We start from the raw sequence: 60,948 nt of genomic DNA on the forward strand, positions 1-60,948 counted from the left end.
GGCTAGTCAGATTTACACATATGAGCCCAAGGGTACATGTGGGCATTATACACAGGTGCAACAGTATATACCTGCGTGCATTATACACAGGTGCAGCAGTATATACTGTACATGTGGGCATTATACACAGGTGCAGCAGTATATACATGTGGGAATTATACACAGGTGCAGCAGTATATACATCTGGGCCTTATACACAGGTGCAACAGTATATACATGTGGGCATTATACACAGGTGCAGCAGTATATACATCTGGGCCTTATACACAGGTGCAACAGTATATACATGTGGGCATTATACACAGGTGCAGCAGTATAAACGTGGGCATTATAAACAGGTGCAGCAGTATATACATGTGGGCATTATACACAGGTGCAGCAGTATATTCATGTGGGCATTATACACAGGTGCAGCAGTATATACTGCTGGAAATTTGGTGAGTTTTAAATTAATAAGACATGTGTGGAAAAGATAGGCTCGGTAACAACTGTACCCCAACCTCCCAACAGCCTCTGGGACACTGGCCCGTGGGTGGGACAGGATGACAATCCCCTATAAGCTGGACTGTCCCTCTAAAATCAGGATGGTTGGGATGTATGGTTATGCCCTATAAGCCATAAGTGCAGACGTGCTTGAAATAAAATGGCTCTGCATCTACTGTACTTGCGTACACTTAGTACATGCCCGTGTTTCTGTTACTGAGCACAGGGCTACTTGCATGCATTTGCCCCCCAGGCTAAAAGTTGCCAGCCAGCCTCTGCAGACAATGCACCCGAGAGCAATCCGCTGCCGAGGCTCCTGTAAAGGTCGGCACAACTGGAGGCGTGGTTCTGGAACACCTAAAACAGAGCATAGATACACCGGAACAAAACATAATGTAGCAATTGTATAAACCACTTGTTGGAGGACATTTTGAAATTACCCTACACGTTCGGGCACCTGTGCAAAACGGGACAAAAGGAGAACTAGAGACGATTTAGGGAAAAGGGATCATTTTTAATAATAGGAATGGAGGGGTTTGAGCTTGCCACCTTGAAAGTGGCCTCCAGTCTTTAAATGATTAATGCGCAGTAAAACACTGGGCGCATTAGGGCGTTCTCAGTAAATGTCAGAGTACGCTGCCTCGGTGGTGGCTCTTGATATAACCTCACTCTGACGTCCAGTCCCAGGACGAAAGTGGGACTGATGAGAGGACAAGCCTCGGGAATAAGGCCGTTCTGTGCTTTTCTTTTCCTGGGTTTCAGGCTCCTCCTCATCGTCTGAAAAAACTGGAATGAGGTTGTGATAATAATAATTTCGCAGAGGTTCTCCTATTATCCCAATCCTGTTTGGAAAGAGCAGAGACCAGCGAGTGAGCAGGACGGATTCTGACTTGTCATGTTTTATACTGGCTGGCAAATGCACAAACCACTCCAGATATATGACCTGCATTGCATATCCGAACATGCTTTATAGCCCAAGTAGTAAGCAGTGTTCTACTGTATCTTCCTATCCTGGGATTGTGAATACGTGTCCTTGGTGTGCCAATTACTTACATGGGCAGCACACTGTCCTATGCCAGTCAGAGCTTCTGACCTAGAGCCAGGGTAGGTATCCCATACATACAGGCAGCACATATGACTGCAGGGCATCAATCTCACACAGATACTTCATGCAGGTTACAGGGCAACGCCCTAATACACTACATACACCCTGCCAGTCCCAGCTGTCACCTGAGAAATAATTTATTACCTTATTATGCAATCTGCCTCATCACTTAGCATTCAACATTTGCACATAATCCAGCACATGGCTACCCAGTAAAGGGTTAACATCCTGCATTTCAGCAGTTGAAGGGTTAACATATTGAAGATTCTTTAGTAAAGTCTTGGAAACCAGTATAGAGCATGAAGAACATGTCTTTTGTTACTACATTTTTAGCTCTAATATATATAGTAGGTACAGTGGATATATATCAGGGCAGGTTATAGACCACATAGTCCCACTCCCTCACAGACCACAATGCCGCCATACAACACTCCCTACTTAAGTCGCACTGCCTCCACACAGCACCCCCCCCCCTCCAACACACACACACACAGATCACACTGCATCAGACAGCCTACCCCAAAACACACAGAACACACTGTGTTCACACAGCCCCCTCAGATCGTACTGCATCCACACAGTCCTCCCCCCTCAGATCACACTGCATCCACACAGCCCCTCTCCTCCTCCCTCAGATCACACTGCCTCCACACAGCCCCTCTACTCCTCCCACAGATCACACTGCCTCCACACAGCCCCTCTCCTCCTCCCTCAGATCACACTGCCTCCACACAGCCCCTCTCCCCGCTCAGATCACACTGCCTCCACACAGCCCCTCTCCTCCTCCCTCAGATCACACTGCATCCACACAGCCCCTCTCCTCCTCCCTCAGATCACACTGCCTCCACACAGCCCCTCTCCTCCTCCATCAGATCACACTGCCTCCACACAGCCCCTCTCCTCCTCCCTCAGATCACACTGCCTCCACACAGCCCCTCTCCTCCTCCCTCAGATCACACTGCATCCACACAGCCCCTCTCCCCGCTCAGATCACACTGCCTCCACACAGCCCCTCTCCTCCTCCCTCAGATCACACTGCCTCCACACAGCCCCTCTCCTCCTCCATCAGATCACACTGCCTCCACACAGCCCCTCTCCTCCTCCCTCAGATCACACTGCATCCACACAGCCCCTCTCCTCCTCCCTCAGATCACACTGCCTCCACACAGCCCCTCTCCTCCTCCATCAGATCACACTGCCTCCACACAGCCCCTCTCCTCCTCCCTCAGATCACACTGCATCCACACAGCCCCTCTCCTCCTCCCTCAGATCACACTGCCTCCACACAGCCCCTCTCCTCCTCCATCAGATCACACTGCCTCCACACAGCCCCTCTCCCCGCTCAGATCACACTGCCTCCACACAGCTCTCCCCCCTCAGATCACACTGCCTCCACACAGCCCCTCTCCTCCTCCCTCTGATCACACTGCCTCCACACAGCCCCTCTCCTCCTCCCTCAGATCACACTGCCTCCACACAGCCCCTCTCCTCCTCCCTCAGATCACACTGCCTCCACACAGCCCCGCTCCTCCTCCCTCAGATCACACTGCCTCCACACAGCCCCTCTCCTCCTCCCTCAGATAACACTGTCTCCACACAGCCCCTCCCCCACTCAGATCACACTGCCTCCACACAGCCCCTCTCCTCCTCCCTCAGATCACACTGCATCCACACAGCCCCTCTCCTCCTCCCTCAGATCACACTGCCTCCACACAGCCCCTCTCCTCCTCCCTCAGATAACACTGTCTCCACACAGCCCCTCCCCCACTCATATCACACTGCCTCCACACAGCCCCTCTCCTCCTCCCTCAGATCACACTGCCTCCACACAGCCCCTCTCCTCCTCCCTCAGATCACACTGCCTCCACACAGCCCCTCTCCTCCTCCCTCAGATCACACTGCCTCCACACAGCCCCTCTCCTCCTCTCTCAGATAACAGTCTCCACACAGCCCCTCCCCCACTCAGATCACACTGCCTCCACACAGCCCCTCTCCTCCCTCAGATCACACTGCCTCCACACAGCCCCTCTCCTCCTCCCTTAGATCACACTGCCTCCACACAGCCCCTCTCCTCCTCCCTCAGATCACACTGCCTCCACACAGCCCCTCTCCTCCTCCCTCAGATCACACTGCCTCCACAGCCCCTCTCCTCCTCCCTCAGATAACTGTCTCCACACAGCCCCTCCCCCACTCAGATCACACTGCCTCCACACAGCCCCTCTCCTCCCTCAGATCACACTGCCTCCACACAGCCCCTCTCCTCCTCCCTCAGATCACACTGCCTCCACACAGCCCCTCTCCTCCTCCCTCAGATAACAGTCTCCACACAGCCCCTCCCCCACTCAGATCACACTGCCTCCACACAGCCCCTCTCCTCCCTCAGATCACACAGCCTCCACACAGCCCCTCTCCTCCTCCCTCAGATCACACTGCCTCCACACAGCCCCTCTCCTCCTCCCTCAGATCACACTGCCTCCACACAGCCCCTCTCCTCCTCCCTCAGATCACACTGCCTCCACACAGCCCCTCCTGGCTGCTTAAGATTAACAGAATAAGAGGGAGAGGGAATAGCAGAAGAGGAGCAGTCTCAGAGACGATAGGGCCTTCTTTAAGGTGGACCCCTGGGCCCTGAATGCCTGTCTTCCAACTATACTTAACTTGTCATGCTTGTAAGAGTAGCAGATTCTGCTTTTTAACCTAAACACAGATGTAGACGGGACAAGAAATAGACACAAGATCAGTTATTCAGGTGCTTGGAGTGGCTGCAAAAGAGTAGCTACCGTACCCAGTTAGTATCTCAGCAGGAAACATCTGCATCCAACTGGTAGGACCTTTGGGCTCAGAGCAGCCTTCCGGATGAAGAGTATGTCTCTGATACAGGTACTGAGATCTCTCGTTGGGTCTTGGCATCACAGACGTGAGCAGCGGGGAGCGCTGGGTAAAGAAGCTCTTGATTGAAGGTCGTTTGGGTGTAACCATCCTGTTTCACCAAATATCTCATTGTTACTAGATGTAGAATATAAATACTAAGAACTCTCTATTTAACCCTATCTACTGTAGTACACCAACATGGCCCAACGCACATATCATGCAGATAAAGACCTTCTTCAGGATACATCACTTCCTCCACAAACAGTTACTTCTGCCAACACACTCAGACTCACAGTACAATGGATGCTAAATGTCACTGATCGTTGTTCTGATCTCAAATAATGTTAACAATACATACATGTATCCATTTAAGCTCAACAGGCAAAATTATACAGCTTATTGTGACCTGAGAACTCGAACTTCGAATTTCTATTAGAAATTGAGCTGGCTTATATATTATATTTGGCTGGTTCAAGGTTCCTCAGTCTTCAGTGCTGTACAAGATGTGTGTACGGCAAATTTTGGTTAATGAATATATATATATATATATATATATAGATAAACAATGGTGGTGGCACTCAGCGACGAATAATCAGACGACAACCAACCTGGTTAACAGTCAACGTTTCGGGGACTGCTCCCCTTTATCAAGACACAACCAGCACCTCTGAAAAGAACATACATAAATACTTACAAAACACTTACCAAACACCAATCACGCCATTGTCAGCGCTCCCGGACGCCCGACGATGACGTCATGCGCGCGTCAGCGTGCACGTGGTCTCCGTCAGCCGTGCGTGTCGCGCGGTCACGCAGTGTGGTGTGCATTGGTTACCTAGCAACCACCGCCTGGCGCCGTGATTGGTTCTCGTTACACCACTATCAGACTGGCGTCAAAGACGTCTGACGCTGGATAGTCACGTGCAGAAGGAGATTCCGGGTTACCCTCGGCGATAGGTTGCCTAGCAACCCACTGGCACTGCGGACATGGCAATTAATAATAATCAACATAAGTGAAAGAAAACCCAAAGCAAACAAAAACATAAAACGAGTGATACACTGAAACAAATAAAGCAATTAATGAAACTACAAAAACACTGATTAAATAAATATATGAAGCACACGGCTGCAAGTAAATCTTGATATTACGCTAGCTGTTAGAGCATATAGTCAAACTGTATGGAAAAACATTATTTAAAGGTTAAATAATAAATTGAATAGAAAACACAATCCTAACTATAATATGAAGTGTCCGTAATGTCTGGACAGAGAAAGGTGTACTGAGTCTGTCCAGGTGATATGGAAAACCTCAATGAGGCACCTAGAACAACAAAAGATTACAGATTTATAGAAAACAATTGAAGCTAAGAGCTTCATTCAATCCGTTCGGCTGAACTGTTTGAAGTTTATGGATCCACCATGTCTCTTTTTGGAGTAGAATTTTTCCTCTGTCTCCTCCTCTCCTGTTGGCAGGTACATGGTCGATCATCCTGTAACGAATAGTGGCCAGTGAATGACCAAAGTTCTTGAAATGTCTGGCCACTGGTAAGTCGCTACCCTTACCCTCCCAAGCTGCACGGATGCTGGATCTATGTAGGGCTATTCGCTCTTTGAACTGGCGAATGCTTTTGCCTACATATAATTGGCCGCATGGGCATTTAATGTAGTAAACGATGAACTTGCTGGTGCAGGTCAGTGCGTGTCTAATCTTAAAGGTTTTACCCGACCTGGGATGTTGAAATTCATCACCTATCTCTAGACAACTGCATGTAGTGCATCCTGTGCACCTGTAGTTTCCAGGTTTACGAGTGAGGAAATGGGATGGTTTTGCTGGACCCATTTCCGATATATCGTTATGTACTACGATGTCCTTGATATTTCTGCCCCTTCTGTATGCGGCCATTAATGAAGTGTCCTTTAGGACTCGTAAGTCCTTATCTCTAGAAATGATCGGCCAAATGTTTTTAGCTTTTTTGACCAGATATTGGCTTGCAGTGGTGAAGTCCTGCGTCCAAATCATCCTTTCCTTAGTGGACTTTGTCCCTTTATGTGTTAATGCAATCTGTCGAGACGTCGACAATGCTTTAGCTCTAGCTTTCTGTAGAGCTTCCGCAGAGTATCCGCGTGCTTGGAATTTCAAGGACATATTGTGGATCTGTAGACGGGCATCGTCTTCATTACTACAGATCCGTATAATTCTAAGAAACTGCGAATACGGTAAACTCCACTTTAAGGATTCCGGATGATGGCTATTTGCTCTAAGTATTGTGTTGCGGTCAGTCGGTTTGAAATAAATGCTGGTATTGATGTTGTTGTCTTGATCCACAGAAATGGCCACGTCGAGGTAATGAATACTTTCAAAGCTACATTCGTACGTAAATTTGATGGCTGGATCCTTTGCATTCACTTCTTCCATCATGCTGATGAATTCCTGTTGAGTACCAGACCAAATCAGTATGATATCGTCGATATACCGACGAAACAGTGTGATTTTACTGGTAGTGTCACTGGTATTGAAGAACAGATCTTGTTCTAACTCGCTCATAAACACGTTCGCGAAACTGGGAGCCACGCAGGACCCCATGGCACATCCAGTTCGCTGACGGTAAATTTTTTTGTCGAAGAGGAAATAATTTCTCTTAAGGGTAAGACCCAAAAGAGTCAAAAACAATTTGGCATCTGGGCCCTTATATTCCGAGTGATTTGTGAGGAAGGTTTCCATGATCTGTAGGCCTCGATGGTGTGGGATACTGGTGTATAAGTTGACAACATCAATAGTGCAAAGCAGCTGTTTCGATGGTAAAGGAGACAGAGCTTGTAGTGTCAGAATCAGTGAAGTAGTATCTTTTAAACATAGTGATAATCCTTGAATCAGCGGTTGAAGGTAATAATCCAGATATTGGGCTAGATTATAGTATAGGGAGTCCCTTGCTGCTATGATGGGACGACCAGGCGGGTTTTCAGCATCCTTGTGAAGTTTGGGTATGGTATAGAATACCGGAACAGCAGGCCATTCTGTGCTGAGAGCTTCTTTGGTATACGTGGTAATATATTTATCCAACACAGCTTGTTGTAATACAGCGTCCAATTCAGCCTTGTAGGACTTGGTGGGATCTTCTTGTAATAGTTCGTATACCTCCGGATTGTCCAATTGTCGATATGCTTCTGTTTTGTATGCACTGAGGTCTTGGATTACCACTCCACCACCCTTATCCGCTGGCCTTATGGTGATATCTGAGTAACTTCCAAGATTTTTTAAGGCTACGCGTTCCTTAAGGGAGAGGTTGTGTATACCTTTGAAAGCGTTAGGAGTGCATTCGTTAATGTAGGATTCCATACAGTTAGTAAATGACTTGATACTTTTGTTGTATGAAACTGGAACAAAAGTTGATTTCTTGGTCACTGGGACCGTATCCAAAGTGTCCTGATTATCAGTGAAGTGTTCCTTCAATTTAATACGTCGATTCAACTTAAATAAGTCAATCTTGTTGGTGAAGACGTCTGGCTTATTGGTGGGTACGAACGACAAACCCCTATTGAGGACAGAAATTTCGTCTGCAGTAAGCGTGCGGGAGGAAAGATTGAAAACTACGTTTTCTTTGGTGCCTGCTTTGCTGGCTTCCCTTTTGTTTTGGCCCCCGCGGCGGGTTTGGGCTCTTTTGTAACCTCGTTTTTTGACCGAGTGTTCACACCCGTAGCTCGAGTTTTCTGTGTGGAAGTGGAAGCCCCTTCGGTATCACTTGAGGATAATGCCGTGCTTGTTTGGTCTGACTCCAATTGAGAACGCTTGAACTTTCTCTGGAATCTAGAATTTCTTTGATTACCCGGACCTTTATTGTGAACCCAGTTATAGACTTGGTTTAAATCATAGTCTCTATTGACTGTCACCCTCTTGGATTTCTTAAAGTTGATAAGGTCCACTTGATATTTATCTATCTGGGCTGTTAGTTTCTCCAACCAATCTGGCGGTGATTCAGATTGTATTTTGACCAAATGAAGATTTTCAAAAGCAACAATTTTTTCTTTGGTAATATCCAGTTCCCTTCTAGACTCGGCAATCACTAATAAGATGAGGTCAAATGAGCACCTATTTAGAACTGCAGCCCACTTTCTGCAAAAATCAGGATTATGTCGACCTATTGTCGGCATATTCCTGATCCTGAAACCTCTTGGTATGCGTTTGTCCCTAAAGTAGTCCGATAGGGTTACCCCATGTAGCAGAAAATCAACCTCACGTTTTTTCAATTTGGTGAGCTGTGATATGAGATGTTCCACAGATTCATCACTTATAGCAGCTATCAAGTTAGGTGCAAATAGTATTGCTTCTGCTTCAGTATCAGTGTGTGTGAGGGTTTCCCCTTCAGGTAGAATAGGAGTAAAAAATCCAGGTGTTTCAGTGTGTTCAGACATGACAAATCCCCACCACTCCTATGTACAGTGCAGGTTCCTCCTCTTATGTGTCACATCCAATAGGAAGGAATAAATGAACGGCAGGTGCCCTGACTAGTAGCACAAAAGTGTTACTGTATAGAACAAACAAAACATGTCCGGCACTCACGCTTATCAGTGTAGGTAAAAGACTGGTGCACAACCTCTCCGTGGAGCATATGGATAAACAATGGTGGTGGCACTCAGCGACGAATAATCAGACGACAACCAACCTGGTTAACAGTCAACGTTTCGGGGACTGCTCCCCTTTATCAAGACACAACCAGCACCTCTGAAAAGAACATACATAAATACTTACAAAACACTTACCAAACACCAATCACGCCATTGTCAGCGCTCCCGGACGCCCGACGATGACGTCATGCGCGCGTCAGCGTGCACGTGGTCTCCGTCAGCCGTGCGTGTCGCGCGGTCACGCAGTGTGGTGTGCATTGGTTACCTAGCAACCACCGCCTGGCGCCGTGATTGGTTCTCGTTACACCACTATCAGACTGGCGTCAAAGACGTCTGACGCTGGATAGTCACGTGCAGAAGGAGATTCCGGGTTACCCTCGGCGATAGGTTGCCTAGCAACCCACTGGCACTGCGGACATGGCAATTAATAATAATCAACATAAGTGAAAGAAAACCCAAAGCAAACAAAAACATAAAACGAGTGATACACTGAAACAAATAAAGCAATTAATGAAACTACAAAAACACTGATTAAATAAATATATGAAGCACACGGCTGCAAGTAAATCTTGATATTACGCTAGCTGTTAGAGCATATAGTCAAACTGTATGGAAAAACATTATTTAAAGGTTAAATAATAAATTGAATAGAAAACACAATCCTAACTATAATATGAAGTGTCCGTAATGTCTGGACAGAGAAAGGTGTACTGAGTCTGTCCAGGTGATATGGAAAACCTCAATGAGGCACCTAGAACAACAAAAGATTACAGATTTATAGAAAACAATTGAAGCTAAGAGCTTCATTCAATCCGTTCGGCTGAACTGTTTGAAGTTTATGGATCCACCATGTCTCTTTTTGGAGTAGAATTTTTCCTCTGTCTCCTCCTCTCCTGTTGGCAGGTACATGGTCGATCATCCTGTAACGAATAGTGGCCAGTGAATGACCAAAGTTCTTGAAATGTCTGGCCACTGGTAAGTCGCTACCCTTACCCTCCCAAGCTGCACGGATGCTGGATCTATGTAGGGCTATTCGCTCTTTGAACTGGCGAATGCTTTTGCCTACATATAATTGGCCGCATGGGCATTTAATGTAGTAAACGATGAACTTGCTGGTGCAGGTCAGTGCGTGTCTAATCTTAAAGGTTTTACCCGACCTGGGATGTTGAAATTCATCACCTATCTCTAGACAACTGCATGTAGTGCATCCTGTGCACCTGTAGTTTCCAGGTTTACGAGTGAGGAAATGGGATGGTTTTGCTGGACCCATTTCCGATATATCGTTATGTACTACGATGTCCTTGATATTTCTGCCCCTTCTGTATGCGGCCATTAATGAAGTGTCCTTTAGGACTCGTAAGTCCTTATCTCTAGAAATGATCGGCCAAATGTTTTTAGCTTTTTTGACCAGATATTGGCTTGCAGTGGTGAAGTCCTGCGTCCAAATCATCCTTTCCTTAGTGGACTTTGTCCCTTTATGTGTTAATGCAATCTGTCGAGACGTCGACAATGCTTTAGCTCTAGCTTTCTGTAGAGCTTCCGCAGAGTATCCGCGTGCTTGGAATTTCAAGGACATATTGTGGATCTGTAGACGGGCATCGTCTTCATTACTACAGATCCGTATAATTCTAAGAAACTGCGAATACGGTAAACTCCACTTTAAGGATTCCGGATGATGGCTATTTGCTCTAAGTATTGTGTTGCGGTCAGTCGGTTTGAAATAAATGCTGGTATTGATGTTGTTGTCTTGATCCACAGAAATGGCCACGTCGAGGTAATGAATACTTTCAAAGCTACATTCGTACGTAAATTTGATGGCTGGATCCTTTGCATTCACTTCTTCCATCATGCTGATGAATTCCTGTTGAGTACCAGACCAAATCAGTATGATATCGTCGATATACCGACGAAACAGTGTGATTTTACTGGTAGTGTCACTGGTATTGAAGAACAGATCTTGTTCTAACTCGCTCATAAACACGTTCGCGAAACTGGGAGCCACGCAGGACCCCATGGCACATCCAGTTCGCTGACGGTAAATTTTTTTGTCGAAGAGGAAATAATTTCTCTTAAGGGTAAGACCCAAAAGAGTCAAAAACAATTTGACATCTGGGCCCTTATATTCCGAGTGATTTGTGAGGAAGGTTTCCATGATCTGTAGGCCTCGATGGTGTGGGATACTGGTGTATAAGTTGACAACATCAATAGTGCAAAGCAGCTGTTTCGATGGTAAAGGAGACAGAGCTTGTAGTGTCAGAATCAGTGAAGTAGTATCTTTTAAACATAGTGATAATCCTTGAATCAGCGGTTGAAGGTAATAATCCAGATATTGGGCTAGATTATAGTATAGGGATATATATATATATATATATATATCCCCATTACTTTACTATGGAAGAAACATATGTTAATCATCCCTCTTTTATCAGAATTTGGGATACTTGAAATGGCGCAGAATACAAAATTAAAGGTGTGACATTTGTTCTCCCAAAAACTGTGGGTGTGGATCATCAGATCTACAAGCAAAAAGTCTACTTTCAATAGGTCGACCCCACAAGGTCAACACGGAAATGGTCGACAGGGTCATTAGGTCGATATGAAAAAAAGGTAGACAGTAGAAAAGGTCGACAGGGTCAAATGGTCGACATGAAAAAGTTGACAAAAAAAGGTTGATACGACATTTTTACTTTTTTTGGGTGTCGTTTTGGTCATCACAGCACATGGAACCCCAATTAGTGTACTGCGGCCCACGCATCGCTCGCCATGATTCGTGCAAGGTGTCTCCACCGCTGCACTCAGCACAAGTTACTATTCCCAATACGTTGATGGTAAAAAAGTGACCATATGTGTGTCAACCATTTGAACCTGTCGACTTTTTGTACCTGTTGGTCATAAGCACTATCGATATTTTACATGTCGACCTAAAACTGTAAGGTTTATATGCTGCTGATATGAACATGCTATAACATCCTGTGATGAAATGATTGGAGGGCAGACGGAATACAGACAACCCTATCTGAGTGTGAGGCGCCCTAGTTAATCGCTCAGGATGGTGTCACTGCTATTTACACAGCTGTACGCAGGGCGTATTACCCACTTAATCTGAAAACCACCCTGAAAATGTAGGTTGTTTTTTTTTTTTTAATGACAGAATTAGGTAAAGGACATGTTATTAAATGTGTCCACAAAGTTTTCGTTAGAAAAAAAAAATGTTTTAAAAGTTGTCAGAAAATCGGTCACCATCGGAATATCGCGACCATCGCTCCTGATGACGGTAAGGGCAGAGAGATGTAAGGGGAGGGAGGGAGTGACGCTGGGCTGCCCGATTACTGTATTCAGCAGTGATCAGCATACACTGGGGGCATAGCCACAGCGGTTGCAGGAGGGCTGGCAGGTCCCTCTGAGTGGGCGTTTCTGACTGGTCGCAGCATCAGATGCGATCATGTCAGGGAAAGCCCAGCCAGGCAAGTGTTTAAGAGAGGTGGAGCCCCATGTGCAGTTTCCATTTGGGACCCCCTCTCTCTAGCCGTCAGTGCACTACAGTACACTGTATCAGCACTAGGGTCACTAGGAAGCCTGGCTGCTTTGGGGCATCAAATTGTAACATTTAAGTCACCACTTTTTTAGCACCTTATTATTATTATTTTTTGTAGCTTTCTAATTAATATCTCTAACCGATGTAACACTCCTTAACACACAGCTTACGCTTCTCTCTAATTAACACTTACTAATACCTTATCCTCTCACTAGTGTGGTGCTTTGAGGCGGCTGACCTTTGCTGACTTGGTGGGGTCCCGCACTTTGGACTTGAACCTTGGCGTTAGTGTTAGGGACCCACCAGATGAGGTCACCTGGACGCTGTTTGGTGGGCCCACATTTTTTGGTCAAAAATGATGCCAAGCACCTCGATTGTGCTCTTTGTTAGATTGCAAAACAGGCCCTGCCCCTCCTTTGATTAGCAATACCAATACTCCTTAATATACAGTAACAGCCAACTCGGCTGTACCTAATTATCCACAATAAGTTATGCTATTATGTTTGTTCATTACAGTTTTAAAAATATGATTAATAACAAATATTTTGCCCTAGTCTGTGTAATTAAATTAGTGGCGTAATACCACCTATGTGTTCTGTAACTATCTCCAGCATGCTACATAAGCTAATTTAATTGCTACGTACAGCAATGTCATGATCTCGTTAGTTCAATCACCTATCACTGTCGTCATTTTCTTGCATGAGGTTTAAGTGATTAATTATGCCTGTAGTACATAATAGGGGGATGTGGGCCGACAGTCACTAGGTCGACCCCATATTGTCGACAAACAGAAGGTCGACACTGACAAAAGGTCAACATATGAAAGCTCAACGCTAGAAAAGGTCGAGAGGTTCAAAAGATCGACAGGTTCATATGGTCAACATGGCAATGGTCGACACACATATGGTCGACACCCGATTTTTCATGTTTTGGTACTTTTTCCTTCCTTGACTATCCATGTCACAAACAATAACCTTTAGTAGCCTTGTGGAGAACGAAACGGAGTGAGACACTGTGTCAGAAGTTTGGCGAGGGGCCGAGTTTCAACAAATAATGGTCCCAGATGAAAAGATTATCCGCACTAACCCCCAAAATACAAAAAAAGTGTGTCGACCTTTCATATTTTGACCTTTAGTCCATGCTGACCTTTAGTCAGTGTCGACCATTTCTCTGTATACCATATGGGGTCTACGTAATGACTGTAGCCCTCATGCATGTAGAGCTTGTATACAACACCCCATAATAGTATGAGTTCAGTATATTAAGTTGACAGTGAACATGTCTACAGATAAATGCCCAGATTTATCAAGCCTTGGAGAGTGATACATTGCATGGTGATAAAGTACCAACCAATCAGCTCCTAACTGTCATTTTTCAAACATGTCCTGCAGCATGACAGTTAGGGGCTGATTGGTTTGTACTTTATCACCATGCTATTTATCACTCTCCAAGGCTTGATAAATCTGGGCCATAATATCGGCATGGTCATAATGTCAACAATGTCTTATTAAAATAAGTGTAGCCGTAACCATAAGCCTAACCCTAATGTCATCATTTTCACTATGTTGAAGTTTCATGTGTCGACATTCTGACTTGTCAACATTTATTATGCCCACATTCTGGTCTTGACACTATGCATATAGACACAGTGACAGTCGACTTAAACATGAATAGCTGATTAATTGCTGGTCCCAAGAGGCATTAGGGTATTCCGATTTGGAAAAGATCATTAGAAATATCGGAGAATTGTGACTTCTCTCCGTTATTGGGACAGTATCGCAGCACAATGTCGGGCGCACTCAAGTTAATGGAAACAAATAAACACAGTCCGTTCTCTCCACTGCCAGCCAAAGCAGAAGGGGCAGTGTGCCGCTGTAACTCCCATGGCAGACGACGTTCAGGATGCAGTTGCTGGGAACAATAAAACACTAAATGAGCGACCTCTATGGTTCCCCTGATGACATCGCTGGCCCGGTCCCAGGGTAGGAATAGAGCAATCAGTGCCTGACTCTCACTTCCTCCATCCTTTACTTTACTAACGCTAACAAAGTACATTCTATGGACAACATCCTATAATCAATGCTATTCAATATAAAATGTCACATCACGTCTTTCAGGCTACTCAGGATCAGCTAAATAGTGACCCAAAACAAGCGTGATACAACTAATTCAAAGGATCCACCCCATTCCATCCTCCATTCTATCTGGCCTCGCCCTCTCTGTTCCATACGGACCTCTGCTTCGCCCAACATTGGCATTCCTTCTGACCCCCCATACTTGTAAACCCCCCCTTCCCCCTCCCGTTGCTCCATCATGTCCGGGATCCTGAAGAGCATACCGCTCGTCAGGATCCCGGCTGTTTTAATACCGATGTTGGGATCCCGACAGGGTTTTCCGGAATACCAGAGAGGTAGGTGATTCCCCCTCTATCGGTGTCCACGACACTCATAGAGGGAGAATAGAACCTGTGGCAAGGAAAGCACACCACCGAGCCCGCAAGGGGCTTCATTGCGCTCGCCCCCCTGCTGACATTCTGCTGCATGGGATGCCAGTGTCGGTATACTGATATTCGGCATCCTGTGCAGAAGGATCACATACCAATCCCGTCCACTCCCTTACTTACCTTGTTCTTAGTAGCCGTTCCTCCTCTTTAAAGTCTGTCCCGTCTCCCTCGCCTGCAGTGGGAGCCGCTGGGGCGAGCGCCCTGGCTTCCACTACCTGCGCACTGAGGAGGCAGGACAGACTTTCCTTCTACAATTATGATATAGATTGTACCCGAAGGAAAGGATAATAGGATGTTCTCAAAAATAAAAGGATAAAAAAAGTTCCAATTAATATCACTTCTATGCTACCTCAGGCATATCATATGTACCCCTGTATAGCAAAGATCACTTGTGACATAGTATCTGAGGTTGAAAAAAGACAATTGTCCATCGAGTTCAACCTATTTGTGGTCTCCTATGCATGATGATTTGACTAAAATTTCTGACTGATGCTGCTGTCAGCCGTTGCATTTTATCCCTATTTATAGTAACTATAATGCATGACTATGCACCATACCCCTGGATATCCTTATCCATTAGAAATTTATCTAACCCATTCTTAAAGGTGTTGACAGATTCCGCCATTACAACTCCCTCGGGCAGGGAATTCCAAACACGTATTGTCCTTACCGTGAAAAAGCCTTTACGCCGTTTTGTGCGGAATCTCCTCTCCTCTAACCTGAGCGAGTGTCCACGAGTCCTTTGTGTTGATCTAACCAAAAACAGGTCCTGCGCAAGCTCTGTGTATTGTCTCCTTATATATTTATAGATGTTGATCATATCCCCTCTTAGTCTCCGCTTTTCCAATGTAAACATGCCTAGTCTTTCAAGCCTTTCCTTGTATTCCATCGTCTCCATGCCCTTAATTAGTTTGGTCGCCCTCCTCTGTACCTTTTCAAGCTCCAGGATATCCTTTTTGTAGTACGGTGCCCAGAATTGTACACAGTATTCAAGGTGTGGCCTCACTAGTGATTTATATAATGGGAGTATAATACTCTCGTCCCTAGCATCAATACCCCGTTTTATGCATGCTAATATCTTATTAGCCTTCTTTGCTGCAGTCCTACTTTGGGTACTACTGCTAAACTTGCTATCTATGAGGACACCTAAGTCCTTTTCCAGTACAGAATCCCCTAATTTTACCCCATTTAGTAGGTAGGTGTAATTTTTGTTCTTGTTACCACAGTGCATTACCTTACACTTGTCTGTGTTGAAGCGCATTCTCCATTTGGCTGCCCATGCTTCTAATTTAACTAAGTCGTTCTGAAGAGACTCGGCATCCTCCTCTGTATTTATAGCCTTACACAATTTGGTATCATCTGCAAAAATTCACACCATGCTCTCTAGACATTCTGTTAGGTCGTTAATGAAAATATTGAACAATAGCGGTCCTAATACTGAGCCTTGCGGCACACCAATTAGCACTTCAGTCCAAGTTGAAAAAGATCCATTAACCACAACGCGCTGCTTCCTATTATCTAACCAGTTTTTGACCCAAGTGCATATTGTGCTTCCTAGCCCTGATTCTAGTAGCTTGTAGATAAGTCTCATGTGTGGTACAGTATCGAACGCTTTGGCAAAGTCTAAAAAGTGTTTGTGTTTGATATAAAGGTGGAATCAGGACGTAGTCATAAGGTCAATAATAAAAAATGTTGACTTTCATCATATAGACATTGTAATGTTGACAGTTGTGATGTCAGCATTCTCAGAATGTTGACATAAGAGTCAGGCTGTGGGCGGGAGGATTTGGGTAAGGCTGCATGGGGAAAGTTGGGGTCAGGGTGTGGGGGCTGGGAAGGTTAGGATTAGGCATTAGAGGGAGGGTTAGGGTTAGCAATAGTGATATTGGAAATATAGGGGCAGATGTATTAAGCCTGGAGAAGTGATAAAGCAGTGATAAGTGCAAGGTGATAACGCAGCAGTCAATCAGCTCCTGTCAATTTACATATTGGAGCTGATTGGCTGATGCCGTATCACCTTGCATTTATCACTGCTTTATCATTTCTCCAGGTTTAATACATCTGCCCCATAGTTGCCAAAAGTGATGGTCACATGATTGCCAAGACCCAGAAGATGCCACTGGAGACTTTGCAGCCACAAGGAGGATGTAAGTGACCGCTGGCCCGTTCTTACATGTCGACATTTCATCACTGTCTACATGATGAGTATTGGCACGGTCAACGTTGCCATTATAAGTACGTCAACATTCTCATGAATGTTGACAATTTGTACCCAACACATTTAATGTCAGGAACAGAGGAGGCCATTGTACCTGTTCTCTGCATATGTGGTCTTCTTAGTGGTTCTGCCTGGCTCAGGCGGAGCATCATTCATCTTCAGGGCAGGATTAAAAGTGCTGGAGCGCATCAGCCTTCCAACCTCTGCCTCAATCACCTCCAGGCCCTTGCGCCTGAACACCACCCAGCCAGCACAGATACAGAAGCTGTACAGACTCTGCATGGAGCGAGCAGACAGAATGAGAAATTAGTGTACTGTATTTATCATCGGTAACATGGAGACCCTGTGCCCAATATCAGCCAGGGCAATGTCTTCCATGTTTAGATCTATAGTGGGATCAGTATGATTTGCAGGCGCACGGGATCCCTGCGTTCATATTACCTACGCCTGGATCCCTAAACCTAACCCTCTGTCCCCACTGCCTAACCCTAACCCTCCCACCGCAGCCTAACCCTAACCACCCCCCGTAGGTGCCTAAACCTAACCGTCTGTCCCTGCTGCCTAACCCTAACCCTCCCCCCGCAGCCTAAACCTAACTCCCTGTCCCTGCTGCCCAAGCTAACCCTAACCCCCCCGCAGCCTAACCCTAACCAATCCCCGTAGATGCCTAAACCTAATCCTCTGTCCCCGCAGCCTAACCCTAACCAATCCCCGTAGATGCCTAAACCTAATCCTCTGTCCCCGCAGCCTAACCCTAACCAATTCCCGTAGATGCCTAAACCTAACCCTCTGTCCCCGCTTCCTAACCCAAACCATCCCCCCCCTCGCAGCCTAACCCTAACCCCCTGGGACGCAGCCTAACCCTTCCCCCGCAGCCTAAACCTAACCTCCCCCCCCCCCCCCGATGTGGCTTACCTGACTTGCGGCGCGCGTGTCCTCGTTCGGGATCTCGGCTGTCTGTATTTCGGCGCAGGGATGGTGCACCCATTCTGGATGCCGGTGTCGACATTCAGAATAGGGTCGGTATTCCGGCGCCGGTATTCTGACTGCCGGGATCCTGACTGCATCCCTATATAGTAGCTTAGGGCCTAATTCAGTAAGGATCGCAAAAGCGATCCTTATTGCATTTTGCCGATGTTCGAGGACTGCGATCTATGATCTATTCTCTAAAATGAGAACGCAGGAAGGAACGGGTGCAGGGGCAGCCGGCGTTTGGGAAAACGGGAAAGGCGAGGCCAAGGACAGTGTCGTGAGATGCAGTTTCCTTGGTCCCGCCAGCTGCACTGCGACGGCAAGATGAACATGGCGACTGCAGATGGTGATCTGTCAGAATCTCAGGGAGTATTGTTTGAAGCCACGTTGCCCAGATTTTTGACAGAAGTTTAAAGCCCACATTTAGTAAACTAATGGGTCTATAACTAGACAGCAGGCTGGGATACTTATCGGCATTCAAAATAAGTGTCATAAAAGCTTCATTGAAAGAAGGATATAAAGATCCATTTTCATGGATGGTTTTGAATAATTCTCGCTGACAGATTATCTTAAATAAGTACAAAAATGGCAAATACATATATCAAATATTCTGGAGCGGCTGCAGAACTGAACTCAAGCTCCCATATTGCGCGCAAAGAAATAAATACATACATTGGCCTGTATACAGAGCTGTATGCATCTGTGCTGACCTAGCTATACGCCTGGTTTGGTATACTGTATATAGATCAAGTCAAACTACAGAGGTCGTTCTGCCCAAAACTCTGGAACCATGGTTCCAATTAAAGGAAAGATCACCCGTCATGTTCCCGACTTTAGTCATATCAGTGCAATGTGCTTTACTAATCTATACATTGTATACAGTACCTCATAGAATCTGCGGTCCCTCTGTGTAGCCGAGGCTCTGCTTCTGTAACATATAAAAAATGTGTTCCTATTGTTTTTCTTTGTTTATTTACAAGAATAAGGATAATAAGACTTCAGACAGTAGAATATACAGGTATAAGGCGGGATGTTTTTTTAAAGGGGCAATTACTTACAAGGCAAAACCATGCCTTGTAAGTGATTGCCCTTTAAAAAAACGCCCGAGTTTGGATGGCATTCCGCACGGCCACTGAACTCGGGTGGCATTACATCCCGCCCATAATATTAGTCTATTCACATTAGTCCCTGCCCCAGAGGAGCTTGCACTCAATATTCCCCACCACACATACCCACACACACACTGGGGATCTACTGTGCAGTGTGCCCGGCAATGGGGACTGTGCAGAGTGCCCGGCAATGGGGACTGTGCAGGGTGCCCGGCAATGGGGACTGTGCAGGGTGCCCGGCAATGGGGACTGTGCAGGGTGCCCGGCAATGGGGACTGTGCAGGGTGCCCGGCAATGGGGACTGTGCAGGGTGCCCGGCAATGGGGACTGTGCAGGGTGCCCGGCAATGGGGACTGTGCAGGGTGCCCGGCAATGGGGACTGTGCAGTGTGCCCGGCAATGGGGACTGTGCAGGGTGCCCGGCAATGGGGACTGTGCAGTGTGCTCTGTGCCCGGCAATGGGGACTGTGCAGTGTGCCCGGCAATGGGGACTGTGCAGTGTGCCCTGTGCCCGGCAATGGGGACTGTGCAGTGTGCCCGGCAATGGGGACTGTGCAGGGTGCCCGGCAATGGGGAAAGTGCAGTGTGCCGTGCAATGGTGTCTGTGCAGCAATAAGGACTGTGCAGTGTGGCTGGATATGAGAATTGTGCAGTGTCCCTGGCAAAGAGAATTATGTAGTGTTCCCATAAATGGGGGTTGTGCAGTATGGCCGGCAATGGGGGTTGTGCAGTATGGCCGGCAATGGGGGTTGTGCAGTATGGCCGGCAATGATGTTTGTGTAATTGTCTGGGAATGGTATCCGTGCAGTCAGGATGGGAATAAGGCCTGGCAATGCGTTCTGTGCACTAGTGAGGGTGCTGAGGCAATCAGATGTAATGCCGCTCTGTATATATGTGCACTGACACCCACGCCAGGACAAGACAAGCACATACAGATACATGCCAAAATATAAAGTTCCATTATCTGCATGATAAAATACACACATGCATAAAAAACACAGAAAAAAAAATCTTATAAAAACAATATTCAGACTGCAGGGCAAGCCTATTCAATCAAGTTATTGGAGGATTTCTTTAAACAACGTAGCTATCCCCATCTGTTTGTCATCGCTCAGCCCCCTGAATTCCTACTTTCATCGCTGATGAAAGGAAAACTATCTGGCTGATGCGCTGTGCCGGGATTGGTCTTTTGGCCTCAACTGTCCAGCGAAACGGGACTATTGTGTGTTACATTTAATCCAGTTTGTATGTATTGTATGCACTTTGTACTCCCTCCAAAGCTAGCAGAAGTCTAGAACATTTCTCATTTCCATTCAAGGATTGAGGACATGGGCTGCTATCCAGCATTTGTAATATACGACGGAATGAAACATCTCAGAAATGATATGTCAGGGCTTGTCTCACTAAATCTGCTGAGTAAAAGTCAAATGAATCTTTTATCCTTGTACTGAGCAGGCTTTATCCTTTCTTTTCTTACCAGTAGTATGAGTAAAACAAACCCCTTCCTGAGGCAAACAAAGAGACTACCAGTGGCGTGTCCTGAAATGATCTGCGTCTGGCTGGCGGACAAGCATGTAAACATTTAATAAATACTGATGAGAAATGTGCCAACATGTAAGCTCAGCAGCTTACAAAGAGTCCTGGCGTGGCATTAAAATGGGTGCATACAGCCAGATCAGGGCATAGGAAACAACTCAGAGGGGGGAAAGGCATGCAACGCATATCAGGCCTCTGTGTCAGCGGTCTATAAACAAGTCCATCTGAAAGACCAATACAGATCATGAAATACAGTCATTCTAGTACTAGATGCAGGGTCCAGAGAACATGGCTATGTTCTGTCCATTAGCATCCATGAATCAGTCATAAAAGGTCACTCTTACGAAATAAGCGGGTCCCTCCTCCTTGGTCGGCCACATCTTCCCAGTGATATTTAGGAAGGTGGCGCACAGACAGTGCCAGAATCTTTGCTTTCATTGTGCGGGCACCATCTTCCTGAAGATATCACAGGGAAGATCGCGCCGACCTAAAGTAAAGATATACTCAGGGGGGACAACAGGCTCAGGCCCCCACAGGGCCTCCTCCCAGGCCACTGCAGCAGCCCAAGCCCAGGTAATTAGTAACCTGCCCCCGCTTGGCACCACTGGGAACTAGTACTGCACACAGGTAAATGCGGACCAGTCAGATTCTACTTAGCATTTATCTAGCATCTTCAAGAAGATAATACCTAGAATCTGATTGGTTCTATGTCTACATCTCCTCTATTCTAAACCCGCACTTTAGTAACTATGTGGTCTGTGTAGTAAGCTTTGGAGAGAGAGAAAGCGGCCGGAGATAAAGTACCAGCCAATCAGCTTCTAACTGTCATGTCACAGACTGTGTTATAAAAATGACAGTTGGGAGCTGGTTGGTTGGTACTTTATCTCCATCCACTTTATTTATGTTCTAAGCCTGGGAGATAAAGGGGTCTATTTACTATGCCCTGGATAGAGATAAAGTGGAAAGTGATAAAAGGGTCTATTTACTAAACCTTGGAGAGAGATAAACTGCACAGTGATAAAGTACCAGCCAACCAGCTCTTAACTGTCATTTTTCAAATACAGCCTGTGGCATGACAGGTATGAGCTGATTGGTTGGTCATTTATCTCACTCCACTTCATCTCTCATTCAGACACCATACGCCCCTATACCCCATATTCACTGCTCTGCGCACCTGCCAGGGAACAAAGCTGTGATTACAGGGACCACCCAAATTCCCCACCCACAGGACATTGGCGGTCATTCCGAGTTGATCGCTAGCTGCATTCGTTCGCTGTGCAGCGATGAGGCAAAAAAACTGCACTTCTGCGCATGCGTATGCGGCGCAATGCGCACGCGCGACGTACTATTACAACGAACGTTGTCGTTTCACACAGGGTCTAGCGAAGCTCTTCAGTCGCACTGGCTGCCGCAGAGTGATTGACATAAAGTGGGCGTTTCTGGGTGTCAACTGACCGTTTTTAGGGAGTGTTCGGAAAAACGCAGGCGTGCCAGAAAAAACGTAGGCGTGGCTGGGCGAAAGCAGGGCGTGTTTGTGACGTTAAAACAGGAACTGAATGGTCTGAAGTGATCGCAAGCGCTGAGTAGGTTTTGAGCTACTCTAAAACTGCACAAAAAAACTTTGCCGCCGCTCTGCGATTCTTTCGTTCGCACTTCTGCTAAGCTAAAATACACTCCCAGTGGGAGGCGGCATAGCGTTTGCACGGCTGCTAAAAACTGCTAGCGAGCGATCAACTCGGAATGACCACCACAGCTCCCATAAAGTCCTGTATTTGGGAACCAGCACAGTTGGGCGATATAAAAGCCTTAGAATTTTATTTTTTTATTTTTTTTTGCATATTTAGTAAATGATAATACATAAGATTAGAGAGGTATAAAGTCACAAGATAACTTACTTTCCACATGCCATATGATGCTGGTCGCTCATTCCTTCCCCAAGAATAAGGTTACAGTACATGTAGCCAAAATGCTTCAGAGCAAATTCTGTTCTCCTCTTGTGCTGCACCCCTTCCTTATGCTTTAGGAAAATGACGTTCCTAGGAAACAAACAGAATTAGTGGGAGGGGGCTACATCTTGGGGTTATGATTTATAAATATAAGTTACATACGATATCGGGAGAACAAGCCGAGGATTGTATAGATGTGTAACCCCCTTTAGTACATCTCCCCCATTAGCTGTAGTTAGCATATCAGTAACACCATTAGCAGCACAGTGCTAGCACTGATTACGCTTGCTGATAACAGGATCCATGTTAATATCCCAGTAAGATCACCTCGCCATAGGCCCACCGGTACATTATAACACGACTTACGGAGTCAAAAACTTTGGCTTCTTTTCATACTGAGCATTTTCCAAATAGCAGGAAAGGTAATACAGCAAGGCCATGAGAAAGGTGTCAATTTGCTGGGTCCTGAGCAAAACAGAAGATAAGTCTTAGCTTCAACCAGACATGAACCTGGACCTAAAGTCGCAGATTCTTGGCTACATACACCTACTGATTCCAGAAGATAGAGTAAAAAAAAAACAAATTCTGTCAATCAGTGACTAGTTCTTTATATGTGAGGACAGCAACGTATTATTTAGGGTCAAATATTGCTTTTTAGGGCTTTCTCACACCTATATGCTGCTAATGTTTTTTTCCATAGGGTTTGTTCCCACCTACACGCTATATATAGTCTACATTCTTATGACTTGGACTTGGTTCAGTATGATTTCCCGATGGACAGGATGCCGGCCGTCAGGATATCGACAGTGACATCCCGTCCATCAGAATCCCAACAGCCCCATCTAAAGTCCCCTAACCCTCCTCTACCCCCTACCCCAACCATCCCTTGTAGATGCCTAAACCTAACCCTCCTGGGTGGTGCCTAACCCTAACCCTCCCTTCCCCGCTGTATAAACCTAACCCTCCCTGGTGGTGCCTAACCCTATCCCTCCCTGGTGGTGCATAACCCTATTCCCTCCCTGGTGGTACCTAACCTTAACCCTCCCTTCCCCTCTGTATAAACCTAACCCTCCCTGGTGGTGCCTAACCCTATCCCTCCCTGGTGGTGCCTAACCATATCCCTCCCTGGTGGTGCATAACCCTATTCCCTCCCTGGTGGTACCTAACCCTAACCCTCCCTTCCCCTCTGTATAAACCTAACCCTCCCTGGTGGTGCCTAACCCTAACCCTCCCTTCCCCTCTGTTTAAACCGAACCCTCCCCGCTTGGTGCCTAACCCTAACCTCCCCTTCTATGTGCCTAACCCTAACCCTCCCAACCTGGTTCCTAACCCTAACCTTCCCGGCCCTGCACTCTAACCCCCTTCTCCTGCCTAAACTTAACCTCCCCCCACCCCCCCCCCTCCCGCACGGCAGGACACCAGCGCGTCTCACGGACGTTTAGGATTCCGGCTGTCAGTATTCTGACACCGGTATCCCATGCGGTGTCCTTCGGGATCCTGGCATTGGTATATCGACCCCCCAGGATCCCGTCCGTCAGGCAGCTAACTGCTTCCCCTTGGACTTTTCCAAAACAAGATAAATTCACGTAGGATTCTGTGACATCACTGAGGCACGGAATGGCTCATTGGGGACAGGCAATGGGCACACCCTATTAAGTGATAAAATTTAATATCTATTTTGTTTGCAGCCTATTAAAAAAGCAACAAGATTTAGAGAAAAAGCGCTGTAGCTCTAACAACAAAAAGAGCAAAAATACCATAAAAATGTGCAATACACTTCTAAAAGGAAATGGTTAACTGTAGGACTAAGCTTTTTTCACTTTCCATTATCTCTTTAGCACTGCTAAAACATCAGAATCATTTATTTGTAGATTTTACATTTAAATAGTGACTCTGGTCAGGTCAACTCAGGAAAAAGTGAATGAAAACGTTCTGTCAGGCATCAGATTGTGTTTCAGAACGGTCATACCTTTCTGTTTCCAAAAATGAGGTCATACAAAGTCTTTCATCTTCTTGTAGCAATTTTAGGGCAACTCCTGGAAGAGAATTAATATGTGATAGAAATTGGCTAAATAATTAAGTAAATAACTATAAGATCTGCATCAGTTTCAGAAGAAAACCAATCTTATTTTTTTGTTGTATACACAAGCCACAGTGCCATGCGTTACACCTGTGGTAATACTGACTTTGGCAAGTGAAAATAGATGTTGAAAGTAATCAGTATATTTGCTACCTTAGTCAATAAATAAATACTTGTTTCCATAAGAAGAGTGGGTGGAGGCTTTTAGGATACAAGTACAAGGGGCATAACCTATTAGCCACATGGTAGACCTATTTAATTAGGTCCTGCATTCACGCGAAATGCATAAGTTTCCGCAAGCAATAATGATAATAAATGAATAGCTCCTGGGATTAAACCTGGAATTTCCCCACGCAGTAAATCGTAAATCCCACGGCTAACTGGTTATGCCCCCAAGCATTTGTGCACATATACATGGTGGTGCCAGCTGGAGAGACCTGCAAGTGCCAGCTTGAAAGACCATTAATGGTCTACCAGTGCATGTCATCACTTGTAGTGCAACAAGAGCATGAACTATATCAAAACAGTTATTAACTGGTGTCCAACTGCCAAGGGCACCAGGACAGGTTAAGTACCCCATTAGAGGACTGGAGCCAATTAGGGCGGCCAATCCCGAGCCACTTTTTCAATCCCGGGAATCAGGATTGAAAAATGATCAATCCCAGGATTCCCAGGACACCCGGGATTGGATCCTTTTCAATGTCCGTCCATCTGTTCCCCCGCTCCCGCCCTACCCAGTCCACATAATTTACCCTCATCTGGATGGGTGGGAGGGTGGGTCCAGTGCAGGTGCTGAAGTCCGAGCGGTGGGCGGCTGGCTGCGCAGCGTGACCTCTGACTTCATGTCACGCTGCGCAGTGCGCACCGCCGGCACCGAGGTAAACAGGAGGAGCCGGGCAGCATCTGAGCCTCGTGAGGACACTCAACGCTGCCCGGCATTGAAAATACAAGGGGGTACCCAATCCCGAAATCCCCAGAATTGGAGGCACCAATCCCGGGATTGAATCATGACCAATTTTTGGCCAAAATCCCGGGATCCCGTCGATCCGGATCCCGGGATTGGCCACCATAGACCCAATGCTACATAGGGTGAGCTGTTAAGGGCTAAAACCTAATGTGTCACATCAAATTATATTATGTGGTTTGCCCTAAACCACATGTGGGTCACAGGGGTTTACAAACCACCACCCATCAGACATGGGTTTAACCTCATCCTCTAAACTGCGTACAAAACCGCACTTAAGTAAATTTCCCCCTAAGAGTAATTTTTACATTCCCTCTATACACCACTCAATCACTGTGTATATATCTAGACTCTGTGACTATATGGATACAACCATAGATCCCCTCCTCACAGTGTGTATCTAGGCTCTGTGTCTATATGGATACAACCATAGGTCCCAGCCTCACAGTGTGTATCTAGGCTCTGTGGCTATATGGATACAACCATAGATCCCATCCTCACAGTGTGTATCTAGACTCTTTGGCTATATGGATACAACCATAGATCCCATCCTCACAGTGTGTATCTAGGCTCTGTGGCTATATGGATACAACCACAGATCCCATCCTCACAGTGTGTATCTAGACTCTGTGGCTATATGGATACAACCATAGATCCCCTCCTCACAGTGTGTATCTAGACTCTATGGCTATATGGATACAACCATAGATCCCCTCCTCACAGTGTGTATCTAGACTCTGTGGCTATATGGATACAACCATAGATCCCATCCCCACAGTGTGTATCTAGACTCTGTGGCTATATGGATACAACCATAGATCCCATCCTCACAGTGTGTATCTAGACTCTGGGGCTATATGGATACAACCACAGATCCCATCCTCACAGTGTGTATCTAGACTCTATGGCTATATGGATACAACCATAGATCCCATCCTCACAGTGTGTATCTAGACTCTGTGGCTATATGGATACAACCATAGATCCATCCTCACAGTGTGTATCTAGACTCTCTGGCTATATGGATACAACCATAGATCCCATCCTCACAGTGTGTATCTAGACTCTGTGGCTATATGGATACAACCATAGATCCCCTCCTCACAGTGTGTATCTAGACTCTGTGGCTATATGGATACAACCATAGATCCCATCCTCACAGTGTGTATCTAGGCTCTGTGGCAATATGGATACAACCTTAGATCCCATCCCCACAGTGTGTATCTAGACTCTGTGGCTATATGGATACAACCATAGATCCCATCCTCACAGTGTGTATCTAGGCTCTGTGGCTATATGGATACAACCATAGATCCCATCCTCACAGTGTGTATCTAGGCTCTGTGGCTATATGGATACAACCATAGATCCCATCCCCACAGTGTGTATCTAGACTCTGTGGCTATATGGATACAACCATAGATCCATCCTCACAGTGTGTATCTAGACTCTGCGGCTATATGGATACAACCATAGATCCCATCCCCACAGTGTGTATCTAGACTCTGTGGCTATATGGATACAACCATAGATCCCATCCTCACAGTGTGTATCTAGGCTCTGTGGCTATATGGATACAACCATAGATCCCATCCTCACAGTGTGTATCTAGGCTCTGTGGCTATATGGATACAACCATAGATCCCATCCTCACAGTGTGTATCTAGGCTCTGTGGCTATATGGATACAACCATAGATCCCATCCCCACAGTGTGTATCTAGACTCTGTGGCTATATGGATACAACCATAGATCCATCCTCACAGTGTGTATCTAGACTCTGTGGCTATATGGATACAACCATAGATCCAGCCTCACAGTGAAATATAATCACAAGCAATTTCTTAAGAGAATAAACATAACATGGATGCATGTGACATGTACTCACTCTTCACGTCTTCCAAAGTCACATTACCGTCTCGCTTCTTTGCCTGCCTGGGAGACTTAGTGACTAGGACAGAGAAACTTCTTTCCTGGGATTTCGATCCAGAAGAATTTGTACTTCAAGAGGTAGTAAAAGTTTAGATTACACAGGGGTCCCTAATTGCATTAAGCATAGTTATATCTATATATGAGTAAAATTGAAACACAATTTTTCTCAAATCAAATTCTGCAAATAGCTGTTTCACAGAAGTACAGAGTTCCAGCGATACAATCTTCATGCATCCGCTTTTGTGTTATTCTACAGAATGACCATGGTGTGAAATGCAAAATGATGCACATTTTGCTCACTGCTAGTTATATACAATAGGATTAGGTATCTTTTTATTTTATCATAAAGTCTAATCTCAGCACATTTTTCCCTAGAATCTCCTAAATGTGTACATATTCACCAAGTCCTCCGATATCTGTTAAAATTAACTTTATATGTTGTAAAATCCTTACAGGGATTTATGGCACAATTGCAGGGAGATATCGTTCACAAAACATGATAACGTCTACACAAATACCACTGCAAGGCTTATTTATAAACATGCAAGAGCGAAACGCAAGCGTTCTTATGTCATATGCCTTATAAACATGCAAGAGCAAAACGCAACATATCTTATAATGTCATATGCCTTATAAACATGCAAGAGCAAAACGCAACATATCTTATAATGTCATATGCCTTATAAACATGCAAGAGCGAAACGCAACATATCTTATAATGTCATATGCCTTATAAACATGCAAGAGCGAAACGCAATAGTTCTTGTGATATGCCTTATAAACATGCAAAAGCGAAATGTAACAGTTCTTGTGTCATATGCTTTATAAACATGCAAAAGCAAAACGCAATAGTTTTTGTCATATGACTTATAAACATGCAAAAGCGAAATGTAACAGTTCTTATGTCATATGCCTTATAAACATGCAAGAACAAAACGCAACAGCTCTTATGTCATAATCCTTATAAATGTTAGAGTGAAACGCAACAGCTGTTATAGGGGGGATTCAATTGATATCGCCACCTGATCTCCCGTCTAAAGTGACGGGAAATCATAGGGGTGACTTTCAATTAATGTTGTTTATCATGCCCATTATAGGGGGTCATTCCGAGTTGTTCGCTCGTTATTTTTTTCCGATACGGAGCGATTAGTCGCAAACTGCGCATGCGCAATGTACGCAGCGCGCCTGCACCAAGTAAATTAGCACAAAAGTTTGGTATTTTACTCACGGCTTAACAAAGTTTTTTCATTGTTCTGGTGATCGTAGTGTGATTGACAGGAAGTGGGTGTTTCTGGGCGGAAACTGACCCTTTTCTGGGAGTGTGCGGAAAAACGCAGGCGTGTCAGGGAAAAACGCGGGAGTGTCTGGAGAAACGGGGGAGTGGCTGGGCGAACACTGGGCGTGTGTGTGACATCAAACCAGGAACGAAACTGACTGAACTTATCGCAGTGTAGGAGTAAGTCTCGAGCTACTCAGAAACTGGTAAGAAATTTCTATTCGCAATTCTGCTAATCTTTCGTTCGCTATTCTGCTAAACTAAGATACACTCCCAGAGGGCGGTGGCCTAGCGTGTGCAATGCTGCTAAAAGCAGCTAGCGAGCGAACAACTCGGAATCAATCACCCCAATTGTCGGGTTTAGCCACGTAAAGAAGCTAAACCCGACTAAGTTAATGGCCACGATTGTCACCCAAATCTAACTCTCTCTGCACATGTTACATCTGCCTCACCTGCAGTGCACAGGGTTTTGCCCATTAGAGAACAATTTTGCGGCTGCGATCAGGTCTGAATTAGGCCCTAAGTACAGTTAAGTGCACGCGGGTCTCTCTCCTCATGGGTAGAGTAGCATAAAGTGGGACAGACGTTCTGAATATCCCTGTAGTCTAACAAGATCCTGACAGCTTGTAACAGTCCCCTTAAATAAAGACTGTTCCAGACTCAGGATAGATGTCAGACAGTGGTGCTGTCTTCTACATGTTCTCACAGCGGGGGTCATTCCGAGTTGATCGCTAGCTGCCGTTGTTCGCAGCGCAGCGATCAGGCTAAAAATCTGCATTTCTGCGCATACGTACAGGCCGCAGTGCGCATGCGCGACGTACTTTCGCAAAAAACTATTCAGTTTTACACAAGGTCGAGCGACGCTTTTCTGTCGCTCTGCTGATCGGTGTGTGATTGACAGGAAGTGGGTGTTTCTGGGTGGTAACTGACCGTTTTCCGGGAGTGTGCTAAAAAACACAGGCGTGTCAGGTAAAAACGCAGGCGTGCCTGTGGAAACGGGGGAGTGGCTGGCCGAACGTAGGGCGTGTTTGTGACGTCAAAACAGGAACTAAACAGACTGAAGTGATCGCAAGGAAGGAGTAGGTCTGGAGCTACTCTGAAACTGCTTGAAAAACTTTCAGCACTGTTCTGCTGGGTGTGGTATGGTATGCCGGCGGCCGGGCTCCCGGCGACCAGCATACCGATGCCGGAAGCCCGACCGCCGGCATACCGACAGCGTGGCAAGCGCAAATGAGCCCCTTGCGGGCTCGCTGCGCTCGCCACACTGCGGGCATGGTGGTGCGCTAAGCGCGCCACGCTATTTATTCTCCCTCCAGGGGGGTCGTGGACCCCCACGAGGGAGAAAAACTGTTGGTATGCCGGCTGTCGGGATTCCGGCGCCGGTATACTGTGCGCCGGGATCCCGACAGTCGGCAACCTGAAGACCACCCATTCTGCTAACCTTTCGTTCGCACTTCTGCTAAGCTTAGATACACTCCCAGTGGGAGGCGGCCTAGCGTTTGCACTGCTGCTAAAAGCAGCTAGCGAGCGATCAACTCGGAATGAGGGCCAGCGTTAACTACCTTTTGCTTATGCTACTAGCAGTTGCGGCTTGTTTACAACCTGGCTTGCTAGGGTATTGTTTAGAAAGGAAAGGCACTATTCATCTCTAGTCCTTACTCTAACCAGCCCTGACATTACATGAATAGTATTCACAATTTATAAATCGGTATATTTTTCCCCAACAAGCATCAAGAATAAACTAAAAACAGAAATGTTTAATACATAACACTACATCTCCATACTCAGTCCCACACACAACCCTCAGTCTTCACCTTTACACGCATGGCTCTGGGTCTTCTCCCGTGTAACTCCCAATCTCAGGAATATTCTCAGACACTCATCCAGCTCCACAGATTTCCAATGTGCCCTAAAATCACACCCCCTTTTAGAAACCTACAATCCAGCCTTCCATATCTCCACCATATGCATTTCCCAACTCTGCTCTCATCACTCTCTATGGGGCAGATGTATTAACCTGGAGAAGGCATAAGGAAGTGATAAACCAGTGATATGTGCAAGGTGATAAAGGCACCAGCCAATCAGCTCCAATATGTAAATTAACAGCTAGGAGCTGATTGGCTGGTGCGTTTATCACCTTGCACATATCACTGGTTCAATAAATCACTTGAAAAGTCTCCAGAGTGCCGCCTCATTGCACTGCCTGTATGTGGGAGTATTACCTCCACGAGGAGGGCACCGGGAGCAACTGTTCGCTGGCGGAGGGGACCGCAGGAGTGCCGGGTCACTGTGAAGGTTATATATATATATATATATATATATATATATATATATATATATAACCATTACAACTAGGCAGATCTATGTAGGGGTCCAGCCACACACTACATAGATCTGCTCAGTCACTCACAATGCTGATTATTTCTCTGACAATTAATTTGCAAGTGTCATATCCAGGATTAGAACCCACAACCTTTTACACTGAAAGCATGCACCTTACTGATGGGAGATATCTGCTCTTGCATAGGAAGTATGAGAATTCTAACTATATGAAGTTATTTGTAATTGTCAGAGACATAACTTCATATAGTTAGAATTCTCATGCTTCCTTTATAGGAGCAAATAGCTCCATCAGTAAGGTGTCTGCTTCCAGTATAGCTATAATAAAGAGGGTGTGATTTGTAAGGTGTAGTGATTAGTGGGGAAGTCGCCTACGGAAGTGAAACCGGCTGCTGTCAATTAACTTAATTGATTAATGTCGCTGAACACATGGAACAGGAGGAGAGGTGCCCCCCTTCAAAGCAGGAGCCCGGCGGCAGCTGACTCCGTTGCCTCCCAGAGTTCTGCCTCTGGTAACTACTCTTACACTGTCCATGTGGTTAGTGGCATGTATTAATGTTAGTGCTAGCTAGCTGTGGCGCTCTCCTGAATGAGAGTGTGGAAGTGGCAAACTGGGGCACCCTTCCCTTTCATTATTAAATGGACATTCCTGGGGTTTCTGAAGGGAATTTGTGGGAAGGTCAATAATCCAAGGAGTGCAATGATCAGGTGGATTTTTAGGCTGTAACTGTCTATCCTGGCTTTGATCTGACCCCATGTCAGCCACACCATGGGAGGGAGTGTTGCCTTGGCCTTACTAACGCTACTCATGGCTGCTGGCACGTGACCCATCTGCAAACAAATGCTGATTAGAACAACCTAACAATCCAGCTCAGCATTGTACTACCCTAGATCTTCTTTCATGGGGCCCACCCTCATTCCTTTGTTTGATACCTACTGGCCAAACACCGGTACATGGAGCTTGCAATCCTTCCCCTGAGAGATACTTTGTGCCTTAACAATTTTTGTCCGATGTTCATTATCGGGCTATCCGATTATAGCCCCCCCTTTTTTTTTTTTGCAAGAAAACTGAACCCTTTTCGTGCAAAATACATAGGGTCAGCGAAAAGCCACGGACCTATGTGTTCCTGCAGCCACGTAAAAAATACTTCTCAGGGATTTGGTATCACCTGCCTGAGGTAGGCAAAAGAAATTCTCAGATAAGTGCAGGCATCGAGGCTAATAGGGTACCGGCCTTCATTTTTTTTCTATTAATTTTCCATCCATTTTGAAACTATACTCACTCAGATTAACCAGAGCTTCCAATAACTCAGAATTTAGCCATCTCTACGTTATCTGGTTCTCAAGTGGAACCATGGGCCTAATTCAGACCTGATCGTAGCAGCAACTTTGTTAGCAGATGGGTAAAACCATGTGCACTGCAGGTGGGGCAGATATAACATGTGCAGAGAGAGTTAGATTTGGGTGGGTTATTTTGTTTCTGTGCAGGGTAAATACTGGCTGCTTTATTTTTACACTGCAGTTTATATTTCAGTTTGAACACACCCCACCCAAATCTAACTCTCTCTGCACATGTTACATCTGCCCTACCTGCAGTGCGCACGGTTTTGCCCATCTGCTAACAAAGTTGCCGCTACGATCAGGTCTGAATTAGGCCCCATATGTGTTACAGGCCTCTACTTTGCGGGTAAAAAGGGCCGTATGTGTATACCCACATTCCATGTAATATGACTAGAATAGATGTACCTGTCTGATTTGCTGCTTCCACTCTCCAGAAGTCGCTCTGATTTGACCTTCTCAACTAAATGTCTTGCATTCTGAAGCATATTGTTGCTCCAAGGAATCGTTCTACACATGTAGAAGTAACAACAAAAGCACAGAGATGCGGTCTGACAGTGTTAGTAAGTTACATTACTCACTATGATACGTTAATGAAGAGTCATATACAGAAGATGGAATAAGCGCCTGTGTCTCAGTCCCATTTAGGTGAGCTCACCCTTACTGACTAAGGGACATATTTATTATCGGGTTTTAGACCTGTTAATCTAAAAGTCACATACACAGGGACAGAGGCTTCGATAGGATCCTATCCCTGCGATGTGATAAATGTGAAGTGATTGCTAATGCGGTCACTTCTCCTCCGGGACCCCGCAGACCACACATGCACAAGGAGACATTACCAGGAACCCTACTGATCCCTCTCCTGGCACATGTTGTGGTGTGCAGCCTATAGGCTACAATGGCTAATGTCAACTGAAGTTGTTATTAGCTACCGGGGCCAAGCTCCAGAATGCGCACTTGGTAAATTTGGCATTGAATCAGCTCCAATAAAGACCTATAAGGGCTGCTTTTGCTGCCAGTAACAGATGCCCCCCATAGATACATTCAGGTGGTATTTAAGATTTGTGGGTATCCCCTAGAACTGGTATTTTGGGGGGATATCCAACAAATATGCTTTAATAGGCAGTGAATAGAGAATAGAGCCAGCATTTATACTGTATGCACGATAAAATGTAAAACTGGTCCTATAAAATACGCTCTAAAACCTAGTTTTCAGGATCTTATAGTGCACACCGTATATAGGTAGAATGCTGTAAGACATGTATTACATATTTCATGTTACAGTTATTAAATGACTTAATAGGAAACTTCATCTTGAGATGGATTAGGGTTAGGCTGCGGGGGGGAGGTTAGGCATCACTGAGATGGATTAGGGTCAGGCAGCGGGGGGGAGGGGCTATGGTTAGGCACCATTGAGATCGGCTAAGATTAGGCTATGTGGGAAGGGTTAGGGTTAGGCACAGGCGCGTAGCCAGAACTTTGTGGGCCTCATAGCAACATTTTGAGGGGCCCAATCCAAATGCTTCTAGAGAGACAACTCTTCACAGCAGTTGTTAATTGTATGCCCCATAATGGTGCCCTAGTTTATTTTATGCCCAATAGTAGTACCCTAGTTCACATTATGCCACATTGTAGGGCTGCTAGTACACATTATGCCACACAGTACTCCCCAAGTGACATTATGACATTGCAGTGCCTCCAGTTCATGTGATGCCACATTACAGTGCCTCCTATTCATAATGTTCCACACTATAGTGCCTCCACTTCATATTGTGCCACATTACAGTGCCCCAGTTAATATTATGTAACATTAAAATGTCCTACAGTTCATTTTATACCACATTACAATAAGCAGGACCAGGGGCACAACTAGATATATTGTATGCCTCAAGGCAAAAGTGTGTAAGGGCCCCTATGTACCACCCAATGGTGAAAAATTTATATAATACATGTAACTGTGACAGGGAAGGTGGGCCCCTCTCAGCTCTGGGCCCCATAGCAGCTGCACTCCCTGCACCTATGGTAGCTACGCCCTGTATATAACACATGTAACTGTGACAGGGAAGGTGGCCCCTCTCAGCTCTGGACCACATAGCAGCTGCACTCCATACACCTATGGTAGCTACGCCCTGTATATAACACATGTAACTGTGACAGGGAAGGTGGCCCCTCTCAGCTCTGGGCCCCATAGCAGCTGCACTGCCTGCACCTATGGTAGCTACACCCTTGGTTAGGCACCAATGAGATGGGTTAGGCTGCAGGGGCAGGATTAGGTACCATTGAGATGGATTAGGGTCAGACTGCGGGGAGGAGGGTTAGGCACCATTGCGATGGATTAGGGTCAGACTGCGGGGGGAGGGTTAGGGTTTCGCACCACAGAGATGGATTAGGGTCAGACTGCCGGGGGAGGGTTAGGCACCACAGAGATGGGTTAGGGTCAGGCTGCGGGGGGAGGGTTAGGCACCACAGAGATGGGCTAGGGTTAGGCTGCAGGGGGGGGGAGGGGGGGGGGGAGGGTTAGGCACCACAGAGATGGATTAGGGTTATGCTGCGGGGGGACAGTTAGGGTTAGGCACCAGAAACATGGGTTATGGTTAGGCTGCGGTGGAAGGGTTAGGCTCCATTGACATGGGAAAAGGTTAGGCTGCTGGGGGGGTAAGGGATAGCGGTAGTGTATTCACCGCTGCTTGATCAGATGACCACCAGAAAACACTGCAAAATTGCCTTGTTCTGAGAGCCGAACTTGGAGGGAAGATCTGAGGCAAAACTGAGAACTTAGGGCCTGATTCCGCATCGTTAGCAGAAGTGCAGAAGTCGATATTCGTCGATTCCCGCGCGTCCCAGAGGGGGACGGTGTTGCATCATTTTATGGGCGGCATCGTGGCATTGGAGGGCATGGTCCGGACAACGGAAACGTGTCTGGACCGCGTGCTAGGTGGGCTGCGGCGGCTGCGTGACATCACACAAAGGCGCTGCGACCCAAAACATGGCGGCCCGACGACTGCCTTTGTAGAGGGGCTATACTTAGATGTGAGCGCATCGCTGTTTAGTGATTCACGCGCATTTCAGTGGCGGGGGGGACCCAGCATGCTAGAGAAAGGAGTTGTAGTTTTGCGATTTTTTTTGCAAAACTACAGCTCATGCTGAATTAGGACCTTAATCTCTATATTTATATTATCAGGTTCTGTACTGCCTCTCTAAGCAGAAGTGTAAGATGTGACTGAAGTCCTTCTTTACTCCCCCCCAAAACAATAAAATGCGTATACATCCAACTCTACATGAGCACCTTACTCTATTACTCACTGTTATACACGGCTCATTTATAAATATATATAACTACGATACATGTACCTTGCTTACTCTGCGATTCCACATTCCTCAAAGTGTAACGCTTCCTTAATACACTCTGTAAGCTTCTCTCTTGCCTCTGTAAGTGCGTCATTTCTCCAAGGAAACTCTCTACATATATTTATAGTTACAGTAATAGTTTATAAAATATGAAAGTAAAGGCACATTGTAAATTGTCCAAAGTTAGATGGATATTTGATATTGCACATTATAATTTGATTTAAAAAAAAAAAAAGGTCTGGCATTTCCACTATCTACCGCTATATCAGTGGTTCCTAAACTGCGTGCCTAGGCACCCTGAGGTGTCGCTAGGCTCTTGCAGAGGTGCCTCGGGTTGGTAGTCCAGGACCAAATCAAATTATTTACGGTCAAAGTGATAGGCAAAACCAGTGCTAGTGGCTGCCAATCATAAAACACGTGGACAATCTGTAGCACAACTGTACACCCCCACATAACTAACCCTAATGGCTATTTTACACACGCCGGTTTTCATCGGCCGGCAAAAAAATTAGTTTTTTTTGCCGTGTACTAATTTGAGTAAAGTATGAAAATAAATGGTTCCTTTCAGACGACACAAACACGGCCCAGTCGCCGTCTTACAGTCGTGAATATCCACTGACAAGGACGACTGCCGTGCCGAGTACGTGCCGTCGCTGCAAGTCAGTGAACTACATGTTGCTATGTTTTCTTTCACACACACCGGGATTTCTGAGCTTGTACCCACCCATAACGCCATATTTTCCAAGTGTTGTGGTACCTAAGTGTCAACATGAGTGACAGCTTGGTATAGATACAGAGAGACTGAAATCATTAGTAGAAGCCAGATCAGTTTTATGGGACAAAACACAAGATATTTATAAAGATAGAAATGCCACTCGAAAGGCGTGACAAGAGGTTTCCTGTGAATTGAGTGAAGATTTCAATGTGTTGTGAGACAAGCATAAAGATATATATGGTTAGTACTTTTACTTGTAGGACTGTTGTCAATTATTGTGTATAAACTAGTATTATCTGAATAGCTATATATATATATATATATATATATAATCTTCCAGGCTATGGCACTCAGCGGACTCCTTCAGGAAATAAAACTCCAACAGCAATTTGCTAGTATGCAACGTTTCGGCTTTAATTAGCCGTTTTCAAGCAAATGTTGCTTGAAAACGGCTAATTAAAGCCGAAACGTTGCATACTAGCAAATTGCTGTTGGAGTTTTATTTCCTGAAGGAGTCTGCTGAGTACCATAGCCTGGAAGATTGTATACACTGTACCAATGTGCACCGCGGCAGGATGCAGCTGAAGTGAGAGTGCCGGTTGTCAGTTTGATATATATATATATATATATATAGCTATTCAGATAACCACAACATTAAAAACAGCTGAAGGCCGAAGCATGTGAAAGACACTGATTGTCGGCAAACTAACGGCCTGCCAAAATCGGTGTGTGTGAAATAGCCCCTAGGATGACAGGTAGGCACAATTTACTCAATATAATATTTTTTCCACATTTTTCAATAAATAAAACATTTGTCCTACGGCTGCCGTGAAAAAAATGCTAATATTCTAGGGCGCCGTGATTGAAGAAAGTTTGGGGACCACTCTACTATGGGCATTTTTCAGTATGGATGGCGTTTGCGATGCGATGGCATACTGATGATTTACTGCCCAGTGCGCACGCGCAGGAGATGCATTAATGCGAAGGCCTCTGCCTGATTGACAGGTACGGGGCAGCGAGGCGGCATTGCAGGGGCGGTGTGGTGAAAACGGGGTGGGTCTGGGCGGCTGCGTGACGTCACATGCGGCCGATGCAATGGACAACACGGTTGCACTGCACCTGCCTTCGCAGTCAGGCTACGCAGGCAGGAGGCATCACTAATTCAGCTATGTGATCGCATCGCTGACGGCCATTTGCGTGCTGGGTAGTCTTGCCCTGTGCTGGGCGGCCCCCAGCATGCTAAATAAGAAAAACTGCAACTGATGCTGAATAAGGTCCAATATCCTTCTGCTAAGGCACTGACTGGTAGGCCTTTATAAAAAAACGTGTTCCTTAGGGTCGCCGTGGTCTCCCATGAGAAAATCAGCCACATTGATGGAATGCGTCCAGATTATTTATTTATTGGCAGATATTTATATAGCGCACACATATTCCGCAGCGCTGTACAGAGAATATCTGCCCATTCAAATCAATAACTGCTGCAGTGGAGCTTACAATTTATATTCCCTGCCACATTTACACACAGTCACGTTAGGGTTAACTTCTGTTGGGAGCCAATTGACCTACAAGTATGATTTTGGAGTGTGGGAGGAAGCCGGAGTACCCGGAGGAAACCCACACAAGCACAGGGAGAATATACAAACTCCACACAGTTAGGGCCATGGTGGGAATAGAACCCATGAGCTCAGTGCTGTGAGGCAGTAATGCTAACCATTACACCATCCGTACTGTCCAGATGAGGTTGTTCATTACAAAATATATACGAATCATACCTTGTCACTGATTCGATTTCAGACCACCATATATGCAGAGACAATTTAACAATGGTAAGCGATCAACATATACTTTGTAAACTATGCAGCGCTATCTCAGAAACCCACGGATGATTTCACATGTAGCAAAACAAGTTTGAACAGGAAGAAAATTACATCTATACGGGTATTATAACTTCCCTTCTTCACTCTGCTAGTTAAGTATTTACTAATATCTCTCTCACATTAGTAAAGGTAACCATTCATTACAGTTTGTACAGCGCCATTGTCCCCCCTTTGACAACTTTTTTTGCACTGAATTTTATATTGTGGAATTCTGCCTCCCACGACCTAATCACTATATATATATATATATATATATATATATATATAGATTTTTTTTCAATGACTGAGATCTGAGTCATGTCGTACCATATCAGATAGGAAGGTGCATGCTAGCACACAATGGGTGTCACACTATACCGTGGTTATTGCACTCCATCACGGGTGGCATACTGGTCAGTATATCATATAGTGTTTACCCAACTCGGGGCTGGATTAATGCTTGTGGCGTCCCAGGGCAACTAACTTGTGTGGGCGCCCTCCAATAGAAGGATTACATACGTAATACCGGCGAACAGGATGCCGGCTGTCAATACCACGACAGCGGCATCCCGCCCGTCAGAATGCCAGCAGTGGGGCGAGCGCTATGAGTCCCCTTGTGGGATCGCTGCGCTCGCCACGCTGTGGGCTCAGTCTCTTATACCACTCTATGAGTGTTGTGAACACCCAATAACCCTGGTGCGCCGGGTTTTCCGGGTGGCATTGTCGGCTTTCAGTGTCGGTATCCTGAACGCCGGGATCCTGACAGCCGGCGTTGTAACTGCATCTCCAATAAAATGGCCCTTAACCCCCCCCCCCCCCTATATGCCCACAGTTCCCCCCATGTGAAGATGATGAGGGGACACGGCGGGTGTCGCTCTGCGCTGCATGCAGTCTGTCTGTATGCATTGCAGAATGCAGAGCTGCAGCACCTGTTCTCAGCAATTGCAGGGTTAGACTGACCCTGTATGTGGGGCCCCCCGGGGTGACCACCTGTGTCTCCCCCAATTACACAATTAAATGCACATTTGTACACAGAATATGCCTTGTAATAAGGTACCTGAAGGGGGATAAATGAGGATGCTATGTAGAGAGAGCACTGTAGGGGTAATTCAGATCTGATCGCTGGGCAGCGATTTTTGCAGCCCTGCGTGCGATCAGATAGTCGCCGCCTACAGGGGGAGTGTATTTTCTCTGTGTAAGTGTGCGATCGCATGTGTAGCAGAGCTGTACAAACTGATTTTGTGCAGTCTCTGCGCAGCCCAAGACTTACTCAGCCGCTGCGATCGCATCAGGCTGATCGGGGCTGGATTTGATGTCATACACCCTCCCTTGAAACGCTTGGTCCCGCCTGCGTTTTTTCCAGACACTCCCTGAAGACCTTAGTTGCCACCCACAAACGCCCTCTTACTGTCAATCTCCTTGCGAACGCCCGTGCGAATGGATCCTTCGCACAAACCCGTCGCTGACCGGCGAAGCACTTTGCAGCCATCCGTCGCGCCTGCGCATTGCGGTGCATGCGCACGCGCAGTTCAGATCTGATCACCCGCTGTTCGAAAACGCACAGCAGCGATCGGATCTGAATTACCCCCTGTATTTGTAGTCACTCAGACATTATACAGTCAATTGAATATGAATAACCAATGCTATATTTTTCTGCTCAGGATATTTACAGCGATTTCTTGGAGCAAAATTTACTTATTTGCATTTCTAAACTGTCATAAAATAATAATAAATGATCTAAGTCTCCTTTACCCGGAGAATTCAAGTGTTTTTGAATCTTCTTTCCAAAACCATTGTCCAGGGGTGGGCCTCGTTACCTGCAGAAGGAATGCAGCATACATTCATAAACTAGTCTCACAGACATCATTCCCCATTACTGACAGTGTACTCAGGAGCAAGGAGAACTGCACTTCCATAAGAAAATATATCAATGCAGTTCAATGTCATCTGATAGAATTCTATTAGCAATCACTATATGAGAACTAGATTGTATATGCAAGTTACTATGATTATATGGAAAAGCTGAATCACAATATAAAGTATCTGGGGGGCAGATGTATTAAACCTGGAGAAGTGATAAGTGGAAGGTGATAACACACCAGCCAATCAGCTCCTAACTGTCATTTGTCAAACCCATAATGATTGGCTGGTGCGTTATCACCTTCCACTTATCACTTCTCCAGGTTTAACACTTCTGCCCCCCCTGTACCATATGGCATGTGAGTAGCGATGTTAGTAAATAGGGTCACTCACCAGCTCCATGGTGTTTTACCACATCGAGCACTGGCAATCAGTTCCTTCCCCTGACTGTGTATCCTGAAGTGCCTGCAGCTAGGCAACCATTCTTCTGGAGGGGGCGGGGCATATTGGTGAGTCTTACAGGGGGCGGGGCCCAGGCTGAGACAGAGCTGCTTGTGCTTAGTGCTACAACAGGGGAATATCTGAGTATAAGAAGTACACATGAGGCTGCAGGGCAGGGACATACACTGTGCAGTACAGGCTTGCTTGCTTCCATTGCACAGGCTGTAATCTGATGACACTTTTGCACACATGAGGAATTTCTCACATTCTGATGAAGCTCCCCCCAGCATGTCAGCCAGCTCCAGGACAAGAGGCAGCCTTGTTTTTTAATCCAAATTGAGCACTTTCACATCTGCTAGAATTGATTCAAACTAGGGATGGACATTGGAAGGTCGACATTGAACGGTTGCTGGGTTTCTGACATCAAATCCAGAGATGCGATGGCTGCTAGCCGTCACATCGCAACCATTTAATGGTATAACCAGGGGCGGTTTAAGAGAGCAGGGGGCCCATGTGCAGACCCCTCTTCTCTGTGGCGCCAAATTGTGCCGTAGTCTACTATGCATTCGCAGGTCTCCGCCATGTTCCAAATAATCTTTTCTGTGCATGCGCAAATCACCAGTAAAATGACCATTGCGCCAACTTCCGTGTGATTTCTGCTGCAGCGCCAACGCAGGATTCCAGAGAGGACAGTGATTAAACATGGGTGCAGTGTGGGAGAACTTGGATGGAGACGAAGCGTTGCGGGTACGGAGCCGGCGAAACCGGACCGGCGACCTCAAAACGGTGATCGTGACGGCTGATTGACATCGGAAAGATGGCAGCGTGCCTCGCGCCCGCAGGAGGCAACCATAATTTTTGCTATTATGCAATCGCAATTTCTACTTGATCGAGGAGGGGGGGGGGGGAGCAGCGGTCAGCATGCAATCTCATCTGTTACTTAACAGAATTTGCAATCAAACCTGAATCTGGCCCAGTGGGGGTCATTCCGAGTTGTTCGCTCGTTATTTTTTTGTCGCAACGGAGCGATTAGTCGCTAATGCGCATGCGCAATGTCCGCAGTGCGACTGCGCCAAGTAAATTTGCTATGCAGTTAGGTATTTTACTCACGGCATTACGAGGTTTTTTTCTTCGTTCTGGTGATTGTAATGTGATTGACAGGAAGTGGGTGTTTCTGGGCGGAAACAGGTCGTTTTATGGGTGTGTGCGAATAAAAGCTACCGTTTCTGGGAAAAAACGCGGGAGTGGCTGGAGAAACGGAGGAGTGTCTGGGCGAACGCTGGGTGCGTTTGTGACGTCAAACCAGGAACGAAACTGACTGAACTGATCGCAGATGCCGAGTAAGTCTGGAGCTACTCAGAAACTGCTAAGAAGTGTCTATTCGCAATTCTGCTAATCTTTCGTTCGCAATTTTGATAAGCTAAGATTCACTCCCAGTAGGCGGCGGCTTAGCGTGTGCAAAGCTGCTAAAAGCAGCTAGCGAGCGAACAACTCGGAATGAGGGCCTGTGTACGGAGGATTACAGTTCCCGTTGTACTGGTTAGGAGCAGCCAGCTGGATGTGAGACAACTGTTGCTGTGTACTTACCGCATGCATTGTGGCACTGGACTGATCCACTGCCTTTCAGCAGAATAAATACCAATGGACCTCTGCACAGAAGGATCACTCTATGGCAGGGGTGGCCAAACAGTCGATCGCGATCCGCCGCCCATCCATCCGAAGCCGCGCCTCTCCTGCCTGCCGCCCTGCCCCTCAGTCTGGTCTCCGGCAGTGACAGCGGAGTGTATAGCTCAAATCAGGCGCCGGTTCGTTAGCCAATCAGAGCTCGCAGACCGGCGCCTGATTTGAGATATACACGCTGCCGTCACCGCCGGAGATCAGACTGAGAGGCAGGGCGGCAGGCAGGAGAAGTGCGCGCTGCGCTCTCTACACACAGCACGGTGAGCAGTACTATGGGGGCATATCTGGCACATGGCACTGTGGGGGCATATCTGTATCTGGCACTGTGGGGTCATATCTGGCACTGTGGGGGCATATCTGTATCTGGCACTGTGGGCACATGGCACTGTGGGGGCATATGTGTTTGAGGTTTTTACCTGTGGGGCCAATGTGTTATTTCGTGCGAGACAGTCATTACACTCTGTGCAGCAAGGCTACGTCCCTTTTTTTGTTATACCACACCCCTTTTTTTGGGCGTGCGCTATTATTCCACCTAGGTAGATCACAAAAGCTTTTCAGCTTTCAAAGTAGATCGCCGACTCCAAAAGTCTGGCCACCCCTGCTCTATGGGTTGGTCTGTCTAAGCAGTGTTTTTACTGTTCATATATGATCTGCTGTGTGACCGGGTGTAGTATGGTATGCCGGCACCCAGCATACCTAGTGCCAGAATCCCGACCGCCGGCATACAGACAGCTGGGCGAGCGCAAATGAGCCCCTTGCGGGCTCGCTGCGGGCACGGTGCCCTCCAGGGAGGTCGTGGACCCCCAAGAGGGAGAAAAGGTGTCGGTATGCCGGGTGTCGGGATTCCGGCGCCGGTATACTGTGCGCCCGGATCCCAACAGCCGGCAAACTAAATACCACCCGTGTGACCGAATGACATTCATGTAAGGTACTATGGGGGTAATTCCAAGTTGATCGTAGCAGGAATTTAGTTAGCAATTGGGCAAAACCATGTGCACTGCAGGGGAGGCAGATTTAACATGTGCAGAGAGTTAGATTTGGGTGGTTTTTTTTATTTCTGTGCAGGGTAAATACTGGCTGCTTTATTTTTACACTGCAAATTAGATTTCAGTTTGAACACACCCCACCCAAATCTAACTCTCTCTGCACATGTTAAATCTGCCCCTCCCTGCAGTGCACATGGTTTTGCCCAATTGCTAACTAAATTCCTGCTGCGATCAACTTGGAATTACCCCCTATAGACATATGGAGTCTTTGTATAAAATACTGCTTCACTGTAGACATACAGATGATATTTTGCACCATGTTAGTAGTACATAGTAAGGGCTACAGGATAAGCCCGGTGGTGTCTGGGTCACTGTTGGTTATTTGTCAGGGCATTCTTCACTGGCTGGCACGTGTATGGAGCCACTAGGAGACATTTAATTGTGACTTCCTTTCATGTTGAAAAGCTGTTGTGTACGGGCACACACAGAGTGTTACAATATGCGCAATCAATTACATTCAAAAGGTGAACACCCATCTACCCCCCTCCTTTCAGCTGCCCACCTAAAAGGCAATCTACGCTCTGTTGCCGGACTGTGGAAGTTCCCATGGTGGAGAACCTTACCTTTGACCTCAGCACCGTTTTCTCCATCAATTTTCTGAAATAGTTATTGTGTAACTTGTGTTTTATTATAGTGGTCAATGTGTACTTTATTTCAATGCGTTTTATACTCGTTGCCGTTACTGTATTCTATCTTTGGTCCGCTGGGAAAAACAGACTTGTTTAATACATACATTGTTTTTAGGAACACAAAACATCACTTGTTGAAGAAAATACTTTATTGAATGAAAGTCTGAAAGTTGAACATGGAAATAATGTATAAAAAAACCATTGACAGACCAATTTAGCAAGAAGCTAGCAGAATCCTTGATACGCAGCATACCCTCACCGGAACAGCAGAAGCAGTAATCCCTGTTAGGAGAGGGTCATAGGACATTTACAAGTTTAAGGCTTAAAAAAAAAAAAAAGAAGGAATTTGTAAACCGTTCCAAACTGAACAACGGGATTGCTAAAGTGGGATTCCTATACATCAGGGTATGGTTGGGGAACGCCCTATGGGCTAATAGCAGAAACTGGTGACCGTTGTACAGCATTATCAGGGATCAGTGCTTATTTTTATTGTACAATTTCTCTGGAAGAGGAATAAAACAGAAGTAACGGTACAGTATTTATAGCTCCCAACGACAGTGCAGTAATGGGAGAGTTCTTTACTGTACAAGGAGGCTTTATCCTAACAAAGTGTTTTCTGGTCGCTGACCCAAGTCAACATGGGATAACCTGATGAGTGCAGGGTTCCTCTGACCCGACATCTACCAAAGGCTGGAAACACCAGTTCTGCTCTAGTGTGCTAGGACTGATGTTACCGAAAAGGAAATGAGGTTTTATGTGGCATTCCTGTGTTACTTCTATATCACATTCCTGGTATACAACAACATGACAGAATACAGCAAACACCAGGTAACTTGTAACATTAGGAGATTCGGTCTTCTCCGTATGTATTCCTAACAAGCCATGTTTTCAGAATTTCTGTTCCTGGACTTGCTTTAAGTTTGTAGTAGTATGGATGCACCAAAGATCCTACCAAACTGATGCACGCACTATGGGGGTCATTCCGACCAGTTCGCACGCAGCGGTTTGTAGCTGCGGTGCGAATGGGTCCGGAATGCGCATGCGCAGACAACGAAGAAAGCGGTCGCACAGACGGCCGCAAGAAGATTGACAGAAAGAAGGCGTTCTTGGGCGTCTCCGGACCGTTGCCTGACGTTTTCGGGGAGTGGAGAAGAAAACGCAGGTATGTCCATGAGAACGGAGGGCGCACAGGGTAAGTATGTTCAGGGCTGGTCTTGATCTGCTTGAAATTGTTTTAGCTTAGCAGGGCTGCACAAGCGATCGCAGCCCTGCTAAGCTAAAATACACTCCCCCATAGGCGTGGACTAGTTGATCGCAGCAGCAGCAAAATGTTGCTGGCTGCGATCACCTCGGAATGACCCCCTATGTGTTTGCTTATTGGGATCCCGAGATTGGAAAGCCATCATTTTGTCAGTTGAAGCAACATTCAGGATAATTAAACCAATCAACTCAATAAGACACCGTGACATCACTGAGGCATAACGCACAATGTGACGTTTTAGGGAACCAATATACAAAGTCCGCTGGTTCAACGCCCAAGATGGTCAACCGGCACACTATACTTTATGCACCTGCAAATGACTAATCTCAGTTTACAGTTGTGTAGGATCCGTGCGGGAAAACACACATATTCCTAGTACGCGCGCTCATAACTTGTTTTCAGAGTTACACATTCTACATTCTGGAACCAGACTGGCTCTCATTCCAGTCCCTGATAATGGCAAGTCAATAATTTCTTAAAATATACCAACATCTTAGTATTCTGTGCTGCTAAATTATTGCTATTATGAACATGCTCTAACCCTCCCATCTATAACATACTAGGTCAGGACCTATGCTGCGCTATTTATTCCAAAATACAAAAGGATATTTGAATAAAGCCACATTACTATCTGGAGCCAATCCGACCTTCCCCCACCAGCTCAGGTTTATGTCTCACAGACCGAGGCGACAACCTGTGTAGGTGGGTGTGAGCAGGAGGGCCAATGAAGAGCCACAATTCCATACACTGCAGTTTCTGATTCGCGTACGCTACATGTAATCTGCCCACCATACATTATGCCCAGAGTACGGGAGAAGACAGACAACATGTATTGGATAACAGGCGCAGTTTTTCTAACAATGACTATACTGAACACGTCACCATCACAGTATTATGGCGGACTATGAGTCTTACCGACACAGTAGTGTTTTGTTGCGCACTTTATGAAAGGATTAGCGGGTAAACTTTGAACACATGACAAAACTCTTTGTATAAACCTTCAATTAAATCAATTCAACCATAAACCTCCCTCACCTAAGGCGAAGCATTAAAGCCGCAGAGTAACTTGGCTACCAACACCGATCCAGCAACAAAACAGAAATGCTCTTAGTTCAACTTTTAAACTGCTAAGAGGGATATTTTGGGGACTGGAAGCCTGTAGGGGTTAAAGGTAACATTAATATGCTGCAAAATGTATACGTATACATGAATTAGCATTCTATACTATTGCCTTTTAACCATTGCCATAGTATTACAGGGAGCAGTATTTCTACCACTAGGAAATCTAGTCTACTTCTTCGATGGTAGGTCCCCCTTTATCTCCCCCAGCAGACCCTGCGCTGGGCCCTCCGCCCTGGTGGAGCTTGGTAATGATTGGGCTGCACACCTTCTCCAGATCTTTCTGCTTGTGCTCAAACTCTTCTTTCTCAGCCATCTGGTTCCTGTCCAGCCAATCAATGACCTCTTTGCACTTGGCCAGTATCTTCCCCTTATCTTCGTCACTCAACTTCCCTTTCAGCTTCTCATCTTCCACCGTCTGCTTCATATGGTAGGTGTAAGACTCTAGACCATTCTTGGCTCCTACCCGCTCTCGGTTGTTCTCATCCTCTGTCTTGTACTTTTCAGCATCATTCACCATTCGATCAATGTCTTCTTTACTCAGCCGACCTTTGTCATTGGTGATCGTGATTTTGTTTTCTTTGCCGGTGCTCTTATCCACTGCGGTCACATTGAGTATTCCATTGGCATCTATATCGAAGATCACCTTAAGAATGAAACAGAACAAGTATTATTTCACATAAGGCTGTGATTGCTGGTAGGGCATTAAGAACATAAAGTGAATGGCATTTTGTTCTAAGATATTGGATCCTTGTCCCAAAAAATGTTGTAGTGTGAAGCATACAGGTTATAATGGCCAATGCCATCTGAAGAATTATATACCGGACCCCGGAATGTGGTAAATCTCACAATATGTACCAGCCAATACGGGGGCTGCTACTGAATCATAGCACATATCTCAGATATCTGCTGCAGTACCACCTACATGCATCCTGCGGAAGCTTACATTTTGTGGGTAACCCCCGAAAAATGACATTTTCAGGGGATTTCCTGAACAATAAGCCCCATTATATGAAACCATTGTAAGTTCATATACAAAATAAGACGGGTGGTATTCAGTTTTCCGGCTGTTGGGATACCGGCGCCCGAATCCCAACACCCGGCATACCAACACCTATTCTCCCGCTTGGGGGGTCCACGACCATCCTGGAGGGAGAATAAATAGCGTGGGGCTCATTTGCGCTCGCCCCGCTGTCAGAATGCCGGCGGTCAGGATCCCGGCGCCGGTGTGCTGGCTGCCGGCAAACCATACTACACCCAATAAGACAATTTGTCCAAAGACAAAGGTGTGTGCTTAGTTTCCCAGCAATGTGCACTTACCATAGGTGATGCACAGGGTTGGTTACCGCGTGTGAGGCACAGGAATGTGCGGTTACCATAGGTGATGCACGGAAATATGCAATGTCCGGTTACCGTGTGTGAGGCACAGGGATGTAAACGGTGTGTGTGTGTGTTTAGTTTGGGTGTGTCTTCTCTCCCGGCTGTGTGCAGTGAATAGAACGTGTATCATTTTCCCTTCCTGATTTGCCGCACAGCCAGGACTACAATGAAGATACTTCCTCACCTTAGTGTCAGCTATTCATCACATACTACCGACCAGTAGTGCAGAAAATAAAAGTATGTTACTGTGAGAAAAAGATCTTTTGGCTACAAATCACGCAATGAAGTCCTACAAAGATCACTACTGGAGATTACATTATTGGAGACTATGGGGGTCATTCCGAATTGATCGCTAGCTGAAAATGTTCGCTGCGCAGCGATGATGCAAAAAAAGGCACTGCGGCGCAATGCGCACACGCGACGTACTTTCACAACGAACGATGTAGTTTCACAGAAGGTCTAGCGAAGCTTTTCAGTCGCACTGCTGGCCGCAGAGTGATTGACATGAAGTGGGCGTTTCTGGGTGTCAACTGACCGTTTTCAGGGAGTGTTCGGAAAAACGCAGGCGTGCCAGGAAAAACGCAGACGTGGCAGGGCGTGTTTGTGACGTCAAAACAGGAACTGAATAGTCTGAAGTGATCGCAAGTGCTCAGTAGGTCTGAAGCTACTCTGACACTGCACAAAATTATTTTGTAGCCGCTCTGCGATCGTTTCGTTCGCACTTCTGCTAAGCTAAAATACACTCCCAGTGGGAGGCGGCATAGCGTTTGCACGGCTGCTAAAAACAGCTAGCGAGCGATCAACTCGGAATGACCCCCTATATGACACTGCAGCCGATCGCCCAGCTGCAGAATAGCAATGTGTTTATTCAGACGCCTCTACATCTCCAGCACCGGATGCCCTTCCTGTCCTCCCCCCGCCCTCTCTGATCTGCCAATCATCACCTCTTCCCATTCCCACCTTCAGGATTTCTCCTGTGCGGTGCCCAACCTTGGTATGCCGCCTCTCGCTCAATATGCTATTCTCCTGCTCATATGTTTGTGTATTTGTATGTGGCGTGAAGGAAAATGTGCGATATTGGCGGCTGTGAGGTGCAGAGAAATGGTCGGCAAGCTAGCTGCAATGTGTAGGGGAAGCCCCTCAGTATAGGAACGATTCAAATCATTTTTTTTTTGTACTGAAAAAAACAAAAACAAAACACAAGTGTGTAAATGTAAAGAAAATAAGTTTAAAAAACAAAAAAAAACTACTTTATTTCACATCCTATCTCCTTCAGGGGGGAACTGAGCTGCAGGACATCCATGGACGTGTAGGGAAGACCAAGACCACATCACATTACACCAGTCTCGGAAACTCCTTTTGCCCACAGCACTGCAGAAAAACTAAACTATACACCATAGGTGCTTGACCCTAGAACCTACCTTTTATATATTACCCGCACTAGTTATATCACTATAAACTGTGGGATAAATAAATAGCCGTTGTTGCTTTTTTCTCTTTTACTTCATCTTGCGTCTCTATAAAACAACTACCAGATTATTCAGCAATATGTCTGCGGAATGTCTGGTAAGGTCTGTGTTATTGGGTATGCGTGTACTCGCTATATCCAGAACTCCCAACTTTTAACTCTATGGAGTTAGGAGCTGCCACTCTTGAGGCGCAGTTGAAAACGGGGCAGGGCCTCTGGAGGGGTGGGTGGGGTGGAGCCTAGTACTCTGACCCCTGTTTTTGTCATTTTGGGGGCGTGACCAGCACTACCTGAGCAAGTGGGCAGCCCCAGGCTAACCCTCCCTGCACTGCGCACAGCATCTATTCAGTGATCACCGGCTGCTTTGCAGAGCAGAGCAGCGGTTGTCACTGGCTATCCCATCTGTCCCCCCTGCGTGACTGTCCCGCTGTATTCGGGACAGTTGGGAGGTATGCTATATCCTTTATATACAACTGACTAGGTGAAATATAAAGAAAAATAAAATAATAATTAAAAAAAAAAAAACATTTAAAAGATGCAATAAATAAATAAATGAAAGACTAACAGAGTTACACGTTGAACATGGAATTAAAATAATGTTAAGCAGTTAGCCTTATGGAATATTAATAATAGCTAATGATAACTATTATATGACAATGGGGGTCATTCCGAGTTGATCGCTCGCTAGCAGTTTTTAGCAGCCGTGCAAACGCATTGTCGCCGCCCACCGTGGAGTGTATTTCAGCTGTGCAGAAGAGTGAACGCCTGTGCAGCAGAGCGCCTGCAAAAACATTTTGTGCAAAACAAGACCAGCTCTGGACTTACTCTTCGTGTGCGTTGATTCTAACGTTGGAGGGTTGGCTTTTGACGTCACACACCCGCCTAGCGTTCGCCCAGCCACGCCTGCGTTTTCTCTGGCACGCCTGCGTTTTTCCAAACACTCCCAGAAAACGGTCAGTTGACACCCAGAAACGCCCACTTCATGTCAATCTTCCTGCGTTATGCCGTGCGACTGAAAGCTTCGCTAGAACCTGTGCAAAACCACAAAGGACTTTGTACCCGTACGTCGCGCATGCGCATTGCGGTGCATGCGCAGAAATGCCGATTTTTAGCCTGATCGCTGCGCACAACGACAGCTAGCGATCAACTCGGAATGACCCTCAATGTGCTATAGAAAAAAACACCTTTTGATACATTTAATCCAGCAATACCTGCCATGCTGTGGTGAGTCAGTATGGCAGCTTTGGCTATGCCGACTTCTGTTTGCTGCCCTGCAGGACTGCGTACAAAGATCTAAGTCAGGGAAGAGGTCGGGCTGCAAGAGGGCGAGGTGGGGTGCTATTGCTAGCATTACCATGTCGTTGTTATGGCAACTTCCCCCCCACATAGCTAATTGAATCGATCCTTTAGTTTACAATGTAACCAGACAGCATATACAGACTGTGCCAATGGATCCACCGACATAGTGGACGATTTGGTAAGCATTCACACTTGAGACATCAGAATTGGTGGGGCGTTTGAACTTGCCCGCTCTTACTGTGATGTCAGAGGTCGCCCATGCACACGTCTGTGAACGACATAGTTCACAGACATATTGGGTGAACCCAGAATAGTCCTTATATAGTGTTCACTCTAGGAATTTTTTAGGGCAGGGTGCTGATCACGGGTAGGGCACATTTTTCATTCGGGAGGGCACATTTTTCGTTCGGGAGGGCACATTTTTCAATTAGAAGGGCAAAATTAGGTACATACTATAATGCTTGGTCCTCCCATTCCCACATGATAAAGAATGGGCAGTGCGCGCCAAAGGCGAAAATTTAGGGGCGTTGTTTTTCGTGGGGTTAGGGGCATGGCCACATAATAGTGGCAATTCACATTACACCACACAATAGTGCAGCTAATACACACTGCACCAGGTAGAACCTCCTATACACACTGCGACAGGTAGAGCACGTTATACATATTGCGCCAGGCAGAGCACATTCTACACTTTGCGCCAGGCAGAGCACGTTATACACATTGCGCCAGGTAGAGAGCACTGAGACACACTGCACCAGGTAGAGAGCACTGAGACACACTGCACCAGGTAGAGAGCACCGAGAAACATTGCACCAGGTAGAGAGCACTGAGAAACATTGCACCAGGTAGAGAGCACCGAGAAACATTGCACCAGGTAGAGAGCACCGAGAAACATTGCACCAGGTAGAGAGCACTGAGAAACATTGCACCAGGTAGAGAGCACCGAGAAACATTGCACCAGGTAGAGAGCACCGAGAAACATTGCACCAGGTAGAGAGCACCGAGAAACATTGCACCAGGTAGAGAGCACCGAGAAACATTGCACCAGGTAGAGAGCACCGAGAAACATTGCACCAGGTAGAGAGCACCGAGAAACATTGCACCAGGTAGAGAGCACCGAGAAACATTGCACCAGGTAGAGAGCACCGAGAAACATTGCACCAGGTAGAGAGCACCGAGAAACATTGCACCAGGTAGAAAGCACTGAGACACATTGGAGGAGGAGGGGGGGGGGGGGGGGGGGGGGTAGATGGTTCCGCACACACATAAGACAAGGGGTAGTGGGGCCACACACAGGGGGTTGGGGGGGGCAGGAGGGCACAAGGTGTCTCACACACGGGGGGGGGGGGGGCGCACAAACCAGGGTGAGGGGGGTAAAGTGTGCCACACACAAAGGCTGGGGGTAAATGGGGTCACATGCAGGGGGTGGGGGCAGGATATGGCAATGCATTAAAATACATGTTCATTACTTTGTGTGTATCTACTTACTCACACTCTGGCAGCTGAGGGTCACACTCCGGTAGATGGGTACGCTGGCCAGTGGCACTGGCTGGTGGGAGATGGGGGCTGCCCGCGGGTGTCTGGCCATGCACACAGAGAGGAGGGAGGGCTGGGTTTGCCTCGGCGGGAGAGGCAAACCCAGCCCTCCTGTCTCTCGCAGAGGAGGGGAGATGCGGCGGCTGACAACTAAGGACGGACGAGGTGGGCGGGCGGGACGGACGAGGTGGGCGGGACAGATGGGGCGGTACAGACGGGGCGGGCCGCGGAGGTCTCTGTCTCTCATGCAGGTTGACAGTGTGACTGTGATTAAGCACACTGGATTACTGCAGTAATGTGTCCGGTGGCTTGGCGGGGTCCGGCGGGCAGCAAAGTGCGGGGCGGGAGGGCGCACACAAATGGGCAGGGCGGCATTCAGGTGTCTAAAAAAGGGGCAGGGCGCAGCGCCCTGTGAAAGACACCTAGAGTGAACACTACTTATACAATACTGTACCTCTTTATTAACAATGTTGGAAAGGCATTACACATAAAACAGCTGCTTTATTAATAAATCAATCAATCACTGAGGGAACAGTTTGGATATAGTGTGAATTGCTGTTATCACTCTATTAGTCTCACACATAAGGATCTGCAGGGGTTTTTATCTCCCACTGGATAAAATGGTATGCGAGGGGTTAATTCGCACTAAGAAATAGACCACACTGTGCCATATACAGAGGCGTAACTAGGGTTTTTGGAGCCCAGGGCAAGATTACGAATGTCCCCCCCCCCCCCCCAAAAAAAAAAAAAACAACAACAACAAACGGCAATAAAGCAACTGTGTGCGCGCATGCTGAAAAATGGGGGTGACCACATTCCTGAAGGGGCGTGGCTACTGAAAATGGGGCGTGCGAGTGGGGGAGGGACTGAAGGCCTGGCATGAAAGTAATAGTAGTAACGCTGCCCGGCTGCAGGGAGGAGGAAGCGCCTGGGACAGCCGGAGACTCCAGGGACGTGACACCACCCCACGGGTATCGCGGGGGGCCTCAGTCCCCGCATTGCGGTGTTAATCGCATATGTTAGTACATATGCGATTAACATCACTGCGATGGGCGACGATGTATGTTATTACATCCCACCCTGTGTCTCTTAGTGTCCTCCTCCCCCCTTCAGAGAGATAGTGAGTGTGTGTTTTGTGTGTGTTTGTGTTATTTTACCCCCCCCCCCCCCGCCCCCCCTTTACCTTCAGCTGGGAGTCGGGAAGCCGGCAAGTCCAGACAGAGCAGATGGTGGCCAAGCAGCGGGGAGCTCAGTCACGCTCCCTCCCAGCAGCAGGTGACTGGGACCCACCACAGCAGATACTGGATATATCTACTGTGATCCCTCCATAGTACATCTGGGATATAAATATTTGCGGGTAACCCCATTTTCAGGGAACATTCCGCAAATAAATAATGATAAATAGGCCCCTTAAACTGACAGATCATTAACACGTGTGTTCAACATGTGACATAAAACGTTCTGCCAATCTTCATTGTTAGGTTGTGTTACATTGGCAGTGCCAGCGTCACTCTCTCTCTAACCATAGCACAGACCTCGCCCTACCTCTGCTCTAACCCTTTCTGTGCTTGGGGCTAGAACACATTCCTACAGTGTCAGAGAAGTAAACGCTCCACCCATAAATGGCTCCAACTCCACCATTTAGTTTAGTGTACAAATGAAATATATGCACATTGTAGTAACAACTAATATATACTGATCCTTGAGCTGGTTGCAAGCACAACATGCTACAGTTACGTGACCCAGAGCTGTGCAAACTTCATCTTCAGAGACCCTTACGTAACAGATCTCCTCAACGTCACAAGTGCTATAATAAGCACCACCTGTAGATCTATTAACACCCGTGCACCAACTAGGAGATCTGGAAAACATGCAATGTTAGGGGGCCCTATGGAAGGAGTTTGGGAAATACTGGGTTAAGCCACTTCGGGATGTTGTGCTTCAGCTGTTATGTAACAAAATCCATTTTATGTGGGGCTGCAGACCAAGGGGGTCATACAGACCTGATCGCACGCTAGTTTTTTTTCGCTGCGCAGCAATCAGGTCCGAACTGCGCATGCGTATGCACCGCAATGCGCAGGCGCGTCGTACGGGTGCAAAGCGGATTGTTGCTGAGCGATGGATTTTACGAAGAATCCATTCACACAGCCGATCGCAAGGAGATTGACAGGAAGAGGGCGTTTGTGGGTGGCAACTGACCGTTTTCTGGGAGTGATTGGAAAAAACGCAGGCGTGTCCAAGCGTTTGCAGGGCAGAGTGTCTGACGTCAATTCCGGGCAAGAACAGGCTGAAGTGATCGCAGCGGCTGAGTAAGTCCAGAGCTACTCAGAAAGTGCACAAAACTTTTTTGTACCGCTCGGCTGCACATGCATTCGCACACTTGCAAAGCTAAAATACACTCCCCTATAGGCGGCGACTATCTGATCGCAGCGCTGCAAAAAATAGCTAGCAAGCGATAAACTCGGAATGTTCCGAGTCTGTATAGAGAGCCCTTGCACATCTTGTTACACACGGGATGTAATAACATATGCTGTGTACTGATGCCATGAGAAACACTGGTGTCCTACAGAGTCAACAACATCTAATGGAATAACACCCTTCTCATCCTTCATGGAGTTCTGTATTTGCTATAAAAGACAAACTATTGTCACTTAAACATGCACCATTTTCTATAACTAGTTCTAAACCACAATTAAAAATCTCCAACTCTAATGGCCCATACACACAGTGAGATTCAGGATATGCCCGATTCTCACTATGCGACAGGGGCTAGGTCGGCACATAGTCAGTATCGCAAGCACACTCATTATGTGCCTGCGATACGGACTATGTGCGATTTTGGCTGTCAATTTTTACTATCTCTTCTATAGAGATAGTCAAAATTGACTTGCCTGCACAGTCTATCTATTCTTGCGATGCCGACCGCGCATCGGCATCGAATCGAGATCGCAAGGTGACATTCACCTTGCGATCTGCACTAACTTTTCTTACGATTTTGACTATGTAGTCAAAATCGTAAGAACAAATTTCACCGTGTGTACACACCATCACAGTCTTTTAGGTTTTAAGGCTATCCATGGCTAATCAAAATAAATGAGATAATTATGGAGTAGTCTGCATCCAAGCATGGATAAACGTAAAACATGGACTGTTATGGGGTTTCAAGAACACAGTTGGGGTACCACTGGCACTCTTAATAATAAAGTGTGAGCACCTCACGCAAGCCCCCCCCCCCCCTCAGAATAGATAAGCAGGATCACCTCAATTTGGGGCACTCCTCTGGGTGCAGGAGGGATGGAGGTCAGGTCGAACTTGCCCAGCAGGTTGTTGTCCTTGGTCATGGACCTCTCACCTTCGTACACTTGCACCAGCACACTGGACTGATTGTCAGAGTAGGTGGTGAAGGTCTGAGTCTGCTTGGTGGGGATGGTGGTGTTCCTCTTGATAAGCGCAGTCATGACCCCTCCGGCCGTCTCGATGCCCAGGGAGAGCGGGGTAACATCCAGCAGCAGCAGGTCCTGTACGTTCTCCGACTTGTCCCCAGTCAGGATGGCTGCCTGCACCGCAGCTCCGTATGCCACCGCCTCGTCTGGGTTGATGCTCTTGTTGAGCTCCTTGCCACTGAAGAAGTCTTGCAGCATCTTCTGGATCTTGGGGATACGGGTGGAGCCACCAACCAGCACGATCTCCCGGATCTGCGACTTATCCAACTTGGCATCCCGCAGGGACTTCTCCACCGGCTCCAGAGTGCCGCGGAATAGGTCGGCATTCAGCTCCTCGAAGCGGGCACGGGTGATTGAGGTGTAGTAGTCGATGCCTTCAAACAGCGAGTCAATCTCGATGCTGGCCTGGGTGCTGGAGGACAAGGTGCGCTTGGCCCGCTCGCATGCCGTCCTCAGCCTCCGAACTGCCCGTTTGTTGCTGCTGATGTCCTTCTTGTGCTTACGCTTGAACTCCTCCACAAAGTGGCTGACCATGCGGTTGTCGAAGTCCTCTCCGCCCAGGTGGGTGTCGCCGGCAGTGGACTTCACCTCGAAGATGCCATCATCGATGGTCAGCACAGACACGTCGAAGGTGCCACCTCCCAGGTCGAAGATGAGGACGTTTTGCTCGCCACTGCCCTTCTTGTCCAGTCCGTAGGCGATGGCCGCCGCCGTTGGCTCGTTGATAATGCGCAGCACATTGATGCCAGCAATGGTGCCCGCATCCTTGGTGGCCTGCCGCTGTGAGTCATTGAAGTAAGCAGGGACGGTGATGACAGCGCTGGGCACCTTCTTGCCCAGGTATGCCTCAGCAATCTCCTTCATCTTTGTCAGCACCATGGATGAGATCTCTTCTGGGGAGAAGGTCTTCATCTCCGCCTTGTACTCCACCTGCACTTTCGGCTTGCCCCCCTCATTGATGACTGTGAAGGGCCAGTGCTTCATGTCGCTTTGCACGGTCGCATCATCGAACCGTCGGCCGATCAGCCGCTTTGCGTCAAAGATGGTGTTGGACGGGTTCATCGCCACCTGGTTCTTCGCAGCGTCTCCGATCAGCCGCTCGGTGTCCGTGAAGGCGACATAGCTGGGGGTGGTGCGGTTCCCCTGGTCATTGGCGATGATCTCCACCTTCCCGTGCTGGAAGACCGCTACGCAGGAGTACGTGGTCCCCAGGTCGATCCCCACAGCTGGATGGCTGGACGACATTGTGCGAATCTCTCGGGTCACCCGTCGTAACCTCCGCGTCTTCCAGAGGCAACTGCGCAGCGGCTCACCTGCGCTGAGACTCTTATACTATCCCGCCCCCCTCCGCTCATTGGCCGGCGCCGCTTTTTTTTGTCTGGAAACTTCCAACGAATCATCTCTGGAAGTTTCCTATCGTCCCGTGAAGCTCCGGCGCGAGCCCGTCAACTCCTAGTACTGTGATTGGAGGCCGGCGCTACACGGCTGACCAATCGAAAATGGCCTCCGGGATAGAGGCGGGAGGAGCATCTGTCACTTTTTCCAGTAACGCAGGAGCCGTTTCTATGGCAACGGGACTTAGCCTGGCGGAGGCGTGGTCGCTCCCGGGAATCAGATTTGAATAGTGGGCGTGGCCTGTTGATATGTGTAATTCCTGAGGGCCAGTTAATGCCAGGTACTTAGCTGTGTGTGAGGAACTTGCATCTGGGAAGCATTTATTATCCTTATTTGGTTATACTGGATCAGTTCTGGTTTTGGTAACACTGCTGTAAGGGGTTTATCCTTTATTGCTTATAAATAAAACAGCTCTTTGCTTGCTCAATGCATCTGGCTGCAGAAAAACTATCTTACAGTAGATATGAGGCATAACTCATCTCACTGTATAAACAGTAACAAAATGGAGCTTTTTACACTGGCTCAGTCACTACACTGTGCAACAGATGATGTAACCAATCTGCATTACTGCCCTTCAATTATATCTCAGTATAAATTCATGGACGTGTTCTTCAACGCTGACGGTAAAAATGATAACCCCCCCCCCTTCCTATGACAAACTTTTATTGGCCTTTAAAACTTAGTGGTAATTCAAATCAGCTTTCTCCATAAGCGTCCTGCATTGCTCTATGTCAGACAAATGTTACAGCATATTACAGATTTGGAACACCAGAGGCTGGCAATCTCCTGCTGCCTGCAGGGTGCAGCGAGCCAGGATTTGGGTGTTCTCCAGGTTTTGCAGTTGCTGTTCTATAAGCATGCTGCCACTCCCAGAGAGACCTGTGACTGACCGCAAATATGTGTTTATCAGAGCAGATTAGCAATGCTAGGAGACACATCAGTAACAGAAATGCTTTCTTTAGTAGGCACTGCGGCACTCATTCTGAGAGACAGGCACATCTGCAGTGCTTTCCTGTACGACTGCGGCAGCCTGCTTACTACCATATGCTAATACGAGTAACCATCTGTCTTCATGCGGAGAGCCGGGGTCGCCGACTCATTATTTGACCCAGGCCACAACTGTCGTCAGTACTATTGGGAGTTACACCCACCCTATACTGGGTGCAAAATGTCAATCGGAAACAGGAATCCCTTCTCCATCTGCATGTGGCAAACAGGCACAGAATTCAGCTACAGGCCCACGTCGCCCCCACGACATGGATCAGTTCCATGCGATTCCATGGTTAGCGCCCAGAGGGGTGTGGTATAATAGATCGAAAATGTTATGGTCGACAGGTATAAAAGGTCGACACATGACAGATGGCAAGGCCAACAGGTACAAAAGATTGACACGGTCAAAAGGTCAACATGACAATGATTGACACAAAAATGGTTGACACATGTTTTTTTGGGCCAAATCTTGTATATTTCATGTTCTGTGACCACCATCAGTAAAAACGTAGACTCTTATGGACTCGCTTCACTCACCACGCTTTGGGCAAAGTGACTCGCTACGCTCCCCACAGGTTACTATTCCCAATAGATGTCCACGTGGATAGTAAATCAAGAAAATGTTGGGAAAACCTTAAAATAATAACTGTTGACCATTTGTGTGTTGACCATCATCTTCTTTTTAACCCATCGACCTTAAGCACTGTCAACCTTTCTTCTGTTGACCTCTTGTACCTGTCGACCTTATGGCATATCGACCACCATGTGGTGTTGACCTATTGAATGTCAACCAATACATCGTCAATCTATCATCCGGATATCCACCCAAAGCAGGGCCGAAACTAGGATTTTGGGCACCCAGGGCAAGGCAGTAATTTGGCACGCCCCATACACACACAATTTGGAACCATGTCAAAAACACAGTAATAAACAGTTGGCAAAGTGACAACCAGCACCGTCAGGGTGCACCCAGCACACATTCCCTAGGAAAATGGATAGGAACATAAGAAACCTAAGATTCACCTCAGATACAGTATTGTGGGGGACTCTGCTGTAGGACTACAAAGCCCAGTATGCCAGTCATGACCTAGGACCAATTAAAGAGGAGGAGTACCAACCTTCTGGGGAGGGGACACAGACAATGTGGGTTATCCTGGCTGCAGAGAGGAGTCCCTAGGACAGGCTGATGTTATATACCTTATACAAGCCATGCAATCACTGTATATCACACACACTGGGGGGGGGGGGGGGGACTCCAACTGGCCAACTGCTGTAGGACTACAAAGCCCTGAATGCAAGTTGAGACCTAGGATCACACTTTGGGAGGCAGCAGCTGTCCTGGCGTACATAGACCTCACCCCAGTGCCCAAACTAATTATTGGCTGCTGCTGCTTCCTCTTGCCCTGTCCTCCTCTGGTGGAGCCGTGCAGAAAGGAGGAGGCCCTGAGGAACAGGGTCAGGGGCAGACATAGTTTACACAGGCACAGGAGTGTGTGGACGGCCACCCCCGCCCCATTCAAAAGTGTTCTAGTTGCCGGGGATGGGGAAGGGCTGGTTTCCCAGGAGTCCACATTGGTGAAGCTGGGGAGCGGGGACCTGCAGCGAGGGTTCTGGGATCCGGCAGTAGGTAGCCCCTTAAGGCCCTGTCCTCCTCTGGTGGAGCTGCGTGCGGGAAGGGGAAGGCACTGGGGAATTGGCCTGGGGGAAGACATTGCTTACACAGGCAGCTGGAGAGTCCTTGGTCACCGCCCCTGTCCCCCATTCATTAGCATTCTAGTTGTCGGGAGGGGGGGGGGGGGGGTTTCTTTGGTGGTGCTGGGGAGCAGGTACCTGCAGCGTGGGTTCTTGGACCCGGCAGAAGAAAGCCCCTTAGGCCTGATAGGAAGGAGGGGAGGCAAAGTACCCATCTAGTACCCACCTCTGCGCCCTCTCAGATTCTGCACCCTGTAGGGGTCTGAGTATGAGTCCCTGTATCATCCCACCTCACAGTGGGGCTCAACACCAAGTGCATTATTCAACTGCAGGCCAACACCCACAATTCCCAACTGTATTGATTTGCCCCTGAGAGCATATGAATTTATGGGAGATAAAAGACCATGGGGACTACTTATTACCTTCTGAACAGATTTTTTTTTTATCACTGCTCATCGCAGAGATAGAAAATGTTATTTTTAGCAGATCATCATACAGAGATCACCAGGACAGCTGAACGATGCTCATTTCTCCAGCGACACTGGCCAGCAGCAGTCATCCTGCTTGTCAGGCCAGCACAGTATGATCTGGTAAACCAGGTCTCACGTGCAGAGGCGTATCTAGCACGGGGCGAGCAGGGCACGTGCCCTGGGCGCTGTGGAAGCCCCCAACAGAGGGGGCGCCACCGGCACGGCCCGCTCACCCCATGCAACAGGGATTCCGCCGACGCTACCTGCGGCGCTCTCCCTGTCTTCCCGGCTGCTGTGCCTGTCACACTGGACAGGCAGCGGCAGCCAGGAGCCTCCGCTCATCTCCCCCCCCCCCCTCCTCTCTCCCTCTCCCTACACAGTCACATTGTACTGTGCGCGATCGCGCCTGCGCGGCTTCAGTGAGCGCCGAGCGGGTTTAACAGCCAGGTGAGCGGAGTGGACTTTAGTTTTTTTTCTGTCGGGAGAGG

At 47.0% G+C, this 60,948-nt stretch overlaps 2 protein-coding genes across 6 annotated transcripts; both read right to left on the reverse strand.

Annotated features, from left to right (window-relative positions):
- Nucleotides 1–976: 976 nt before the first annotated feature.
- On the reverse strand, nucleotides 977–41,644 carry PPP1R36 (protein phosphatase 1 regulatory subunit 36). Of its 5 annotated transcripts, XM_063947220.1 has the most exons (12): nucleotides 41,005–41,019; nucleotides 40,504–40,568; nucleotides 36,184–36,291; nucleotides 33,238–33,339; nucleotides 27,832–27,944; nucleotides 24,870–24,936; nucleotides 23,267–23,365; nucleotides 22,850–22,990; nucleotides 19,196–19,238; nucleotides 17,433–17,614; nucleotides 4,374–4,568; nucleotides 977–1,325 (listed from the first exon to the last, which is right to left on the reverse strand). In XM_063947220.1, the coding sequence occupies exons 4-12, from the start codon at nucleotides 33,315–33,317 to the stop codon at nucleotides 1,100–1,102; spliced, it is 1,146 nt and encodes a 381-aa protein (XP_063803290.1). In that variant the 5' UTR covers nucleotides 33,318–33,339; nucleotides 36,184–36,291; nucleotides 40,504–40,568; nucleotides 41,005–41,019; the 3' UTR covers nucleotides 977–1,099. The 5 variants fall into 5 exon arrangements, with proteins under 5 accessions (XP_063803290.1, XP_063803288.1, XP_063803291.1 ...); XM_063947218.1 differs by lacking the exon at nucleotides 36,184–36,291 and having other exon boundaries at nucleotides 41,005–41,092; XM_063947221.1 differs by lacking the exons at nucleotides 33,238–33,339; nucleotides 36,184–36,291 and having other exon boundaries at nucleotides 41,005–41,092.
- A 2,894-nt stretch (nucleotides 41,645–44,538) lies between these two features.
- Nucleotides 44,539–57,252, reverse strand: HSPA2 (heat shock protein family A (Hsp70) member 2). The gene is made up of 2 exons (XM_063947222.1): nucleotides 55,731–57,252; nucleotides 44,539–47,433 (listed from the first exon to the last, which is right to left on the reverse strand). The coding sequence occupies exons 1-2, from the start codon at nucleotides 57,156–57,158 to the stop codon at nucleotides 46,954–46,956; spliced, it is 1,908 nt and encodes a 635-aa protein (XP_063803292.1). The 5' UTR covers nucleotides 57,159–57,252; the 3' UTR covers nucleotides 44,539–46,953.
- Between the last annotated feature and the right edge of the window lie 3,696 nt (nucleotides 57,253–60,948).

This window comes from Pseudophryne corroboree, chromosome 12 (assembly GCF_028390025.1).
Source record: "Pseudophryne corroboree isolate aPseCor3 chromosome 12, aPseCor3.hap2, whole genome shotgun sequence".
NCBI classification, from domain to species: Eukaryota; Metazoa; Chordata; class Amphibia; order Anura; family Myobatrachidae; genus Pseudophryne; species Pseudophryne corroboree.

Excerpts from the sequence above, each read along its gene's own strand:
- PPP1R36 (XM_063947217.1), bottom strand. The coding sequence starts at position 41,342 with ATGCTGGGGGGAGCTTCATCAGAATGTGAGAAATTCCTCATGTGTGCA. Across the intron at positions 27,945-41,004 it reads GGTAAAACACCATGGAGCTG|TACAAATTCTTCTGGATCGA; the intron begins GTGAGTGACCCT and ends TACCTCTTGAAG. Across the intron at positions 23,366-24,869 it reads TCATTTTTGGAAACAGAAAG|GACCCAGCAAATTGACACCT; the intron begins GTATGACCGTTC and ends TGTTTTGCTCAG.
- HSPA2 (XM_063947222.1), bottom strand. The coding sequence starts at position 57,158 with ATGTCGTCCAGCCATCCAGCTGTGGGGATCGACCTGGGGACCACGTAC. Across the intron at positions 47,434-55,730 it reads GAGGAGTGCCCCAAATTGAG|GTGATCTTCGATATAGATGC; the intron begins GTGATCCTGCTT and ends TTCATTCTTAAG.